Genomic DNA, 72089 nt, shown 5'->3' with positions numbered 1-72089 from the left:
GGAGGGGTTATATAGGGAGGGAACTTCCTGTCTTTAAATGCCAGTCTCCATCACCTGAAGGTAGGCTCTATAACCCACAGTCCTTACTATGCTGCTCTGTGTCCCGTGATGTACTCGAAGAAAAGGATTCTTACAGGTAAGCTGTTATTAAAAATCCCTTTTTTCTATCTGCGCTCAGCCATCAAAAGTCAGTCTGGGCAGTCCAAGTTTTAAAACTTATTTTATCAGTGGAATGTTAAGTCTAAACATTGTATCAATCTGTCTTTTACATCAAAGGAATATACTTCTGTATGTAAATTAGGAATGTTTAACCACTGAAACACCAAACCTTTTTGACAGTTTTCAAGTAAAAATTATTTTTGCTAGAAAATTACTTGAAACCCCCAAATGTATGTATGTGTATATAAAAAAAAATGTATAATTTTTTTTTTTTTCTTGGTAGAGAATAAAATGGTGATTGTTGCAATATTTTATGTCGCACTGTATTTGCACAGCTGTCTTTGAAATGCAATTTTTTTATTTGTGGCCAAAATTACAAAAAACAAACTAACCAATAAAGTTAGCCCAATTTCTTCTTTTTTTTTTTTTTTGTATGTGAAAGATTTTACGCTGCTAGTGTACACTGTATCATTTATTAAGGCTAAAAATCTCAAAGTGCCAATAGCGCCTGGTGCAATCACAAATGGCTCTGTGCCGATCTCATCGCAATCTCCATTCAGTATGGCTGCGGGGTGACGTCACTAGCATGGCTCCACCCTTATGCGTTGCTTTCATGGGGTGGATTTCCTCAGGATCAGAGTTGTCGCATCCTGGGCCTCCAATTGGCCTCCCCGCCAGAGGGCTCTTGATGCAATGGCATTTTTTTTTTTACCTCATTTCTTAAGTCAAAGTAGGAGGTAAGCATGTATGTATTGCACGTAAGGCACTACTACAGGCTTATGAGCTGCAGGAGAGACGTTTTCACAAATGAAGAGACTTCATTTGCACTCTTAATATTCAAACTTTTTACTGTTGTATGTGTTGGAGTATGTTCTATGTATGTATGTGCTAAAGTTCGATCCATATTTCGCTGGCTCTAGACTTGGAAAAAGTATGTAGCAAAATGGAAGTCGACGGTCAGCTTTTCTTATACTTTGTTTTGGTAAATTAGAAAGTACTTCACATAAAGCAGAAGCATGATATAGCCATAAGACTAACTTTTCCAAAAATGGAAGTTAACGCCACCAGCTTTCATGTTTGTCTCTTGCAACAGTTGTATATTTTAAATATAAAACGATTTTGAAGAAAACAAAAAGCTTGATAAATTTAAAGGTATAGGTCCACTTTCAGCACTTGGTAGTTGTCTACTCAAGTCTTTTTGCAAAGACTACCTGTTTTGCTGATAACCACTAAGACATTGGCAGATGCACCAAACCAACCCCATAAGCAAGGGTGGGGGAGGTGGCTCCTGTACTGGTATGAATGAGCAATCTATTACTCTTCCTCCTTTTTTTGGCTTTCTACTGGGTTCAAACCCAGAATGATGCAGACTGCTACAAGGCTGTGTTGAAAAATCCTGGTTATTGGTATCCATTGTCCTTTTTTTTTATTTTATTTTTCTTATTTTGGTAAGGGTACAAGGAGAGGTAAGATTAATTGAAAAATCCTGAAAGGTTTCCTATAATGCTGTTAAATAATCAGACCAGAAGCTAGCAAATGCAAGAAATGCTGGATGAGCATTTTTCATGGTTCTACACCCAAATTTAGTCATGAGAGGTAGGTTGAGCTCATTCCAGTGTTCTAATGCTCCAGTACTCACTCCTATCTGTAATGACCTTACAATATCTTTACACTTTTTTGAAAAATATGGAGTCTAATCCAGGATACATTTAAAGGTGTTCAAAAGATTCCCTTTAAGGTATAGTTCATCTTTTTGAACTTTTTTTTTTTTTTTCATGCCTGCAGAGAATTGCAACTGCGACCAGTGTATTCTCCTTCCCAACTTATATGGGGCTGAAGAATGTAATCAGTTGGCTTCAAGTGCGGTGATGCCAGATGGGGCTTGTAGTATTTAAATTCGCAGATCTCTTTGAATGACTCGCCTGTGTGGGCAGAACCACAGAAAGCCATATAAAGTTCAAAAGAAAACAAAATGCTTCAGGCAGAAGCACCCCACGATACAGGTACACTGGGGTGAGCAGTTGAGGAATGAGATCATGTTTCATGTTGCACTCTAAATGTGGGTGTAAAATGAAACATGGTCATAAAGATGGACTAAGGCTTTAAACTGTGACAACAAAAATCTAGACGTGCCCACATATTTTCACATTCCTTGTAGGTATAGGTGCCTAGCCCCCCCTCTTCTTGTTTCACTATTAGTCCGTTCTGATGGACAGCCCCACTGGACAGGTGTGTATTTAAAGAGGCAGGGCCATGCACATAATCCACATATTCAGGGACTGCAGTCATGATTTATTTTAGTGCTCATCTGGGAATCTGTACATTTTACTAAAGCCTAGTACACACAACTAGGGTGTTGTTTTTTTGATATTCAACCCGGTAGGTTGAACATAAAAAAAAAAAAAGCACTAAAACTGACAGCTCAGATCGGAGCCACTGTTCTAACAAGCTGATACAGCGATCTCCCCTGCTGAACTATTGTGTTCTGACGGGGACATCCCCCCCCCCCCCCCCCGCCGCCACCAGAGCGCTGATTGGGAGCCAGTCAGTTGCTGGTTTTCCAGCATGCTCATCTAACAGAAGCTGGCTGAACTGGCTGCCATACACGGTCCAAATGTCTGTTGCTTTTATTGAACCGGTTAATGTCGCATTGTTTGGCCTGTGTTTCCTAGGCTTCACAAAGTGAAACTAGTTTTATGGCTAATAAATGCAATACCAAAACAGCTGGTAGTATCTGCTCTTATTTTAAAAATATAAAACCCGACTGCTTAAAATTATGGAATTGGTTTAATACTACTGTAGAATATAAATGTGTGACTTGCCAGTTATTGGCAAGAGGGCATTTTTCCTTTTGCAGTACTGGCCTGGTTCATCCATTGTTCTCTTCCTAATCTAATCCTTTCTTTTTTTTTGGTCCCTTTAGATCCTCTGCGGCAAGGAGATACCCCGCTGGGTAAACCGATTGGCATACTTTAGTTCCTGTGTACCTTTTCTACAAAGCTGTCTACCTAAGGAATGGTTGACTCCTGCTGCCCTCCAGTCTAGTGTCAGCCAGGAGCTGCAGGAAGAGCTGGAAGAAGCAGAAGATGCAGCTGCCTCGGCCTCCAGTTCTACAAATATAATGCCCCGACCTGGACGCCACACTAAGTTATAGGAAAACACTTACGGGAGAACTGCAATGAAATGCAATTGTTTTTAAAGTCAGTGATCCTAATCTCCAGCAACTGACACTCTTCTGTCTATCAGTGGGCAGGAGATCTACATTGGGGCACAGGAGCCTACTTTCTTTTGAAGTATTTCAGCTCAGGATATTTGTACTTTGTAACAGAACATAATGCAATGACACTATTGTTTTCGTCCAACTATTCACCATCCTACTAAACTTTTTTTTTTTTTTTTAAACCTGTCGTGTACATTTCTAACTTTTTTATTGAAATTTCCTCTCCAGTATTTTTTTTTTCCCAACAACTCCTATAATTTTACCTTTGGCTAACAAGAACTTTGAAGTATTGCTCTCTTGACCCAAATGAAGAAAAAGTTCAGTCCATTAACTCAGCTGAGCAGTCCAATTGTACCTGTATTCTCAGTGCTCTTTTGGAGTATCCTGCCAACTTTCATACCAGTGCAGCGTTCTTATTTTTTTTTTTATTATTGGTTGAAGTGGTCATCTCTTGGTGAAGCTCATCAGTTGATAGTTTACAGTGTTATTTTTCTTGCCACTACTGTCTTGATCCATTGCAAGATAAAGCTCTAAGACCTATCACACTGACGAAAACAAAATTTTATGTATTTAAACCAAATACACCTGGATGAAGTTGCTTGACAATCCTCTTGGCTTTATCCAGTGTCTTGATGTGTTTGTAGGGTAACCCATAAGACAACGTTTTATTGCGGTTGTGGTACATCTTCTGTAGAAGCAAATAATACACTTCATGTTGTGAGGGATCAGTCTTGATGGGTAAAAATAGAGTGACGGGGTGTAGGTTGTGTGCTGTTCCCCCCCCCCCCCCTTTTTTTTCCTCCACTTCTACTAGCAAATATTTGTATGTTTTATGTACATTATTGCTACAACTACATCTGACAATAGTTGTTCAGTAACTCCTACCAACAAGTACTGTTCATTTTCTACTAAATCAGGGATTTTGCATGACGTTTTACAGCTAGGGCTTGTATATACATTTTTAATAGTGTTTTTGTTTCCCCTAAGTTCTGTAGATTTTCAGCTCTAATGGGGGAGTCATGACATACAAATTTCATTTTTATACACAACAGTAAAAATCCATGATTTACTAGTAAATTAAGCACTAAGTTGGCTGGCTTGTATGCAAAATTAACTGCCAGTTCTAGCCAATATCTTGGCATTTTTGTTTCTTGAAGTTTTGTTTTCAGTCACAGATCTGTGCCGTTTTAGTTTTTATCATTTTTTTATAATGAAACTAAACCTGTGTAATCTTGCAAGGCAGAGCTGTAAAAGTACTGTAGATTTCTAGATCCAGTATCCCCAGTCCTGGAGCCAAGGGCAGTTTTGTCACGCGCGCGCACACAGCTTATGATTGCTGGACTTCGTGTGTGGTGGGTTTTTTTTGTTTGTTTTTTTTGTGCTGACTTTGTGTTTAATGCTTACTAGAGTGAATGGGTTCCTTATGGGCTGGACAAATTCAGATTACTAATCCCAAAGGGAAATTAGTGAAACAGTCACATGCAACAAAGACAACACAAATCACAATAATAAGGCATAACAGCAATTATTCCACATAAAACTAAATAAGTACTGTAATCAACCATAACAGACTGCCCCCCCCCCCCCCCCCCAAAATCAAACTACCAACATGGAAATAATGCACCACTTTCTCTAACATCGCCCAAAAATCATTATACAGGTAACCTAATGCCAACATAATATAAATACTACATAAAAATCTGAATCGTAACCGGATTTAATCCTCACATTTAACACTCAGAAAAGAAAGCCGGCAACATTAACCCAATCTGAAATATGACTGTCCTCCACAGTGAAAAGTTGACAGCTAGCACACAATTGTTTACATTCAGCCTCAGGCCTGGTTCCCACCTATGCAGTTTGCATATTCCAGGTGCATTTTGTGTTTGTTTTTTTTCTCATCGAATTTATCAATTTTGAAGTCTATGGAACCAAAAACCAGAAAAGTCCCTGGCCCTCTTCATAAAATGCAGATGTGAACATGACCCATGGGGAACCATGTAAAAATGGACTGTAGTGTGTTTCTGCAAAACTCACAAAAAAATGCATATGTGTGAACCAGGCCTCAAGGAGCATTTAGGACAGTGGTTCTCAACCTCCTAGTGCCGTGACCCCTTGATAAAATTTCCCAAGTTGTGGGGACCCCTAACAGTAATATGAGTTTCATAGTGTGGGTTGAAAGCGCCCAAGGCAAGACAAGTAATTTGCGCCCCTAACCCATGGACATTTAGTGCTCGCTGGGTGCCTTCCACTCGTACAGTATTAAAACCCCTTGTGGTACATTTTAGCATGTACCACTCTCTTTTTTGTTCTCATTTATTTCACTTTTATCTCTCTCTCTCTATCCTAATTCCTTGTTTTTTTTTCCCCCCATCTTTCCCTCTAACTGTCTCTCTTGTTCTCTCTTTCTCCTTTCTCTCCCTTTTTCTTTGTTCCTCCCCCTCTTATCATTTGCCTTCCTGAGAGAACAGTGCAGGCTTCGGTAAAAGCCCAGGATTTGGTGACCCCCTGGCAAATCATCATTTGACCCCCGAGATGGTCCCGACCCCCAGGTTGAGAACCACTGATTTATGAGCCTGTAGTAAGATGTACATGCTGCCTCCCTCTTTTGTGTGTTAAGATACCAACACTGAAGGGGAAGAACATTTCCAATGATGCATGAAAAGGCTCACAAACTGCTGGCCAGTCATTTGAAAATTGCGTGACAATTTTTCAAAGCTGACTAAAGTGGGTTTGGAAATTAATCAAAATTTGTGTAGCACCGCAGGGGTTTCAATTTGGCTATTTTCACAAACCTTCCAAATTGCTAAGGGTACAGCAGAAAGCTTATACTGTCTCCACCAAGAAGCATATGTTTTGTGGCTCTTTGTTTCATAAAAAACTAACATTGTTTATGGACATATTTAATGTGGATTTGTTTTTAATAATGAACACTGATTTTTGCCACACAATAAGCTGAGAAAAGCAACATTCACCAACTTGTGAGTTATGTATAGTGTTGAACCTCTAGGAACAAAACGGTATACACTTCCAGCAACGCAGCTATTTGCGTCAGCTATGTTAACTTACCAGGAAGTGACGTTGCGATGTTGGAGGGGGCAGAGCTTACAGCAAACAAATCTTTAGCGCATTCCTGAAAAGTCAGTAGTCCCTCTTCACTACTAGGAGCTGTAACTGTGATATGACCTATAATTTTTTTTGTCTATAGCTGCTTTGTGTAGAGAGTGCAGGTTAGAAGACCTGACACTTTTTTATATATGAAATTGAGGCTGCTTCGTGTGATGGAATTAAGTGTTTCATCTTTGTTACATATCATGAATGGTGGGGTTATTACCATCTGATGGCAGTGTGTGTGTGTTTTTTTTTTTTTTTCTTATGTGGTTGTTGCTGTTTTTATTTTTTTCTATTTTTATTTTTCCCAGGGAAAGCTTGCAAATAACCTGCTTGTCAGCAGAGAAACTGACTATAGCATTTAATCAGTCTGGGTAAGGAAAGCGCATGTATGAAGGTAGACTTAGGCCCCGTACACACGGTCAGACCGAACCGATGAGAATGGTCCGACGGACCGTTTTCATTGGTTCACCGCAGAAGTGGTCTGATGTGTGTGTACACACTATCAGTTCAAAATCCGATCGGGTCAGAACACGTAAAACACACGACGTGCTGAAAAAAACGAAGTTCAATGCTTCCAAGCATGCGTCGACTTGATTCTGAGCATGCGCGGGTTTTGAACCGATGCTTTTCTGTACTAACCATCGGTTTGGTCCGATGGGGCAGCGGTCCGTTGGTTCGGTTTTGAAGCATGTTTTAAAATTTCGGACCGAAGGAAAACAGACCGATGGCCTATACACACGGACGGTTTGGTCCGATGAAACTGAACTTCGGTTCATTCTCATCGGTTGGCTCCGACCGTGTGTACGGGGCCTCAAAGCGATACTAATGTAAAAAATTTTTTTTTTCTTTGCTGTGTTTACTGCTGATATCCATAATTACATCATATACTGCTTTTCTCGGATAGTCCCCTCAGTGCTGTCTCTGCTTTCCAAGGTTCGGGTGGATCCTTGCCCTTGCTGGGTCCTAAGGAGCCGCTATTGCATGTGTGCTTTTGGCTGGGACTACAGCCGTATGCACATATACTCTGTGCGCACACACAGGCAGCCCTGAAGTTGAACCTTTTTATCAATGCAGATAACATTTTTAAGCAGAAATCTACCATGTTAAAAACAGCCATGCAATCATTAAAGTGGTTATAAAGTCAGTGCGCACAATTGCTGACGTGCCCTCGGTTATAGCAAGCTATAAACAGTGTTTGTGTTATTTTTTTTTTTTTTTCGTCGTTATGCAGCCAATGAGCCAAATACCTTATTTCACAGTGACTATTTTCATGTGACCTTGCTCCTTCCCTGATCTAAGGAACTATACCTGGGAGGGGCTCAGATTCCCCTCAGCCGGGAGGTCACTTGACTGCACAGCAGCGCTGTGAAATAAGGTATATAGCTGCATAATTATAAAAACAGACACTGATAAATAGCTTATTATAACGGAGATGCCAGTAATTGTCTCTACTAATGGTGTTCACACGACAGGTGGGGCGGGGAGGAGGTCACACAATAGGGAGAGAGACTCTGAACACAATGAGATGACAGGCACGTAAACTGACCACCGTATTATGGATTGGTGGTGTTGCCAATTCTGAACATTTAAAAAAAAAAAAATAGTGTTTTATTTTTAAATTGCTGCACTCATGTGTGTGTGTGTGTGTGTGTGTGTGTTGTGTTTTTTTTTTTTTAGCCTTCTGCTAGTGGGAGATATGGAAGTAACATCACAAAAGGGAAGTTGTAGGGCGGGACTAGGAGACACTACCTTGCTTTATGCCCATGTACATGTCCTTTTTGTAGAGAGCTAATTATCCTGGTTTACACAGAGGAGCAGAAGAAATCCTATGACTTCTAACCAAGCCAGCTAGACCAGATCAAGGCACGGGTTACAACACTTGCAGGGCTTTTCCAAGGTCTGCTGTTGCAGTTGCATACCACCTAAGACACACAAGCATGCAGCCACTTTGGGACACACTTTTACAAATATGAGTTAATGCATTTTGTTCTAGTATTTTTGCAATCAAAAGTATGTGTAAATGTGGCTTCCAGTTCTGCTTTAACTTGCCATTAGATGGCCGCCAGTCAATACAACAAATAAAACATTCTTTGCGTTGTGGCGTAAGTTTGCAATGACCAAGAGTGCATTATTTTATACTGAGCAGACAACATTGGTACCAGAGTTAATTTGATAGACCATTAGCCACGAGCAGGAAAAATCGCCACAGGCAAGCCCAGGGGTGCTTGAGTTATCACTGTGCCCTTTTTAAAACCGGTTTATAATATGCTGAATATGACAATGATTGCCTCATGTTTCTTTCCAGATGCAAGGCATATGTTGCCCCCCCCCCCCCCCCCGTTTTTTTTGTGTTTGCTGTAATAAATAAATGAAATACCTTGGTTAGATAATGGGGCACACTTTTTGCAGCTGGTGTACAAATACTTCAGGAATGAGTTTTCCCAAAAAGTACAATATCCACTTTGGGTGGACTGACCACTAACCTGTAACGTATATAGAAAGCTGTGAGCCGGCCAGGTACAACATCCATAAATATCAAAACACTACAACATTTTTGAGCAGATTGGAGATACAAGTGTAAATTTTATATATAATAATATAATAAATAGTATCTATGTGTAGCTCTGAGGTTTTCTTGGCTTAGATTTCTACCCTGTGGTAAATCTTAGAATCCTTACTATATACTTTTTAGCTGAATCCTCTCACCATATTTGAATGGCCTGTTGATACCTCAGTACACAGATTCTTGGTGATTTCTTTTTTGTATTTTTTTTGGGGGGGGAAATGTACCTTTTTGAAGTGACTTGGAACATACGTTGGATGTGTATGGAGTCAATATTTTTCTTGATCTGCTGCAATCCTCAATCAAAAATGTAAAAAAAAAAATCAAAGTTTTGGACCAATTGGCCTAAAAGAATGAGATTTGGTGCATATTATTGATGCATGTAAAGTGGAAAGCCTAATGTCTTTCACAAACCACATATGCGTTACAGGGCTGCTATTTGTGTGGCTATAATTTTGTATGTGTTGATTTAATGATGCAGTAAGTGATGTGACGGCTTTTCATAACGGCCATTCCATCACTCACTGCATCATTAAGCGACATGCAGGACTGCTACTTGTGTGGCTATAATCTGTATAGTTTGTGAGGCTTTCTACTTTTAAATTGCTTGCATGTATCAATCTGAACCAAAAACCAATCTTTTAGGACCGTGTGGGTGTGTGTGTGTTTTTTTTTTTTTTTTTTTTTTTTTTTTTTTTTGCAAATTTTATATTTTTTAAAATTGCCTTTCCATTCTGGTACCGATTTAAAGACCACACAAAGTTCTTTTGTAGTGCCCTTTGAACTGTTCAGATGCAACCCCTAGGCATCTCTACATCGAATATATGTAGTTATTAATGGGGGTCAACATTTTGTATATTTAGTTGCTGGTCTTGGTAAAACTTAGCAAGGGCGTGAATATTTTAAGGTTTTTTTTTAAGCCTTTTTTTTTTTTTTTTTTTTTTTTTCTGTGTAATTGGATGTTTGTACCTCACCAGTATAACCTCATCTATTGGATATTTTTGCAGCATAAATTGAGGAACGGATTTAGTGTTGACAGCTTTAGGGCCCTTTCCTATTATGCAAAGTATTCACGGGTAAATGTGTGCACAGTAAGAAGCATCTATAATTGGATCTACACTACAGTAAAATGAAGACACAAAATTGTTTCAAGTAGTTTGCTCTGGTTTTTTATTTATTTATGCTGTATGATTATTTATGCTGGATGATTTTATATTTGATTGAGATGCAGTTGCATGCTCTTGTAATGGCCAGAGATAAATTGGCCTTTAGACGAATGTATTATTTGGATCAGATGTATCGTGTCCTATCTGTATTAGGGAGCCCAAGCAATTCTTCTTTTTTTTTTTTTTTTTTTTCATCCAACCAGCAGGGTGAATGAGAAAAAAAAAAAAATTGTGTGTTTTTCCAATTCGCCCATCCACACATTTGATGTGGATAGGGGAATTCTCACCACTGTGGTATTGTGCTTTGGCGGTAGGGACATTTCCTTGCTGTCAGAATACAATTTAGTGTGGCACTGATCGATCAGGAAAGACCTGAAAAGCATATTTTCCTTTTGAAAGTGAATGTCCACTTTTCCAAAATAGTTTTTTTCATTTTTATCTTGGTAAAATAATGTTAAAATTCATAGCAAATTATAGCCAATTATGTACAAGAAAAATGTAATAAAGATTTTTGCTTTCACGTGATTTGAAGTCCATACAGCTTCACCACCTTCACTAAATGTAAATAAGGTGAAGCTGTTCTAACTTCAGTCATGTTTGGTTTGTTTTTCTTGCACTTGATTTGGTCCTCTTTGCAATGGGAAATTCACTGCATTGACTAAGACGAGTAAGATCTTTTAGTAAAGCAGGGTCATTGTGTCAAGGTGATTATTCATATGACCCAAAGATGTCGCTGCAAGTATATTTACTAATCCTCAATTGTTTTCAGTGTGTTTTGGTGCTTCTGGATCTCATGTCCATACTATACAGTGGTCCTGGATTTTAGTCTTGTTCTTTGCCATCTCTGCACCCTTATTTGGTAGACCAGTGTATGTCCCTCTACTGCCCTATTTCCCAGCATTGCCTTCAATTGCAGGTCAGGACTTTGTTCTGAAGTGACTGAGACTTCAGGCCCTGTACACACGGGCAAGAATCGTTGTTTTCCCTGACGAGATTCTTGGCAAGAATTTCTTGCCGCCCGAGTGTACACACTGACCTTTCAAAAGAACCGTGGTTCTGTTGAAAAGAGAACGCAGTGACGTCATTGCCTACGACGAGCATGCGCTTGTTGCATTCAATGCCGCCGCCGCCATCTTGCTTCATCCTACCTATGCCGTGGAAGCTACCGCGCATGTGTCAGTCATTTTGAGCATGCGCAGGTTTCCACGGCGACAGGTAAGTATACACACTCCCGGGTTTCTCATTGGGAAATAGGCCGACAAGAATCTTGACGAGACAGAGAGCAGGTTCTCCTCCTTTTTTTTTTTTTTTTTTTTTTTTTTCCCCCTTCTTCTCTTCGGGATTCTGGCCAGATTTCCTGACGAGAAACCTGAAATGCCTCGTACACACGAACGGTAATCTCGGCAAGAAGCAGTTTTCTTGCTGGTTTTTGCCGAGAAAACCGGTCGTGTACGAGGCTTTAATCTGGAATCGGGCCAGAATTCTATGCCCCATATATAAAATTGGTTCAGGATGAATGTGCTCCCCAGGACCACCAAAATCTAGTTGAAGATTACAAAACATACAGCCAGAAACCACAAATTTTTCTATTTTACACAAAAAAATTAGAACCAAAAGGGAAGAATCCATGTCATCCAGTCACCCCCCCCCCCCCATTTGCTTGTAGCTTGCAACACCGTAATAAGGATGTCTTGATGAAAAGTTAACAGTTCAAGATGGGCCTTTTAATTACCAGGAAATAAAGTATGTTGTAATGTTAGAACTGTGATATTTGATCATGGCTCCCACTTTTCTGTATAGTGCTATTCAGCTACTTAAAGTGTTACCCTAAAATAAAGCATGTTCTACAGCACAGTGCTTGTGCTGTGTAATTTGGCCCCTTCTATCGCCTAAAAATATAAAAACCTGGCTGATCCTGCCTGGCTATACACCCCCCCCCCCCCCCTGTAAACTGACCACGGTTTTTCAAGGCTGCTGAGCCCTGACACCATGGTCAGTTTACCTCCCTCTGTCATCTGCAGCCCTGCTCTGTTCTCCTCTCCCTGCCTTCTAGTGTCAGTGCCTGCCCCCTCCCCTCATAACTAGTAAAAAAAAAACTTGCATTCCCTCTGTAACATAATATGTGTCCCTTTTTTGTCTGTGCTTATATAAAAAGCTGGCAATCTGTACCTATATCAGAGCGGCTCCCAGCACTCACGTGACTCCTTGGCTCTCTCACTCCTCTTCCCCCCTCCTGATATAGGTACAGATCAGCGCATTTTTTTTTTTTTTTATATAACACAGGGACACATTATGTTAGAGGGGATGATAGGTTTTTATAGTAGTGGCTTGGCAGGCACTTTAAAGAGGACGTAAACTTCCATCTTTAAATTTTACCTATAGGTAAGGCTTACCTATAGGTAGTGTTAAGTATCGCCTAAAAGTGCACCGTTAATGAGATATTTTCTTGTACATGCAGCCAGTGACATCACTGGTGCATGCGCTCTGAATGAACTGCCACCTGTGCCGTGAGCAGTGGCTCATGCATGCGATGCACGCTATGCCTTTGTCTTGCAGGTAAGTGGGGGGGGGGGGGGGGAGTGCAGCAGTTTGCAACCGCTTTAGGATGTTCAGTCAGCCTTGCATAAAAGTTTTGGATCCATGCAGGTTTGAAGTAAAAGTGCACTTTTTAAAATGCCATAGCTTGCTGAATATAGACAGGCGAGTTGGCAGATTTAACCCTCATCTTTTCTGTTTCATATCAAAGTATTAATAATGCTGCTGCTATTTAAAGGTGGTGAGACATCCAGGTAAAGAAGCAGCATTGTTAAGATATTTCCATTTTAGTTTATCCACTTTTACAGTGTTCGTTCAATAAGTTAGAAAAGGTCTAAACCTAAACTTCAGAGGTGTGTTGTGTGTGGTTTTTTTTTTTTTTTTTTTTTATCCATGAACCTGTCAGCTAATGAACAATGACTGTTGGTTACTTCTAGGTGTGTATGCACTGTGGTAGTATTCATGCTGCCTAATCTAACCACCATACTTTTTTTTTCACTGAGCTTACCAAACGACGTGATTGATTTGTTGCGGGCTCCTCGAGTGATGTACCAGAGCTAGCATGGAAACTTCGAATATTTTCAGAAAGATTCTGAAAGTCTAGCATTGTGATCAGAGCCATAGTAAACCTTTTTGTGTGTGTGTGTGTGTGGGGGGGGGGGGGGGGGAAATCCAAAAACCAATGGAAGACGGAAGGAAATGCTGGTTTCTGTTTATGGTGTGTATTTCTATATGCTTTCTATTCACCTTTTTAATGGGTCCTGTCCCTCATGCCAACTGAGCTCCTTGATTGAGGCATAGCACTGGCACGAGGACCATGCCTTTGTGTATAGGGGAACAGGGTGCATGCAAATGTGAAGAAAGGGGCCATAGCAATCTCTCATGGGTTCCAGAGAAAAGGTGTGCATTCCAAGAGATGCCTTGCTCTTCGTGCCAACTAAGCTCCCCGATCGAAGCCTAGCACTGGCACAGGGGACATGTCCCTTGCCATGCATAGCTTTTCTGTGGGACCCATGAGAGGTTGCTGTGGCCCCTTTCTTCACATTTGCATACATCTTTAATTTTGTATTCCTTTATTTGGCAAATGGCTTACCGGGGAAAAGGTTCATGGAAAAACTAGGTGTCCTTACAAGATTTAAAATTTTAGGTTTTCTACATGTATATTGGCTTTGACTGGTAATATTATTATTTATTTTTGAAAAAAGATATGTAGCATCTATTTATGACTTTTTTAAAAATCTTTTCAAGCACAATCCCATGCACTATGCGTTTTTAATATTAAAAAAAAATTCAGCTTTAATTTTGTGTATTCTTTTAATGTACTTGGTGGTGGTTGTGGTACAGTTTACTGGAAAGTGCTGTGTTTTAGTATGCAAAATGTCAGTTTCCGGGAAGGGATGATCTCCACTACTGTCCTTGTCCTTCTTTTTTTTTTTTTTAAACAAATCTCTAGAATCTAATTATTTTAGCAGGGATTGACTGGCAATGACAACCAATCCTTTTGTAGCCATCTTATTTGGTTTGGAATATTCCATGTGTTGAACATTTTCACATGACCATATTACTTTCAAGTGACCCTGTTGCTAACTATTTTTAAGTGGAATTCAACCTTGCACCTAATTAGTCTTTAAAACTCCTGCCCCTCCTAACACCCATGTTAAGTATTCTGTGTAACAAAAATGTATATACTTAACTGTTTTCAGGCTGGTCCAGTCACATGATCAGCTCAGCCGTCTCAGCCAGTGCAGCTGCAGGGGAGAGGGAGTGCCAACAATAGATGGGCCATTGAAATCTATAGGTGACGTCCTTACTCCAGGCTCTACTAGCCATTAATGGAGTGTGTTCTACTCTACTCTCCTACAGCCAACACAGGGGAGATCACGTGACTGGACCCGAACAGCCTGAAAACCAAGTATATACATCTTTCTTACACGGGTGTAAGTGGGGGCGTTTTAAGGACCGTTTAAAGGGGTTGTAAAGGCTTAATAAACAAACATGTCATACTTGCCTCCACTGTGCAGTTAGTTTTGTGCAGAGTGGCTCCGATCCTCCTGTTCTGGGGTCCCTCGGCGGCTGTCTCGACTCCTCCCCACAATAGCTAATCCTCTTTGGGAAGCTCTCCCCCTAGGGGGGTTAGCTTGCGGTCACGCTCTTGTGTGATACAGTCGGCATCCATAGACGCCAAATGTATGACTCCGTCCTGCCTCCGGCGGCCGAGTCATTGGATTTGATTAACAGCAGCAGGAGCCAATGGCTGCGCTGTTATCAATCTATCCAATCAACGCAGAGACTCCGTGGAGAAGAGGATGCCGGGAGACGCGCAGAGCAGGTGAACGGGCTCAGGTAAGTAAAATGGAGGGGCCTGTGACAGCCAGGTGTTTTTTTTTTTTTTTTTTTTTTTCACCTTTAATGCATAGGATGCATTAAGGTGAAAAAACATGAATCTTTACAACCCCTTTTTTAAGCTGGCCATAGACGGAGTGATTTTGTTCAGAAAGGAAAATCGCCAAATTCCCTCAACACAGTAGTGTGGACTACTTTGAGGCGTTTGACAGGGCTTGTCTTTTTTTTTTTTTTTTTATTCAGCGTTTCATTCTTCATTTATTTACCGGCTGTATTTTAAAGGAAAACTCCAGTTTTGTGCCTTTAAAAATGTACTCCATCAAATTATATAACTATTATAAACAAACACATCTATAGGGTTTACCATATCCAAATATGCTGCTTGTTTTCTGTAGCTTTTTCCAATCAGATGGCAGCTGTGTAGTTTGAAATTTGCAGATGCGATTTGTAAATTGGGTTTCTTTTATGGTTAACCATACTAATACTGTAAATCTTGGGGCTTCTCCAATGTCAATCCAGCAATATGACTAACAGATTTGTGCATTACAGCCCAAAAGGAAGTTGCGATGAACTTGAATTTTTAACTTAAGAGGTATAATAGGCATTCAAAGGGCTTTCCTAGAAGAACAAAGAAGATGAAAAAGGTTGCAAGACCTTGAGGAATCTGGGCTGTGACGCGCCAAAATATCTGTTCAGTAAAGCATTAATATTGTCCTTGTTCTTCTATAACCTTCTATGCCTACTATAACTTTGTGCTTCACAAATGTGAATTACGCACTGGGGCAGAGAACTGAAGCACCAGCAGATGTTATGTAAGTTTCATGCACAACGCGGGGGCTGCTTGTTACGATCATATTGCAATCGCCACAAAGTGCACACATTTCTAAAGGCAAAAACCTCTCTGCTGTATGTCATTTACACACATTACAATCAGTGTATAATTTTAACCAGAACTTGTCTTTTTGGAAAGTACTGTGTACTGCAACAAATATACGCTCTAAAGCCTCGTACACACGATCGGACTTCAAACAAACTTTTCCTTGGATTTTTGTCCAAAGGGAGTTGGCCGGGCACACGCTCTGACTTTTCTGCAAACTTTCCCAACGTCACGTGGTTTTTCTGCTCTTTACCGCCACCCTTTGGTCAACATCTGCTATTGTTGGTTGATTTTAACGTTGGTTCTGGGCATGCGTATTAGTACTTTGTACAAAAGTCCGATGGATTGCTGTACACACGGTCGGACTAGGCACCATCGGACTTTTGTTGCCGAAAAGTTTGTCCGTTTGCAGAGCAAACTTTTGTCCGATGAAAACCTAAAAAATGTGTCCGATGGAGCGTACACACGGTCGGATTTTTTTGCAAACTTGCTCGTTTTGAAGTTTGTTGGCAAGAAGTCAGACCGTGTGTACGGGCCTTTAGGCTGCTTTCATACTGCTCCATTGAACAAAAAAAGCATCAAAAACACACATGCCTTTTTAGATGCGTTTTTTGAGTTGCCTGATTCCCAACATGCACCTGTGAAACATAGACATGTGACTAAAAATATGCACCAAAACCTCAACCGCAGTGCATTTTTTTTCTTTACTCCCGTTTTGTTGCATTTTCTATTCAAATCAATGGGGAGCAGCGTTTTTTTTTTTTTTTTTTTTTTTTTATGTGCACCAAAAATACAGCAAGCAGGACTTCTAAAAACAGACTGGTGTAAAGAGGTCCGTAAGATTCAAAGGGATTTTTTTTTTATTTTTTATAACTGATCAGTGTAAAAGAACCCCTAACAGACTATCTTTTGAGTTTAATTACCTTTCTTTTTGTAGTTGTGACTGTATTTCTATTCTTATGAAGTGGCAAGCAAATGTGGATAAACCATGTTTTTATCTTTTTGAGAATATGTACATTTTTTTTTTTTTTTTTCCCTTCTAATAGAACGTTGCTTTTGTGGTTTCATATTGTCTGATATGTGAGGACTGACTAATGACTGGCTGCAAATTTCTTATTAAAATGGTGCAATATATGTTTTGAGGTTTTATTTGCTGTACAGACAATCTTTTGTATCAGTTGTTTATCCACAGTATCTTTACACCCCATCTAAACTAAAATAGGGTGCAGTATTATGTAAAAGGGATCTTTACAGTGTAAATGGGTAGTGGCATGCAGGTTACAGCAATCCATATTCAGGCTGCCATTCTTCAGTGGCATCTATGTAGGTAGGACAGAACCTTGTAACCAGAAATACACTGCCATTTGTTGTAGCTTAAGCTACAGTGGGATTTTTATTATTATTATTATACAGTTGTAACCCATTTTCATAATTGAAGATTTTTTTTTTTTTTTTTTTTTTTTCTCCTTCCTTTTTTTCTTTTTTTTTCTTTTTTTTTTTTTAAACTACTGTTTTTCACATGGTTTCAATATGATATATTGAAAAAGGCATTAGGTATTTGATTATTTAAACATATAAACTGACTTACTAGACTGCATGCACCTATACAGTTTGCTCCAACTGTTTAGCCTGACAAATTGTTTGGCTGTAATTCTGCGTACAGCAATGTTTACAACATATCCTTATTTTGTTATACATTACATATGCTTTGCAAACTTTTGACTTTACTGGTATGACAATTGGGCCTCCTTTTAAAGCTGCAAAATTCATTATGTTTTATGTTCAACTGACACATGGTAAGTAAAGGGGTTTTCTTCTTTTGAAAAGCAGATCACTTCACCTGTTCTTATGGTAGCATTGTGGCCCCTCTTGCTTGCTCCAGCTTTTCTTGAATGAATAGTTTTAAAGCCTGGTACACGATTTGTTTCCAGCGGGTTGAACGGGAAAAAAAAAAAAACTGTCGGCTCTGGTCAGAGCCACTATACTAACTATGCAAAGTTTAGTATAGCGATCTCCCCCACTGAGCTATTGTGTTCTGACAGGGGGACGCAATTGGAAGATGTCTGGATTTGGCCATTGGTACAAAGTATGGAGTAGAGGTCTGCTAATTCAAAGAAGACAGTCCCTTACAGCCATAAGAAAACTGTTTTACAACGTTATTGCTGTATTTTGTTGACTTTTTGTTTTGAGATTTCTTTTTGTTTTCTACAGTTAACCCATTTTGATGTTTTCTTTTAATATAACAAATACCTTTTCTGATAATATGGTGCAGATACTGCCTTCACAGGCTCTTTTTCCACCTGAAGAGAAAATAAAACTGTATTTTTTTAAATAAACGGTGTCTTGGTTAAATAAAATTAATGAAACTCACCAATGCTTTGTGTGGTTTTTGTTTTTTGGGGGCTAAAATAGTTTAGCTTTAGTGTCCAAGATGCAAAGTGATTTGTCTATCGTGTTGAATATATTTTGGTGTACATGTACACCAATCAGCCATAATGTTAAAATCACTGACGGCTAAAGTGAATAACGCTGATTATATCATTACAATGGCATATGAAAGTGGGTGTGATTTATTGGGCAGCAATTAAACATCTGTTGAAAACAGAAAAAATAGGCAGTGCAGTTTGTGTATAGGGCTGCATAGCCACAGGCCAGTCACAGTGCCCATGCTGCCCTTTGTTCACAGCCAAAAGCGCATACAATGGGCATGTACGCCTTGAAACTGGCCCACAGAGCTCTGCAGTTATCAAGAGGCATACACTTTGCTCAATGCAGCACTGTAGGGGCAACACAGCAGCCAATGTCTCAACACACTGCAGACTGCTGTTCTTGCACAAAGCACAGCAATTGGCTACCAGGGGGGCCAGGACTTTGTAGCTGGGAATAGTGGGGGTGGAAGTGTTGTATTCAAAACTCAGGGCTCCATTCACAAAGCGGTATCTTTTTGGCATTCACTAAAAAAACGTTACTAAAATAACACAAGTTATTTTATAAAGTCATGCAGTGTCCCCATTCACTAATATAGCCTGCGTGCCGCAGCTCCAGGCGTCTCCATTCACTAACATAGGCTGCCTGCACTCCACTCCGGGAGTCTCTATTCACTAATATAGGCTGCCTCCATTTGCTAACATAGGTTACCTGCACACAGTTCAGGACATCTCTATTCACTAACAGGCTGTCTCCATGCAGCTCCAGGTGTCTCCATTCGCTAACATAGGCTGTCTGCACTCGGAACCGGGTGTCTCCATTCGCTAATATAAGTGACCTGCACGCAGTTCTGGGTGTCTCCATTCACTAACATAGGCTGCCTGCACGCAGCTCTGGGCGGCCCTATTCACTAATATAGGCTGCCTGCACGCAGCTCCAGGCGCATGAATGCCTACGTTCTTCCACCCGATGAACACGTGCCACCATCACCAACTCCTAGATTGAACACTCACCAGACCCCGAACAATAAAAGGCCTCAAATTATTGCTTTTCTGATAGCCACTGAATCTGTCCTTCTCCCTCTCATAACGGGTTCCTTAGTATCTCAAAAACAAGGGGCTCATCATGGTGTAGTATATCAAAAAGATTTTTAATAGAAGTAATAAAAACAGTGGTACACTTACAAGAAAAGTGCCTATGACCGGCACTGAGTCCCCTTGGCAGTGTCGAGCGTTATATGTTCCACAGTTCTATTGTCCTGCGTTTCAACAGCCGGCCACAACGCGTGACGCACCTCCACTCCGTGTGTATCCAACAGCCTCTACGCATTTTACAGTTATTGCGTCATCTGGAAAGCTTGGAGAGTCAGTGGTTGGTGGGTTTCTGTTTGGAGTGTCAGGGGTTGGTGGTAGGTGGGATGGTACGCCGCTCGAGGAGCAATACGAATGCTGGTGAGCGGCTATAACGCTCGACACTGCTTGGGTATAGGTGGGTGTCAGTGGTCGGCGGTGGACAAACACAATTTCTGCATTTCTGAAGCTTACCTGTGCATTTTTGTCATTTTAGGACATCTGGGCTCCCGTACATTTTTGATGCGTTCTGCTGCATTTTTTAAGCTTACCTGTGCATTTTCCTCAATTCACAACTACATACAGCTGCATTTTTGATGCAGCTATTCATAAGAACACTGGTTTCTTTTCTGACACATTGGCACAGAATATGTCACGTGAGAGAAAATAAAATAAAAAACTGGCTCCTCTACCCCGACGGCCCCAGCTATCTGTCCTCCATAACAGGGGTCCTACCGTCCTCCCTCTCGTTACAGTCGAGACTACGCACACAGACCGGATAGCAGTGTACTACATTTACACTATAATATCAATTATCATTAAATGATATGATAAATGTATTAGAATGAAATATAATCATATTCTGCATCTGCGTTTATATGCAATCAGAGGCGTCCTCCCATTGCACACAGAGGCATTATGCAGAGTGTAAATGTAAATTGCAGACAGGTAGAGGAGACACACAGAGCACCACCAATACGTAGTGATAGCTCGCGTAACGTTTGAAAGGGTTAATTTCTTACCGTGTGCCTCCGTCCCACCTCACCTCACCTGGGAATAATGCGGTCAGACGCACAACGGTATCATGAAACATAGTCCTTTCTTCAAGTAGTACACCCGGATAGAGGCGTGAATAGGCCGCAGATACTCTCCAGTCAACATGAATAACCACAAAATCATATAACTACTAAATAAAGTCCTTCTTAAAGGGGTTGTAAAGACAAACATATTTTCCTCTTAAATTAAAGTCTGACAGTAGCTGATAAAGTAAAAAGTAATGTTTTGCATTATAAATAGTTTGATACCTGTTGAAATCGAGCGGTTTTATTCACCTCCAGCACTCCTGAATCGTTATTCTCACTGACTTCCTGGTTTGCGGTGCGCATTCATTCTTGCTACATCACGGCCTAATGGGAACTACAGTTCCCATTAGGCTTAGCCTCCATGCCTGTGAGGGATAAGAGAGCATCTTCACGCAGGGCTGTAGTCATAGGGAGGGGGTGAGCACATTCTGCTTTCCAACATGCAAAACGGCTCAGATGCTGGTGGAAAGCAAGAAGAGGAGAGACAGGCAATGGCATTTTCAAACCTGGATTACTGTATTTTGGAGGTCAAAAGGAAAAACGAGGTAAGTGATATTAAAATGCTCTAGCTTACAGCAATCAATTGATTTAATAAAAAACGAACCTTTAGTGTTCCTTTAACCTATGGAAGTGTTTACAATGGGATTCTGCCATTTAAAAAATCAAACATGTATTTATAAGCATGCAGAAATAAAATATTTCATATAAGGTAGCAGGGGGTTGTCAGGAGGTGGGTTTCCGTTTGGGGGGTCAGTGGTTGGGGGGGGGTTTCAGTTTGGGGTGTCACCAGCGTTTATATTGCTCCTCAAGCGCCGTAAGTTCCACCCTTCTATTGTCCTGCGTTTCAACAGCCGGCCACGACGCGCGACGCACTTCCACTCCAAACTGAATCCCACCTACCACAAACCACTGACATCCCAAACTGAAACCGTACTACCACCAACCCCTGACACTCCAAACAGAAACCCACCTACCACCAACCCCTGACACTCCAAACAGAAACCCACCTACCACCAACCACTGACTCTCCAAGCTTTCCTGATGACGCAATAACAGCGAAACGCGTAGAGGCTGTTGGTTACACACGGAGTGGAAGCGCGTCGCGGCCGGCTGTTGAAACACAGGACAATAGAAGCGTGGAACATACGCCGCTCGAGGAGCAATACGAACGCTGGTGAGCGGCTATAACGCTCGACACTGCCGGTCATAGGCACTTTTCTTGTAAGTGTACCACTGTTTTTATTACTTTTATTAAAAATCTTTTTGATATACTACACCATGATGAGCCCCTTGTTTTTGAGATACTAAGGAATCCTTGGGAGAGGGAGAACGAGGACAAATCCAGTGGCTATCAGAAAAGCAATAATTTGAGGCCTTTATTGTTCGGGGTCTGGTGAGTGTTCAATCTAGACAGTTGCACCTTTAATAATCTATTTCTAATATCTAGTATAAGGAGCACCACCAGCAGTGGACTTTTTTTCTATTGGAACGCATTGTGAATTGGATTGTTCTTTGCTGTTCCATATTGATAATTGTTTGCTGTTTCATATTGAAATTTCCAAATATTTTTCTTCATATTGCATGTTTTTTTATCGCTCCGTGCGCCCCCACCTCCCCCACCACGCCATCTGGTGGTGGCCGTTGACATTACAAGTAAAACCAGTTCTAATGTGTAAATTTTCACTGCCATCTCCTTCCCTCTAATTAGAACCCCCAAACATTATATATATATATATATATATATATTTTTTTTTTATTCTAACACCCTAGAGAATAAAATGGCGATCAATGCAATACTTTCTCTCACGCCGTATTTGCGCAGCAGTCTTACACGTGCACTTTTTTGGGAAGAAAATACACTTTTTTTGTATTTAATTAAAAAATAAGACAACAGTAAAGTTATCTCAATTTTTTTTTATATTGTAAAAAATGATGTTACGCCGAGTAAATTGATACCCAACATGTCACGCTTCAAAATTGCGTCCGCTTGTGGAATGCCGACAAACGTTTACCCTTTAAAATCTCCATAGGCGACGTTTAAAAAATTCTACAGGTTGCATGTTTTGAGTTACAGAGGAGGTCTAGAGCTAGAATTATTGCTCTCGCTCTAACGATCGCGGGGATACCTCACATGTGTGGTTTGAATACGGTTTACATATGCGGGCGCTACTCACGTATGTGTTCGCTTCTGCGCACGAGCTTGGCAGGACGGGGCGCGTTTTCTGGCTCTTAACTTTTTTAGCTGGCTACTAGATTCCAAGCAAATTTGTCAAACCCTGTGTGTATGTATATATATATATATATATATATATATATATATATATTTGATTGTTTATCCATCTAGCACATTTATTAGCAATTTTGCACTTAATCTAGCATGTTACTTGCAGTTTTTGCACATAATTTGATATATAGCTCATCAGCATTTTATGAATTGCATTTTCTTCTAAATCTTTGGATCAGCGCAGTAACATTTTTTGGATATATATTTTTTACCCCCCTTTTTGGAGGCACACACAGTACCGCAGCAGATCACTTATACATATATATTTTTTGCGCCGGTGACATTCACATTACTTTATATTCGTGATTTGTCATAATTGTGATGATTATGGCTTACAGCTCATGAAAACCCCAAATCCACAATCTCAGATAATCAGAATATTACATGCAATCAATAAAACAAGGATTGTACATAGAACAATATCAGACCCCTGAAAAGTAGAAGCATGCATATGTACTCAGTACTTGGTTTGGGCCCCTTTTGCAGCAATTTCTGCCTCAATGCAGCGTGGCATGGAAGGCATCAGCCTGTGGCACTGCTGAGGTGTTATGGAAGACCAGGATACTTCAATAGCGGCCTTCAGCTCTTCTGCATTGTTCGGTCTCATATCTTTCTCTTGGCAATGCCCCATAAGTTTTCTGGGGTTCAGGTCAGACGAGTTTGCTGGCCAATCAAGCACAGTAATCCCACGGTCATTGAACCAGATTTTGGTACTTTTGGCAGTGTGGGCAGCTCCAGGCGTCTCTATTCACGAATATAGGCTACCTGTACACAGCTCCGGTTATCTGCATTCACTAACATAGGCTGCCCGCACAGAGTTCCTGACCTCTAAATTCACTAATATGGGCTGTTTGCTCACAGCTCCGGGCATCTCCATTCACTAATATAGGCTGCCTGCATGCAGCTCCGGTAGTCTCCATTCACTAATATAAACTGCCTGCACACAGCTCTGGGTGTCTCCATTCACTAATATAGGCTGCCTGCACACAGCTCCAGACATCTCCATTCACTAATATAAACTGCCTGCACACAGCTCTGGGTGTCTCGATTCACAAATATAGGCTGCCTGCAAGCAGTGTCGGGCGTCTCCATTCACAAATAAAGGCGACCTGCACACAGCTCCGGGCATCTCCATTCACTAATATAGGCTGCCTGCACGCAGCTCTTGACGTCTCCATTCACTAATATAGGCTGCCTGCACGCAGCTCCGGGTGTCTCCATTCACTAATATAGGCTGCCTGCACGCAGCTCCAGGCGTCTCTATTCACTAATTTAGGCTGCCTGCACGCAGCTCCGGATGTCTCCATTCATAAATCTAGGCTGCCTGCATGCAGCTCCGGACGTCCCCATTCACTAATATAGGCTATTTTCCGCAGCTCTGGGCATCTCCATGCACTAATATAGGCTGACTGTACGGAGCTTCGGGTGACTCCATTCACTAATATAGGCTGCCGCTCCGGGTGTCTCCATTCACTAATATAGGCTGACTGTACGGAGCTCCAGCCGTCTCCTGCTGCCTGCACGCAGCTCCGGATGTCTCCATTCACTAATAAAGACTGCCTGCACGCAGCTCCTGGCACCTCCAGGTGCATAAATGCCTACGTGTATTTTTTGCTAAACATATAGATTTGATAAAGTGTTGCGCAACATAAAACAAATGAAGACACCATAGTTTTTGCTATAGGCCCTCTGATTACAGGAAATGTGTTATTTTTTTTGGGGGGGGGGGGTTAAATAAAGTTTATTAATCCCTAAATGGGCAGCTCATTATGTGAGGAAAAACTAATATAGGCTGCCTGCGTACAGCTCCAGGTGTCTCCAATCACTAATATAGGCTGCCTGCATGCAGCTCTGGGCGTCTCCATTCACTAATATAGGCTGCCTGGGTACAGCTCCGGGTGTCTCCATTCACTAATACAGGCTGCCTGCATGCAGCTCCGGGCGTCTTCATTCACTAATATAGGCTGCCTGCATGCAGCTCCGGGCGTATCCATTTACTAATATAGGCTGCCTGCATGCAGCTCCGGGCTTCTCTATTCACCAATATAGGCTGCCTGCGTACAGCTCCGGGTGTCTCCATTCACTAATATAGGCTGCCTGCATGCAGCTCCGGTCTTCTCCATTCACTAATATAGGCTGCCTGCGTACAGCTCCGGGTGTCTCCATTCACTAATATAGGCTGCCTGTATGCAGCTTCGGGTGTCTCCATTCACTAATATAGGCTGCCTGCATGCAGCTTTGGGCGTCTTCATTCACTAATATAGGCTGCCTGCATGCAGCTCAAGGCGTCTCCATTCACTAATATAGGCTGCCTGCATGCAGCTCCAGGTGTCTCCATTCACTAATATAGGCTGCCTGCGTACAGCTCCGGGCGTATTCGTTCACTAATATAAGCTGCCTGCATGCAGCTCCAGGCTTCTCCATTCACTAATATAGGCTGCCTGCGTACAGCTCCGGGTGTCTCAATTCACTAATATAGGCTGCCTGCGTACAGCTCCGGGTGTCTCCATTCACTAATATAGGCTGCCTGCATGCAGCTCCGGATGTCTCCATTCACTAATATAGGCTGCCTGCATGCAGCTCCGGGCGTCTCCATTCACTAATATAGGCTGCCTGCGTACAGCTCCGGGTGTCTCCATTCACTAATATAGGCTGCCTGCGTACAGCTCCGGGTGTCTCAATTCACTAATATAGGCTGCCTGCGTACAGCTCCGGGTGTCTCCATTCACTAATATAGGCTGCCTGCATGCAGCTCCGGATGTCCCCATTCACTAATATAGGCTGCCTGCGTACAGCTCCGGGTGTCTCCATTCACTAATATAGGCTGCCTGCATGCAGCTCCGGATGTCCCCATTCACTAATATAGGCTGCCTGCACGCAGCTCCGGGCCTCTCCAGGCGCATAAAAACGTACGTGTATTTTTTGGTAAACATATAGATTTGTTAAGTGTTGTGCAACATAAAACAAATGAAGCCACCATTGTTTTTTTTTTTTCTATAGTCCCTCTGATTATAGGAAATGTGTCATTTTTTGGGGGGGTTTAAATAAAGTTTATTAATCCCTAAATGGGCAGCTCATTATGTGAAAAAAAAAACAAATAGCTTTGGCGGCAAGGAAGAGTTCTTTTTATAACATGTTCCAAGCAGTGAAAGGGTTACAGGTTTATGATAAAAGGAACCCTACGAGATCTTTTCTGGAAAAGTTACAGATTACAGCAAACATAATCTGAGTCCGAGAACTGGGATGCTCTCCGGTCAGACAGCCAGTCACTGCGCTTCCCACAAACCATTGCCTATAGACGCTCCAGCCTTCTGTTCGTCTCTATGGTGTGTGGCTGGCGGACTCGGTGAAGGTCGGAGGAGGGTTGCCAACCAACATGGCGGACAAAACAGATGAAGCGTCCAAAGAGAAGGTAGGGGAGACGTTCTGACTTTGGTGCGCTTGTGGTTTGTTTATGAGGGATATGAATAGCAAAACCTCCGTGCCTGTGTGAATATTTCCTATATAGCGTGTACATAGCATGTCAGCCTTGGAGTTACACAGTGCAGTCATAACCTCAGGGCAGTCATAGGGCGCCCATGTCTGGTGGGTGGTGTGTATGAGGAGAGGGGGGTGTAGCAAGCAGCCATGTGTGGGCTCCCCCTCCCCCCGGAGATGAACACAACTATCAGCTAAGGCTGTGCTTTCCTCTACATGTGTTGCTGTTTGCCTGTGTCTGTCACATGGCTGACTCTCTGAACTAATAATTCCTCAACATCTAAACATACAAGGCTGTTCAAATGTAAAATAGCCCTCCACTGCCTAATCTACCCACCTCCATCTATAAACACTTACCTGTCACCAGTCTAACAACACTGCTCTCTCTTCAAGGTGTCACATGGGACCCCATTGGCCCCTGCTGCTGTCAGTCACACCCCTTTGAGGAGGGAATGGTGGGGCGTGGCTTACCGGCCCTGTGTGTCTCTATGGACACACGCAGCCCAGCTCAGGAGTGCACCCGAGCACCTACCTGGCTTGCTGAGGGGGCACCCAGAGGAGCGGAGAGTGCTGGCGGAGGCTCACCAAAGAGAAAGTAAGGGACCACTTTGTGGAATGTGCAAAGCAGGTAAGTATAACAACTTTACTTAAAGGAGAAGTTCACTTTTGGGAACGTGTTTTTGCCTTCCTCTGGATCAGCGGTGGCTATAGAACTGAGTAAATGGGATTGTACGATATATTTTTTTATTTTTTCATATATGGTTGAACTAGATGGACTTGTGTCTTTTTTTTTTTTTTTCAACCTAACTATGTTACATGTTCCACCCATTTTTTTAGGGTGTAACATGTTCCCAATGCTGCAGCCGCTGTGCAATCCCCCCCCCGCCACTGTAATGTTCCCTGTGCTAGCTGTCACTTTTTGAAATGAGCGCGTATGTACGGGGCTGCGTCATTCATTCTCTCTGTGTAGAAATAAACGACAAGCCCCAGCATCCTTTGCAGCTTGTAGTTCTCAATGAACTATCACAGTGCTGTGGAGCGTCGTGGTAGTTCATTGATTCTTCCTGACAGTGTATCTGCTTGTCCATACGAGATGCATGGGCACAGATACACGGACAGATCTGTACGAGACCTGCATGGCACCAGCGAACCTGCATGGCATCTGCTGATCACTAGGGTTGTCCCGATACTAGTATCGGTATCGGGACCGATGCAGAGCATTTGCGCAAATGCTCCCGATGCTTCGGCGATACTTTTTTTTTTTTGTAGCGTGGCCGGGAGGAGTCAGTGGCTGGGAAAGGCAGGAGAGGGCGGGGGGAGTGCGGGCAGAGTTTGGCTGGAGAGGGCGGGCAGCACACGCTGGGGGGTGTCAGGCCGGCGCCCCCCTTCCGTGACTGAAGAGGACAGAAGAGCGGGCAGAGCGGGCGGCATGGCGGTGACAGGGAGGCAGCAGCAAATGAATGAATATTTGCTTAACACTGAACTGCCTCTCACTGAAGCCTTGCTTTGCGCTGGGGGGTCGTCGGCACACCCGGGACCCGACCGCTGCTCTGATCAGTAGTTCTCAGCTGTGACTGTCAGTCACACAGCCGAGCAGCTTAAAGCCGCCTCCCCCTCCTCTGTGTACTCTACATGATCAGCATGCCGTACACAGAGGAGGGGGAGGCGGCTTTAGGCTGCTCGGCCGTGTGACAGTCACAGCTGAGAACTACTGATCAGGGCAGCGGTCGGGTCCCAGGTGTGCCGACGCCCCCCCCCCCACGCAAAGCCAGGCTTCAGCTTCATGTAGAAGGGGGGTGTGTGTCTTATGTAGGGGGGTGTGTGTCTTATGTAGGGGGGGGGTGTGTCTTATGTAGAAGGGGGGGGGGGGGGTGTGTCTTATGTAGAAGGGGGGGGGGTGTGTATTGTAGAAGGTGGGGGTGTGTCTATTGTAGAAGGTGGGGGTGTGTCTATTGTAGAAGGTGGGGGTGTGTCTATTGTAGAAGGTGGGGGTGTGTCTATTGTAGAAGGTGGGGTGTGTCTATTGTAGAAGGTGGGTGTGTCTATTTTAGAAGGGGGGGTGTGTCTTATTTAGAAGGGGGGGTGTGTCTATTGTAGAGGGGGGGTGTCTGTGGTGTTGTGTAATGTAAAAGGGGTCCAGAGGGCTGTGTAATGTAAAGGGGTCCAGAGCTGTGGGTTGCTGTGTAATGTAAAAGGGGTCCAGAGGTGCAGTTGTGGAGAGGGGGTTATACAGTAGTGACAAAGAGATATTGAAGGATGCAGGGGGCACAGTGGGGTGTTTTTACATTTTACAGTCGGGGGGGGGGGGGGGGGGGTGCCAGATATAGGAGCCGCCCCTGGGGCCAAATGCTCTAGGTACGCCCCTGGCGGGCAGAGTCTGTGGAAGGAAATGTGGGTGGAGTCTGGCTGGAGAGGGCGGGCACAGTTGGTGGACGGAGTCGGCGGGAGAAGAGCGAGTCTTCACCTGCAGTTAAACTTGGTAAGCTGGCAGGGGTATAGGGTGCAGCTGCATCAGGGTTGTGACCGGTGCAGTCACATTCAGTCGCCGTCAGCGGCCGAACGTCCCTACCCTCATCTTGGTACACCCTGCACTCGGCTACAGTAAGCAGCAGCAGACATCTTGTTACACCCAGCCTGAGCTATATGGGCTGGGTGTAAGAAGTTGTCTGCTGCTGCTTACTGCAGCCGAGTGCAGGGTGTACCAAGATGGGTGTTGCAGCATATATTTTTTTTTTATAAATTCAGTGTCACTTTTCGCAGCATTTTAGTGCCAGCCACCTGTCGGTGCAATCAGTGCCCACAAATGACACCAATCAGGTGGCACTTGTGGGCACTGAAAGGTGGCACTATTAGTTCCCATCAGCACCAGTCAGTGCCCATAAGTGCCACCTGTCAGTCCCCATCTGTCAAACTGCCACATGACATTGAAAAAAAAGTATCGGTAATCGGTATCGGCGACTTGGGGGAGAAAAGTATCGGTACTTGTACTCGGTCTTAAAGTGGTATCGGGACAACCCTACTGATCGCTATTGGAATGCTTTACAGGCTCAAAAACCAGCAAAAAAAAAGTGCATCTCTTTTTTTCTGAAATGAACTACTTTGAAAAGAAAAAATCTTTAACCGCTTTCCGACCGCCACACGCACTTTTAACGTTGACAGAATGGCACGGGGAGGCAGATTATCGTACAGGTACGTCCCTTTAAATCTGCCATCCAGCTGCCTCGTGAGCGTGTTTGCGGGTCCCGGGAACTCGATGTTTCCGTGCGGCCCGTGATTGCGGTCTGCAAAGGCAGAAAAGGGGGATGCCTTTGTAAACAAGACATTCTCCTATTCTGCTTAGTGACACTGTCACTGATGACTGTTCCCCGTGATTGGGAACAGTCATCGGTGATAGCCACGCACCCTAACAGTAAGAATTACTCCCTAGGGAACACTTAACCCCTACAGCGCCACCTAGTGGTTAACCCCTTCACTCCCGGTGTAATTTTTACAGTAATCTGTGCATTTTTATAGCACTGATCGCTGTAAAAATGACAATGGTCCCAAAAATGTGTCAAGTGTCCGATGTGTCTGCCATAATGGCCCAGTCGTGATAAAAATCGCGGATCGCCACAATTACTAGTAAAAAAATTATTCTAATAAAAATGCCATAAAACTATGCCCTATTTTGTAGACGCTATAACTTTTGCGCTAACCGATTTTTTTATATATTTTTTGTTGCATTTTTTTTCAAAATTGTCGCTCTATATTTGTTTTATAGCGCAAAAAATAAAAACCGCAGAGGTGATCAAATACAACCAAAAAGTTTTTGTTTTTTTTTGTGGGAAAAAAAGGACCCCAATTTTGTTTGAGAGCCACGTAGCGTGACTGCGCAATTGTCAGTTAAAGCGACGCAGTGCTGAATCGCAAAAAGTGGCCTGGTCTTTGACCAGCGTACTGTTCCGGGGCTTAAATGGTTAATATTGTAAAGTGACACTAGACTCTATTCATATAACTCAGAAAAGTACCTTTCATTACTCTCAGCCTCCACCAAATTCCTTTAACTGCTGCGATATCCAGCTTCCTGTTAGAGGGTGGCTGCCAGTGATGTGCTTAGGCGTGTTCAGACTTGAATCTGAACCCCCTGAGAAGCTGTCAAAGCTGGCAGCCAATCATAGGCGGTGGAGGTTTTTCCCACTGCATGTGTACAAGCCCCTTGCATGCAGCTGTGGGGTGAGAAATAAAAGGAATGCATCGGTCGCCTATGATTGACTGCAAACCTTCATGGCAGAATAGCTCAGGCAGTTTCAGACTCCTGTCCCAACCCGCCTGAGCTCATCTCCATGGTCCCACTGTATGCAAGAATAAAGCCACTCTCTTATTATCACTCCTGAGACAAATTAGGGACCATGGGATTTGTAGTGTGCATAGAGCAGTGCACATGACTGAGGAATAATTACATTTTCATCTGTTGTATTTTTCCATGTAGTCATTCAAGTTGTTTTGGATCCTTGATGTGCAAAAGACACCATGTGCACGTGAGTCGTTATTGTATGGTTCAGTTGGATCGTTGGTGGCTGGAGTCGGAAATTTTCTTGCAACAAGTAAGTGACAGTATTTCTATTTATGTGTGCATTATAATTTTAAAGGGTCCACCCATCCATAAATTACATTTTAAGAGGTTGTTAAGCCTCGTGTTTTTTTTACCTTAATGCATCTTATGCATCAAGGGGGAAAAAACACCTTGCTGTGCCTGGAGCTCCCGTTTTACTTACCTGAGCCCCAAATTTCCGAGGGCGCGATCCCACGTCTTGTCGGCTCTTCATTGGATAGATTGATAGCAGTGCAGCCATTGGCTCCCGCTGCTGTCAATCAAATTCAATGACGGGGGCGGGGCCGAGTCATACACTCGGCTGCTATGGACGCAAGGTAACCTCCTCAGGAGAGTGCTTCCCAAAGGTGGTTAGCTACTACAGGGAGAAGTTGCGAGAGCCGCCATGTGACCCCAGAAGAGGCTGTTTAGGGCCACTTTGTGCAAAACGAACTGCACAGTGGAGGTAAGTATGACATGTTTTGTTGTTTAAAAAAATAAAAATAAAATAACTGAACATTTAGTACCACTTTAAGACCCTGGATTATTGTGTCTTGGAGACTTTAACAGCAAGATCTCCCTGTCATAGATCAGTCTTCCAATGGGGACGCTGGTTCTGGTGGCAACTAAGGAAAATTTCCCTGATTTTGAGAGGTTTCATCTTGATATTTTATGACTTGACCTCCAGTATTGTGCTTTGTTTGGTTACTGAAAGCCTCATTGAATACTGTGTACATATAGTTTTCCTCTTTCCATATATTTTTAGATTTCACAATTATTGTCAGCCCCTCTTTAGTATACACATTGAATTGCCCACTTATAAGTGGATAAGTATGCATGTAATATCAACCTGTCTTCTGAATTATCAGTATTTTTCTACAGGTACCAGTACTTTCGATCAGGGGTCTCCAAACTTTGTTAAACAAATGGCCAGTTTACTGTCCTTCAGACTTAAGAGGGGCTGGACTGTGGTCATTGGGAATAGTGGAATTAAACCATGCCCCATTGTTGGTGTCATTGGGAGGAATAGCGCCCACTCGTTGGTGTCATTGGGATGAATTGTGTCCCATTGTTGGTGTCACTGGGTCACATTTGTTGCAATTGTGAGGGAATGTGCTCTATTGGCACAACAAAAAATAAATTGGACCTGGGAGCCCAATCTCAATGGGAGGTGCGAGGGGTACCGCCCACAATTAAGGGGAGGGTTTCTCCGTATATGAGCATACTTTTTCTGGTTCTTGAAGGCTTGTGTCCAGTCTTTGGTGTCATTGGAAGGAATTGTGCCTCGTCTTTGTTGTTATTGGGAGGAATTGTCCCCCGTCTTTGGTGTCATTGGGAGTTTTTTCCACCGTCTTTGGTGTCATTGGGAGGAATTGTCCCCTGTCTTTGGTGTCATTGGGAGGAATTTGCCCCGTCGTCTTTAGCGTCCCATTGTTGGTATCAGCGGATTAAAATGGCTTCCAAATTGGGGCAACGTTTGAAAACCACTGTTTTTTCAATTGTAGGTTCTGATGAGCAGGGCTCTCCTAACCCACTTGTCTTTAATTGTATTGTTACTGTACTGACTCCCTTTTATTTTGTATAGCACTGCACAAACTGTTGGTGTTAAATCCTGTATAATTATAATTTAAAGGTTAACATGGAAAGTGAAAGTCTGAATATGATTGCTGGATGTCAAACACTTTGGGGTTGATTTACTAAATCTGGTGCAGCTGGGCATAGAAACCAATCGGCTTCCGTTTTTTTTTTTGTCAAAGCTTAATTAAACATGCTGAAGTTAGAAGCCTATTGGCTACCATGCACAGCTGCACCAGATTTTGCTCTATACAATTTTAGTAAATCAACCGCAGGATTTTCCACTTGACCACTAGAGGATTCCAGACGTTTTGAAAGCTTAAAGACTGCCCTGTGATGCCTGATCTCTCCAAATCTTACCGTTTATTCTCCTTTCTTACAGGCAGGGTGAGGCGCTCCTGTGATCTGGCTGTTGGAGGATTTGTTCTTACCACTCTTGGTGTCTGGTAAGATTACCCCTTTAAATGTTTAAGAGACGGAAGAACCTTTAGGGCATGAAGTGCAGGTTTTTGAAGAAATATACTACTTAAAGTGGAGTTCCACCCAAAAATGGAACTTCCACTTTAAAGAAAGGCGACCCCCTGACATGCCACATTTGGCATGTCATTTTTTTAGTGGGGGGGGGGGGGGGGGAGCGGAAACCCTCTTTTTAGAGGGTTCCAGCTCCCACTTCCTCCATAGGTCGCCTTTCCCCCCTCCCTCCCTCTCCGCAATCATCTGGGACACATCTCAGATGATTGCTCCACCAATCACGGTGTGCGGCATGCGCAGTGCTTGCTCGGCTGTGAAGCCACAGCCGGGCACCCACAGTGACAATGCCGGCGCCATAGAGAGGAGGGGGTGACGAGCAGGGTTTGTTCCCCCACATCGCTGGACTCCAGGACAGGTAAGTGTCCGATTATTAATAGTCAGCAGCTGCAGTATTTGTAGCTGCTGATTTTTTTATATATATGTGTGTGTGTGTGTGTGTGTGTGTGTGTGTGTATATGTGTATATGTGTGTGTGTGTATATATATATATATAATTTTTTAGGCGGAACATTCTTCCTTTAAGCATTTGTATATGTAAAAGACTTTATAATAAAACAAATGACTTGTGTCACAGCATTGATTTCAGTAAAGACACATATAAATGGGGGCGGGGTGGGAGGGTAAATGTCACTTTATATCAAATCACTGAGGAACCTTGACTATATACTAAAAACCAAAATACTATCATAATTGGTTCCGTGTGTGGTTTTTTTTTTTTTTTAAGCATTAATTGCGTGGTAGGATTGGATTGTATGCAGCAACTGGGAAAACCTGTGGGGTGTTTTTTTTTGGACCCCTGTTTAACAATGCTACAAAGTAGATCTGAGACATAACTACTTTGTCAGACCCAATGTGCTGCAAGTTTTTTGGGGGATTTTGCCAAAAATGTGTAAATGAAAGTTTACAGGCTTAGAAAATGTATTTTGTAAATGGATAGAAAACGGCTTAAACTCCCGGTTCACACCGAATGCTGCTTTAAAATTGCACTACTACAGCGTGATTTCAAAACCGCTGGTCAGTGCGACTTCATGTACAGATGTCAATGCAAGTCATACATGAAATGGGCAACAATAGTGCAGGAACCTTTTCAAAATCGGTGCAATTCAGAGTCGCACTGATCTAAACGGTTCCATAGCTAGAAATAGGGTGTGACTTTGATCTGTCAAAACGCACCGGTGTGAACTGGGGGGCTTAAAGACCATATTAACCACTTAAGACCCGGACCATTATGCAGGTAATTTGGCACTGCGTCGCTTTAACTGACAATTGTGCGGTCGTGCGACGTGGCTCCCAAACAAAATTGGCGTTTTTTTTTTTTCACAAATAGAGCTTTCTTTTGGTGGTATTTGATCACCTCTGCGGTTTTTTTATTTTTATTTTTTTGTGCTATAAACAATAATAGAGCGCGAATTTTTAAAAAAATTCAATATATTTTACTTATTGCTCTAATAAATTTCCCCAAAAAATATATAAAAAAACATTTTTTTTTCCGAAGTTTTTAGACCGATACGTATTCTTCTACATATTTTTGGTAAAAAAAAAATCGCAATAAGCGTTTATCGATTGGTTTGCGCAAAATGTGTAGCGTTTACAAAAAAGGGGATAGTTTTATGGCATTTTTATTAATATATATTTTTTTCATTTTTTTACTACTAATGGCGGCGATCAGCGATTTATATATTTTTTTTTTTCTCGTGACTGCGAAACATTATGGCGGACACTTTTGACACATTTTTGGGACCATTGTCATTTTCACAGCAAAAAGTGCTATAAAAATGCACTGTTTACTGTGAAAATTACAATGGCAGTGAAGGGGTTAACCACTAGGGGGCGCTGTAGGGGTTAAGTGTGACCTCATGTGTGTTTCTGACTGTAGGGGGGTGGGGCTGGGCGTGTGACGTCAGTGATCGTCGTTCCCTATATCAGGGAACAGACGATCACTGACATTGCCACAGAGAAGAACGGGGAAGGTTTGTTTACACTCACCTCACCCCGTTCGTCAGCTCCTGTGACCCGATCGCAGGACACCGGCGGTGATCGGGTCCTGTGGTCACGGAGCTTCGGACCGGGTCGCGAGTGCGCCGCTGGCGGCGTGTTTGCGACCCACGGCTGGGCTCTAAAAGAGGATATATATATACGTCCATGTGCCCAGCCGTGCCATTCTGTCGACGTATATAGTCGTGCGGCGGTCCTTAAGTGAACACATTTAGAGAAGAACATAATGATTACTGCTAGCGGCTATCGCATGTAAAAAAAACTGGTTGTACCCAAGTCAATAGATGGACAACCAGCCTACCCATAGATGGATTGAATCTTGGAAGGTCACTGCTGAACCAGCCAAGATTCAATTCACCTAGGTCCGGCTTAATTGTGCAGAGTTTTGCTGTTGCTCATAAGACAGGATCACACAGAAAATACTAAAAATCTATACAGTCAAAGTTAAGATGCTGCCCTAAGTGTCTTAGTTGAACACAATCTGATTCTGAATATTGTATTTAAAACTTTCAGAAAATGTTTTAGTGGCTTACCGGTGAAATAAAAATAAATAAATGTGTTTCCTACTAAAATACACAATACACCCGTGACAATAAAAATTCAAACAAAAAAACTGGTACCAAAATCTCACAGAAACCAACAGTGTGCATACATAACTAAACTCTAACAAAGTATTGATACAGTCCAGTGATACAGTGCTTCTTAAATAATGCAGTAGTGCTGTGTTCCACTCGTGCTTCTAGAGCCCCACATGGATTTGCACTCATCACATTATAATGATCACCTATTGCTAGTATGGTCTATTGTACTTAGTAATATTCTGTGTTAATCGGGGGGGGGGGGGGTTAGGGGGAGGGAATATTTTTATTTTTTTATTTTTTTTCTGTAGTCTTCTTTCATTTTTTTTTCTTTAACTTATTGCACAATCACTTTAGAGTTTAGCCACTTTAACACTTAGATTGGGTTTACACATACAGGGGATCGCTTGGGTTTGTATGCTTAGCCCCGCTAACTAGATTTCTCTATAGGGTTAATAGTTTTGTACACTTTAGTTAACAATGGGTGGGGGTCCCCCCCCTCCTTTTTTTTGTTGCTGTTTCACACATATACTTAGAGAGGCAAAAGCTATCACTAAGACTTAAACACTTTTATCCACATTTTGTGTTTGTTTTTTTTTATCCCTCCCTCTACACTCTATAGTCATACTGCACTGGCAACTTTGTCACTTTATAGAGTAGGCAACTCTAATATTAAAACACGAACATAAGAGGCATGACCAAAGGGTCAGGTCCACATACATGGGGAGTCCACATATCATATAGGTACAATCTCATCTAGTAGACTTCCCCTTAGGGAATATTATATGCACCTTAGTCTCAACACGGGAGACTCCCCCCCCCCTTTTTTTTTCTCTCCCCAATCCCCCCTTTTCCTATTCTCCTATGTTCATCTCTCTCCTTCTCCACATATTACGCTAATACAGAGGCCTTGACCTCTCAGTAGAGAAACAGAATTTGTTAAAACCCAAGTCTAGACAAGAAGACAGTGGGGAAAAAGGTACTACAGAGTAGACTAGGAGTTCGGGACCCCAGGGTCTCTTACATGCTTAAAGTATATGTCGGTTAAGGAGAATACGTTCAGACCGGTTATAATGGGGAAGGGAAATGTATGTTTTTGAAGGTGTATAGTATATGTATGAAAGATGAAATGATTTGAAATGAAAACCAATAAAGAAAATTTTGTAATATTGTGCTTTGTTGAGCATTCTCCTTGCTGGTCACTGTCACTTGAAAACACCACCTCCACTTGTTGTTCCTCCGGTAATCGATCAGAGGGCAGGATAACAGAGAAAGACCTCATTGTGTAAAACCATTTGGGTAGTTTATTGATGGAAAAGAACGAAAATGCACTCACCTGTGGTGCCTATTATACCTGGATCCACAGCATTTGTGAGTGGTTGGTTAACGGCTGGCATTCGTCCCACTGCTGGAAGTGAGACACCACTTGGTTCCCATAACTGACTTCAGTGCAGCCTCATGATTGCCTCCTTATTAGTGCAGCCTCATCAGTGAAGGAGAAAAAATTACTTATTTACACAATTTTATAACAGAAACTAAGAAATGTATTTACTGTATATACTCGAATATAAGCTGCGGCACCTAATTTTACCACAAAAACTGGGAAAACTTGTTGACTTAAAGCGGGAGTTCACCCATTTAAAAAAAAAAAAAAAATCTCCCCTTAGCTTCCTGCTCGTTCGGTCTAGGGGAATCGGCTATTTATATTAAAATAGGTGCAGTACTTACCCGTTTTCGAGCTGCATCTTCTTCCGTCGCTTCCGGGTATGGGTCTTCGGGAGCGGGCGTTCCTTCTTGAGTGACAGCCTTCCGAGAGGCTTCCGACGGTCGCATCCATCGCGTCACTCGTAGCCGAAAGAAGCCGAACGTCGGTGCGGCTCTATACTGCGCCTGCGCACCGACGTTCGGCTTCTTTCGGAAAATCGTGACGCGATGGATGCGACCGTCGGAAGCCTCTCGGAAACCTGTCACTCAAGAAGGACCGCCCATTCCCGAAGCCCATACCCGGAAGCGACGGAGAGGATGCGTCTCGTAAACGGGTAAGTACTGCACATATTTTAAAATAAATTGCCGATTCCCCTAGTAATAACGAGCAGGAAGCGAAGGGGGAAAAGTGCCCTCTAAGGGTGAACCCCCGCTTTAAGTTATAAGCCTAGGGTGGGAAATGCAGCAGCTACTGTAAGTGTAAAAGAGGGTCAACAATGCCCATCTGCATGCCTCATTGTGCCCATCTGCATGCCTTACTGTGCCTCATGTACCTGATCTCCCGCTGTGTTGTGCAGTCGGCGTCCGTCCAGTGTAACAAAGCCTCTTCCTCGTCTGTGATGGACTGGACACTGATTCAGTTTTTCAGCAGCGAGTCAGTGTTCCGTCATCACGGACAAGGAGGCGGGGCTTTGTTACACTGGACGGCTGCCGACTGACTGCACTGTCAAGAGCGGGAGACTAGAGTATAAGTCAAGGGGGGCTTTTTCAGCACAAAAAATTGCTGAAAAATTTGGCTTATACTCGAGTATATACAGTATTTACTTTTTTTTTTCCCCTCAATTTTTGGGTCTTGTTTTCGAATGTTTAGCAAAAAATAAAAACCCAGTGGCAATTAAATACCATCAAAAGAAAGCTCTGTCTGAAAAAAAAGATACAAATTGTGTTTAGGTACAGTGTTGCATTAACGCGCTATTGTCAAAGTACAGCAGCACTGAAAGCTGAAAATTGGCCTGGGCAGGAAGGGGATGAAAGTGACTGGTAGGCAAGTGGTAAAGGCACTTCTGAGATCTTTCAGAAATCATTGACAAGTGTGTTTGCTCTGCTTTAAGTGGGTTTTGAATCCCCCTAGACTTGTATTGAAATGCAAAAGTTAATGACATGGGCCCTTCAAAATGCATTTGCAGTATTCATGCGATTGCACCTACTTTTCTTATACGCTGTTTTCTCATTTTAGGGTGTACTGTAGATACAACCATGCAAAATTAAGGATACAGCAAAGAATGGTACAAGATGGCATTAAAAAGCAGGTCATGTATGAAGGTAGCACTATGGATCCAAGTCTCAAGAACAGACAAAGTGATTCAGACAAGCCATGAACTGCCAAGAAAATGTATAGACGTTTAATAAATATCATGCTGCCCCCAAGCCAGCTGTTGTGGACTTGCAAAACAAATTCTGTTTGTATTACAAGATTATTTGATGTGTGTAATATATACTGTATGTTCTTTTAAAAGTTTCATAAGAAAGGCCAATACTTGTGTTTTTTTATTTTATTCTGCTTCTACCAAACAGACATTTGTTTATGCAGAGGTGTTTGCATAGGCACGCCTAAAAAATATTTTCATTTTAAAACTATTTACAGTTAAAATGTATATAATGTTTTTACGAACTGGCAAAATGTTGCTCTAATAACGAAATTGCTCGTCATATACAGTTCTTTGAAAAAGTATTCATACCCCCTGAAATTTTCCAAGTTTTGTTACAAACAAAAACGTAAATAGATTTTATGTGATAGACCAAGTGGAAGGAAAATGATGAATGGTTTTCCAATTATAATTTTTTTACAAATATCAAAGTGTGGCATGCATTTGTATTTAGCCCCCCCCCTGAGTCAATACTTTGTAGAACCATCTTTCACTGCATTTACAGCTGCACATCTTTCTGGGTATGTCTCCACCAGCTTTGTACATCTAGGGTGACATTTTTCCCATTCTTATTTGCAAAATAGCTGAAGCTCGATAGGATGGAAGGATTTTCAAGTCTTGCCACAGATTCTCAATTGGATTTAGGTCTGGACTTTGACTGGGCCATTCTAACACATGAATATGCTTTGATCTAAACCATGGGTCTTCAAACTATGGCCCTCCAGTTGTTCAGGAACTACAATTCCCATCATGCCTAGTCATGTCTGTGAATGTCAGTGTGTTACAATGCCTCATGGGATGTGTAGTTCTGCAACAGCTGGAGGGCCGTAGTTTGAGGATCCCTGATCTAAACCATCCCATTGTAGCTCTGGCTGTATGTTTAGGGTCGTTGTCCTGCTGGAAGGTGAACCTCCGCTCCAGTCTCAAGTCTTTTGCAGACACCTAACAAGTTTTCTTCTAAGAGTGCCCTGTATTTGGCTTCCTCCATCTTCCCATCAATTCTGCCCAGCTTCCCTGTCCCTCCTGAAGAAAAGCATCCCCACAACACGATGCTGCCACCACCATGTTTCACGGTGGGGATGGTGTGTTTAGGGTGATGTGCAGTGTTAGCTTTCTGCCACATATAGCATTTTGTTTTTAGGCCAAAAAGTAACATTTTGGTCTCATCTGACCAGAGCACCTTCTTCCACATGTTTTCCGTGTCCCCCACATGGCTTCTTACAAACTGCAACCAGGACTTCTTATGGCTTTCTTCTTGCCACTCTTCCATAAAGGCCAGATTTGTGGAGTACACAACTAATAGTTGTCCTGTGGACAGATTCCCCCCCACCTGAGCTGTGGATCTCTGCAGCTCATCCAGAGTTACCATAGGCTTCTTGGCGGCTTCTCTGATTAATGCTCTTCTTGCCCGCCCTGCCAGTTTAGGTGGACTGCCATATCTTGGTATGTTGTGCCATACTCTTTCCATTTTCGGATGATGGATTGAACAGTGCTCAGTGAGATGTTTAAAGCTTGGGATATTTTTTTATAACCTAACCCCACTTTAACTTTATCCCTGACCTGTCTAATGTGGTTCTTGGCCTTCATTATGCTGTTTAACTAAGGTTCTCTAACAAACTTCTGAGGCTTTTACAGAACAGCTGTATTTATAAGAGATTAAATTACACACAGGTCGACTATTTACAAATTAGCTTACTTCTGAAGGCAATTGGTTCCACTAGATTTTATTTGGGGGTATCCGAGTAAACGGGACTGACTACAAATGCACGCCACACTTTTCACATATTTATCATTTTCCTTCCACCTCACAATTATGTGCCACTTTGTTTTGTCTATCACATACAACCAAAAACATAAATGTGTTTTATTGGCATTTTAACATGACACAATGTGGTAAAAGTTCAAGGGGTATGAATACTTTATTTTCTGCCTCTTTTACCTGCTGCACAGCAGTGTTGCTTTCATAAACTAAAATATTTTGGTCATAGTTTATCAGCTACCTGTTTTCAGTGACGAAATCCAAACAAAAAATTCAGATTCAATTTCAATTGACTTAAGGACCGCCTCCTGCACATATACGTCGGCAGAATGGCACGGTTGGGCACAAGCATGTACAGGTACGTCCTCGTTAAGTGCCCAGCCGTGGATCAATGACGTCACACCTACAGCCACACCCCCTACAGTTAGAAACACAAATGAGGTCACACTTAACCCCTTCAGCGCCCCCTTGTGGTTAACTCCCAAACTGCAATTGTCATTTTCACAGTAAAAAATGCATTTTTATTGCATTTTCTTTGCTGTGAAAATGACAATGGTCCCAAAAATGTGTCAAATTGTCCGCCATAATGTCGCAGTCACGAAAAAAATTGCTGATCGCCGCCATTAGTAGTAAAAATTTTTTTTTTTTTTTATAAAAATGCAATAAAACTATCCCCTATTTTGTAAACGCTATAAATTTTGCGCAAACCAATCGATAAACGCTTATTGCTTTTTTTTTTTTTTTGGGGGGGGGGGGAAAGGAAGCCAATTTTGTTTGGGAGCCACGTCGCACGACCGCGCAATTGTCAGTTAAATCGACGCAGTGCCGAATCGCAAAAACTGGCCAGGTCCTTTAGCTGCCTAAAGGTCCGGGTCTTAAGTGGTTAAAATAAAACTAAAATGGCAGTTTAGTCAAAAGGCTCACTAAAATTAAATCGAAATTTGATGTCAAAATTGACAGTTGTCAAAAAGCAATATCGTATAAAATAATTTTTAACCACTTAAGGACCAAGCCTATTTATGACACTTGTTTACAAGTTAAAATCCGTATTTCTATTTGCTAGGAAATTACTTGGAACCCCCAAACATTTTTATAGATTTTTTTTTTTTTTGCAGAGACCCTAGAGCCGGGATATGCAATTAGCGGACCTCCAGCTGTTGCAGAACTACAATTCCCATGAGGCATAGCAAGGCTCTAACAGCCACAAGCATGACACCCAGAGGCAGAGGCATGATGGGAATTGTAGTTTTGCAACATCTGGAGGTCCGCTAATTGCATATCCCTGCCCTAGAGAATAAAATGGAGATCGCTGCAATACTTTATATTGCACCGTATTTGTGCAGCGACCTTACAAACGCTTTTTTAACCGTAAGGTTAGCCCAATTTCTTTCTATAATGTGAAAGATAATGTTACGCAAAGTAAATTGATACCTAGCATGTCATGCTTTAAAATTGCACACGCTCGTGGAATGGCAACAAACTTTAGTTACTTAATCTCCATAGGCGACATTTTTTGTTACAGGTTACCTGTTTTGAGTTAGAGCAATAATTCTAGCACTAAACCTCCTCTAACGGTGATTCCTCACGTGTGGTTGGAACACAGTTTACATATGTGGGCATATGCGTTCGCTTCTGCGCGCAATCTCAGAAGGATGGGGCTCTTTTAAAGAAAAAAAAATTAGCCCCTTAAGGCTGGAAAATGGAAATGACGTTTGATGTCGTTCCGGCTCTCCAAGGGCATAGTCGAGTGGGAGGCTATCTTGCCTTCACTCGACTTCCTGCCTATCTGTTCACGGGCTCAGATAGTTTCCGCTGCTTCCGATCTCTCCAGTAAGTGGCAGGAGAGCTGCCCCTGGGACCACTTTTATGTTAAAGCAGAACGCCCGCCATTTAAAAGTATACCGGGGTTATGGCAGCTATCTATATAAAATAACGATGTATATACACAGTGGGCGGTCCAGAAGGGGTTAAAGTTGCACTTGCTTTATTTTTGTTTGTTTGAGACTGGAGATTTTAGTAGACTAAAAATTCAGATGCCTAAAACGGCATTTTAGTCAAAAACTATATTGAAATGTGACGTCAAAATTAACACTGCCTCGCAGTTTAAAAGTAAATGGTATTCCTCTCCTCTGTTGGATGCCAGATAGAAGCAGCTCAATGCTATCCTATGTGTCCATACACATCAGGGCCTTTTCGAGACATATTTTGAGCTCAATCTTTTGAGGCAAAAAAAAAAACCTGATTTCGCATTTCTGATTGTAGCTTGCTGGCAGAAAGATCGTAAAACGCGTCTAAACTTTGTACAAAAATTGCTTTATATGAGTGTTTTTTTTTACTCTTGAGGGCAGATGTTTTTTTTAAGCCCGGTGTGCATGGAGTCTCCTTATCCAGTAAGAGTAGTTGAGAGAAAACCTGCAGTCACTAAAATGCCATTGCTAGGAGAACAATAATCTACAGCGGAAGGAGACTTCAGTAACAGAATAATGAAGTGTGACATGATAGTTAAAAAAAAATAGTAAAATGCCTGGCAAGGCAGCAGCATAAAAAACAGGCTACTTCCCATAAGTGGAGGAGAGCAATGACATTTGTTGCTGCCACAGTGCCTAGACCAGTGATGGTGAACTTTGGCACTCAAGATGTTTTGGAACTACATTTCCCATGATGCTCATGCACTCTGCAGTGTAGATGAGCATCATGGGAAATTTAGTTCCAAAACATCTGAGGTGCCAAGGTTCACCATCACTGCTCTAGACCGTTTCAGCTTTTGATTATAGGATGCTCTACTAGTAAACCACTAGTACTTTATGGCATAGCAACCATGGTAGCCTATAAACAGATGCATGGATTTAGGAACAGGTTTGCAGCTAAAGTTCTGGTTTGTGATCTGTTGGCCATCTGAAAAGGATGCATCATGAAAAAGGTAGTGATTTTTACATATCTGCACTTTGCATGCTAAAATGCGCTTTTTCCTCATATACAGCGGGTAAAAAAAAGTATTGAACACGTCACCATTTTTCTAGGTAAATACACACTATATTAAAAGTATTGGGACGCCTGCCTTTACATGCACATTAATGTTAATGGCATCCCAGTCTTAGTCCATAGAGTTCAATATTGAGTTGGCCCACTCTTTGCAGCTAGAATAGCTTCAACACCTTTGGGATAAATTCAGTGGCGTAGCGTGGGTTGTCAGCGCCCGGGGCAAGGCAAGAAATTTGCACCCCCCCCTAACATATGGACTTTTAGCACTCCCTGAGTCCCTTCCCTTCCTACAATAGTACTGACCAGCCAAATTCCTACAATGACCACTACACTAACCTCTACACTGACCTACATGATTCCTAGACTGATCACTACACTTACCTAACTGTCCACCGCACTGACCTACCCGATTCCAATGCTGACCACTACACTGACTAACCTGATTCCTATACTGACCACTACACTGACCTACCTGTCCACTACACTAAACTGTCCACTACAATAGACACTACACTGACCACTACAATACACACTTCACCACACACTACACTACACTGACCACTGCAACACACACTACACTGACCACTGCAACACACACTTCACCACACACTACACTACACTGACCACTGCAACACACACTACACTGACCACTGCAACACACATTACACTACACTGACCACTGCAACACACACTACACAGACCAGTGTAGTTTGTGTTACAGTGGTCAGTGTAGTGTGTGTGTGTTGCAGTGGTTAGTGTAGTGTGTGTGTGTTGCAGTGGACAGTGTAGTGTGTGTGTGTTGCAGTGGACAGTGTAGTGTGTGTTGCAGTGGACAGTGTAGTGTAGTGTGTGTTGCAGTGGTCAGTGTAGTGTGTTTTGCAGTGGTCAGTTTAGTGTAGTGTGTGTTGCAGTGGTTAGTGTAGTCTGTGTTGCAGTGGTCAGTGTAGTGTAGTCTGTGTTGCAGTGGTCAGTGTAGTGTAGTCTGTGTTGTCCCGCGGTCACGGAGCTTCGGACCGGGTCACGGGCGCCACGGCTGGGCATTTAACAATCACGTACGTGATTGTGCCCAGCCGTGCCATTCTGCCGACCTATATCGGCGTTGGGCGGTCCTTAAGTGGTTAAAAGGGTTTGTTCATCTTTACCAATAAGCTGCCCTATAGAAGCAAAAAACAAAGCATTGCATAGAAACTGCACCAGCGGGCTGAAAAATGACTGGATTACCTATCCGCACACAATGCAGATGTAGGAATCCTCCCTGCTAAGCCTTTGTTTTCCAACAACAGAGAGAATGCCCCTCCGTCAAGATACACTGATCAGCAGCACTTGCAATTAATAATTAAAACTAAATAATCATAATAACAATTCCTGTTAATGGAAAACAAATTATATATAGGAATAATGTGACCAAATAGCAATTTCTTAAAGATTAAATCCACCACTTCCTATGTGTCTAAAAGTGTTCCACTCCAGATGTAATCAAAAAACCGCCCAACATCAATAAAATAATGTGGAGGGTGATTGGAGTGAAATAATAAGAATATCCCTATTATAATAAACAAACGTGCCAATATAAGCACAGTGTTGATGAGGTGAACACAATAAAATAATCCTGAAGTGTTCAAATAATGCTTAGCAATAAATTCTTCATAAAACATATATGAATATGTGATACTAAAATGTGAATAAGTAAAAAATCATTAAAGTGCTCCATCCATTAAATGTGCAATTGTGCAATGGTATGTGACAGACACAGTGAATATAATTCAATAAAATGTTGTATGCAAAAATTCCTTAAAAAATAAATGTTCAACATGCATGGGTGAACGCGACCCAGTCCATAAAATGTCTGCAGTGAAAGTGTCCCATAAAATCCACCACGGGATTAAACAAAAAATTGTGTCATAAAAAAAATATACAAATTAAAATTAAAAAACGTGTCCAGTGCACAATCGTGCAGAATAGAACGAAATATCAATCATACATTTTCAAAGTGCATAAGTGCTCCACTGATAATCAAATTCCACAGAAACTGCTTCAGTGCAAGATAATATACGTGCACACGTGCTTGCAAACACAAACGCCAGGCAATCCACAGTGTAGATATAAGTGTTTCCACAAGCCCCTTACCTTAAAGAGGCTTGTATTAAGCCTATAATATTGCTGTTAACGGAGTATCCCACAGCCAGCCTGCTGTTACTAATCCCACAAAAGACGGCTCACAGGGTCCCAGCGATGTCATTCAAACAGAGAATAGGGAAGCCTCCATAGTGTAAAATCATTTGCAATTTATTTAAAAACGAAACAAGTAGGGACGGAGCTGTATCAACAGCGTGTGTAGCGTGTAGTAAACAGTGTCTCCGCTGTGCGGCCGCGAGAGGATGACGTCACCAGCGACCCTCCTTCCTCACGCGTATCGTGACACCACACGTGGATTGTCCACTTGCCACGTCACCTGGCACAAGTTGTGGATTGTCCACTTGCCATGTCACCTGGCCACAAGTTGTGGATTATGCACTTGCCAAATCACCTGGCCACGTCACCTGCCACAAGTTGTGGATTGTCCATTGGCCACATCACCTGGACATGTCACCTGCCACAAGTTGTGGATTGTCCACTGGCCACGTCACCTGTTCACTTCACCTGGCAAGTCACCTGGCCTCAAGTTGTGGATTGTCCACTGGCCACGTCACCTGCCACAAGTTGTGGAATGTCCACTTTCTACGCTACCTGCAACAAGTTGTGGATTATGCACTTGCCACGTGACCTGGCCACAAGTTGTGGATTGGCCACGTCACCTGCCACAAGTTGTGGATTGTCCACTTGCCACATCACCTGGCCACGTCACCTGCCACAAGTTGTGGAATATCCACTTGCCACGTCACCTGGCCACAAGTTGTGGAATATCCACTTGCCACGTCACCTGGTCACGTCACCTGCCACAAGTTGTGGAGTGTCCACTTGCCACAAGTTGTGAATTGTCCACTTGCCACGTCACCTGCCACAAGTTGTGGGTTGTCCGGAATGCAAGCAATTACAGTTTTTTAATGTTTTTTTAATGGTTTTTCATCATTTGCCATCATTTTTGATATTTCTAATGTAAAAAAATAGGTCACCTTTAAAAACCACGTCACCTGGCCACAAGTTGTGGAATATCCACTTGCCACGTCACCTGGTCACGTCACCTGCCACAAGTTGTGGAGTGTCCACCTGCCACAAGTTGTGGATTGTCCACTTGCCACAAGTTGTGAATTGTCCACTTGCCACGTCACCTGCCACAAGTTGTGGGTTGTCCGCAATGCAAGCAATTACAGTTTTTTAATGTTTTTTTAATGGTTTTTCATCATTTGCCATCATTTTTGATATTTCTAATGTAAAAAAATAGGTCACCTTTAAAAACGCCTATAAACGAAATCGCGGAAAAACGCCGGTACCGCGTTTTGGCGCGTTTAGCGTCTGAAACGTGGAAACTTTTGCGTCTGAACCCATTTTTTTGCTTCTGAAAAATCGAGGATAAACGCTACTGCCGAAAAACGCTAAAAAACTTGACTGTGTGCATGGACACATAGGATAACATTGAATGTGTTCAGGGGCAGTTGAAAAAGCTGTCCAACTGCCTCTGAACACGCGTTTACCAGCATTTACCAGCGTCTCGTGTGCATGGGGCCTAAAGAGTGGTACAAGAACTGTCTCCAAAAGCAACTTCTCCCAACCATTCAAGAACAGTTTGGCGATGCCTTTTCCAGCATGCTGGAGCACCTTGCCATAAGGCAAAAAGTGATAACCAAGTGGCTTGGGGAACAAAACATGATTTTGGGTCCATGGCCAGGAAACTCCAGACCTCAAGCGCCTAGGGAACTTGCCAATCCTCAAGAGGCGGGTGGGGGAAAAAACAAACAAACACAAAGTATTTATTATGCAAGAATGGGCTGCCATTAGTCAGGATGTGGCACAGAAGTTTACTGACAGCATGGCAAGAAAAATTGCAGAAGTCTTGAAAGAGGAGGGTCAATACTGCAAATATTGACTCTACATGAACTTCATGTAATTGTCAAAAAAGGCCTTTAACACTTCAGAAGTGCTTGTAATTATTCCATAGTAACATCTGTCAAAGAGGTAGATATTTATATATATATATAAAAAAAACACACACACTGAAGCAGCAGACCCTGTGAAAAAACAAATATATATATATATATATATATATATATATATATATGCGTCTCAAAACTTTTGGCTGTGACTGTACACTTACCGCTCAAGTTTTTGAAAAGCGTGTACTCTCCAGAATGGCTCTGCGCTGTTTATTAGCTATGAAAATCAAGATCTGTTGAAATGCTCTATGCTTAGAGACATTTGTGTGGAACCCGTTTATCATTTTACCCCCAATACTTTTTTTTTTTAAAGGTACATTTTTATTTTGAAATTTTTGTACATACAAAACAGACAATACAACAAACACACATCCTAGGCGAACATCGCCCGGTACATCATTTTACAAAACTTTGGTAGCTGGTACACATTGAGCATTTCCATAAAAACGCACAGAGAAAGGTGGGAGAAAAACAACAGAATCGTTAATTTACTCACTTAGATCTATTCAACGGGCAGAGGTATCAGTCAAAGTTCAAGGAGCAGGAGGTATGGTGATCTCGGAATCAACCCAAGAGCCCCAGACCTTCAAGAATTTTTTTGGACACCCTCTGGCCTCATATGTCATCTTATACAGCGGTATAGCACGATTGATGGTGGTGAGCCAGAAGACAATGGTAGGTAAGGATGGAGACTTCCAGTGGAAGGTTATAGACTTCTTAGCATAGAACAGTACTATCCGCAGGAAGGTTTGCATATTCTTAGATATAGTCTCGTCATCAATGTGGCCCAGTAAACACCTCAGAGGATTACATATATTGGGTATCTCAGTCAGCGAGCTAATGAAGGCCGTGACCTCCGACCAGAACTTTCTAATCGGAGCACACTCCCACATCATATGAAAGAACGTGCCATCGGCCGCGCCGCATCGGGAACCCCCAATACTTTAGTGAGATTTTATCCAGTTATATTGTACTACACTGGTGCATCTTAAGGCGTTTCCATACATTGTTGCAACTGCTTTTAGTTTAGCGAGCATGTCGGGTCCACTTAAGCCATGTCAAAGACTGAAAACCATTTATGTCATAAAAGCAAAAAGATAAAAAAAAGGCAATTCATCCAAACAGCTATAACAGTATGTACTAAAAAGAAAATTCTCGGGGGGGCGTGGCCAGGCAGCGGATGTAGCCGGACGCACCTTCAGCTCTCTCCGCTAACTCATCCTGATTTACAGCCCGGTTGCCCTGCTTTCATTGCCCGCTGGCTGTTGGAAGGTCCCCCGAGTGTCCCGCTACCTCCCACGGCCCGATTCTCGCCAGATGTCCACCGCAAAGAAGCAATCTGTGGCCCGAACCGCAGACAGCATGGCCCAAAATGTCGCCCTGGCCCAATGCACGGCTAAGGAGAGACACAGGGAGAGAGCGGAGAAACTTTTCTCCATATCGCTGGCCGCGGACCTCAATGCTCAGTCTGCAGTGCCTGGAGAACTACCCGGAGGCACGTCTAATGCTGATGACACAGTCCCCCTGGAAGATGCAGGCAGATCGGGGTTCCCATGGAGCACAGTGAATACTCCTGAAGGTAGCTCCACTAGGCCTTATGCCCCCTCCAGCCCTAACGCTGATAGTGAACCCTAACTCAGAGACATTTTTGCGGCAATATCCAAGTGCAATGCTTCCCTAACAGCCCCCACTTCTGACCATAAGGGAATAAAAGCAGAAATCTCCTTTATGAGGCAGAATGCCCAGAAGCTGAGGGAGAGAACCTATGCAGTGGAAGGGAGAGTGAGCTCTATAGAAGATGACATGGCGCCCATGCAGAGGGATCTCACATATAATAACCATCTCCTCACACAGAATTCCTCTTGTTTAGAGGAATTGGAGAATAGAATGAGAAGGAACAACATCAGACTGGTTGGATTGTCTGAGAGAGCAGAGGGGAAGAATCCAGCGGAATACATTGAGATTTGGGTGGTGGCTGCATTTGGTAAGGAGGTGTTCACCCCAATGTTCTCTGTGGAGAGGGCACACAGAGTCCCTGCTAGGCCTCCACTGCCGGGGGCTCCTCCAAGACCCTTTCTTTTCAAGCTTCTTCGTAATAAGGACAGGGATGCTATACTACATAATGCCAGAGGCTTTGAAGGTTGATAATACTAAGATATCTTTCTTCCCTGACTTCTCTGCTGAGCTGCAGAAACAACGTGCAAAATTCCTAGATGTTAAACGTTGTCTTAGAGCTCTGGATCTGAAATACGCCATGCTATACCCGTCCCGCCTCAGGGTGGAAGCACTGGGCTCAGTTCCCTTTTTTAATTTACCTTCTGCGGCCGCACAGTGGCTGGATCGGGAGGAACAGTCAATCCGGAAATCTCGCCACCGGCGCCGTGCTCCTCCTGATGGTAATGTTCTGCTACATTTGCTATACTATGAATCCTTTATTTCTACTTGCCAAGGCGGAGAAGCTGTTGATGTATGGACCTCTTTCTAACACCAGGGCTACTTGTTCTAGCTGTTGAGAAGTTAAGACGCTTATGTGCGCTTCCACTGTTGCCCCCAAGACGGTCTGGTCCAGACCTCCCATTGCCTTGTGGCATACAAGTTTGGCAATGTTGGCCTATTGCTCTTTGTTTTTTTAACTTTCTGAATACTCCACCATGGAATCACCACTATTGATGCCCCAAATGCTGCTTAGAGCCACTGGCTCTCTCGTGACTGCTCTACCTGCCTATTTCATGTCATGCCTTTCATTGGGACTGCTGCCGCTACTTCGTCACTTTATTTTGTTCTGCTTTTATTTATTTTTTTCTAGAGAAATGGTGCAAAGTCTTTCTCTAGGTCTGTTCTGTTCCTATAACTCATAGTACTATGGGTATATTATTGTTATCCTTGCTTTGTTTTCTCATGTGATAAAATGTCTAAGATAACCAGAATTTTGTCCTGGAATGTCCGGGGTTTGAACAATCCTGTCAAACGCTTGGTGGTGCTCCGCACGATCAAGCGGGTGAACGCGGATGTCATATGTCTGCAGGAGACTCGCCTCCCCCCAACTTCTACTCCTCAATTTGCTGCGAGACAGTTTTGTCATCAATACCATGCTACTTTTTCGGTATACTTCAGGGGAATGAGCCTTCTGGTTAGACACGGTGTGCAGTTTTCTGCAATAGAAGTAAAAATTGATCAAGATGGTCGCTATGTTTTTATTTTGTGTTCCCTTTACGGGACTAAATGTATTCTGGCAGGGCTGTACATTCCTCCACCCTTTTCGGCTAGTCTCCTGAAAATATCAGCGGACTTTATTGCCCGGTTCCCGGTCTTGGTGTTTGGGGATTTCAACAATTACCTTGACCACACTAAGGACAAACGGTGGATGGTCCGCAGACGGTGCGGGCCTACCCCGTTTGCCCACTTATTAGTAGAAATGGGCCTTACAGATGTTTGGAGGGTACGTATCCCAGATGCTAAGATGTATTCATGTCAGTCTGCTTCGATGGGGGGTTTGTCCAGAATCAATTTGGGGTTGGGGAATGACCTTCTCCTACCATTGTTGGACTCCTCACAATATCATCCCCGACAGGTCTCGGATCACTCCCCATTATCGATAGATATTCGTTTAGGGGCTTCCAGGGGCAATACACTTTGGAAACGTAATCCTTTTTGTCTGTCACTTATCCCGAACCCTGACCCAATACTGGAAACTCCTTACGACTTTTTTCAGACATAATATAGATTCCGCGACTATAGATGTGGTTTGGGAGACTGCTAAAGCGTACCTGCGGGGACAGTTTATTAGAGTGATCTCCCAGATTAAAACTTCTACTAAAGAATGGGAGATGTCAGTTTTGAAGGAGGCACGTTCTTCAGAGGCCAGATATGTCGCTGACCCCTCTGATGGCACAAAACGGTCGTAGCTGGCAGCTCAATCCATGCTCAGGGACCTATCTCTGCATCTGGCTGAGAGCAAGCGCTTTTTTCTACAACAAAGTCACTTTGAGGAAGGGGAAAACACGGGACATGTTAGCATTACTAGCTAGATCACAGAAGTCGTCTTCACATATAGTGTCCGTAACTGATGCCCTGTGGGGCACCATGTTACTCTAGGTTGGCCAGTTGTATCCAAAAAGTGATACATAAGGATCAATCTGGGTTTATGCCCACGAGATCTACATCCCAAAACCTACGCAGGCTATATCTAAATCTGCAGGTCCCGACTGACAATCCGGGTTATAGGGCGGTCCTCTCTTTGGACGCAGCCAAAGCGTTTGATAGCGTGGAATGGCCCTATCTATGGGAAGAACTGACTAGATTTGGGGTGGGTCCCTCCTTTTTAAAATAGGTTTGGCTGCTATATAATTCCCAGTCGACGAGACTACGTATTAACGGTGACGTGTCGAAATCCTACTCCCTAGGGGCACGCGCCAGGGGTGCCCGTTGTCACCCGTTTGCCTTCGCATTGGAGCACTTGGCCGTACATATTAGAGTCGCAAGCCATTACGGGATTTCAAAGGGGATCGCGGAAGAATGTTTCCCTATACGCAGATGACACATTGATTTACCTGGGAGACACGGTTGGGTCCCTGCAAAATGTGATGAGCCTGATAGCCGACTTCGGTCAGCTGTCGGGTTTTAGTATTAATTGAAACAAGTCGGTGCTTATGCCTTTGGACCCTTTGCCGGGTCAATTGCCTGACTGCGCGAAAGATATTGCTGTGGTTGATGAATTCCATTACTTAGGCATACAGGTGACCCCGGATCCTACATAATACCTTGATTGGAACAGGACTCCGCTACTTCAGAAATTTAGGTTGAAATGCTCTGCTTGGAGAAAACTGCCACTTTCAATTACTGGGAGGGTGAACTTAATTAAGACGATCTGGGCCCCTCAACTTCTTTACATTTTTCACAATATGTGTTAAAATAAATCCGCGCAAGTACATTTAAAAACACTTTGAGCCTAGGTTCACACTGCTGCGAATTCAAAATCGCTGTAAAATGCGCGCTTTTACCGCGATTTCGGCCGCAATTTAATGTAAATCGCGGCCCGAAATCGCAAAAAGTAGTACAGGAACTACTTTTTGAAATCGCAGATGCGGCGTCGCACTGATTAGGACAGTGCCATTGCCGACAATTGCCGCCGATTTGAGATGCGATTTGACATGTCAAATCGCATCTCAAATCGTACCCAGTGTGAACCAGGGCTGAGAATCACTTGGCAATTGGATTTGTTTACTTACAATAAGGACATTATATTGTACTGGAAAAAATAAATAAATACATTTTGTACATTTTCTTTACCTAGCAGTGTTTAGCACATTAGCACTTGAATTTGCACAGCACTGCAATATATATATATATTTTTTTCATAGCTGCATTTATGATATATACTGTGGAATCATTCTAGTAGTTTACATAGGCACTTTGGATCATTTAGCACTTTGTGTATATTTTGCACACTGCACCTTACACTAGGAGCCGCTTTTATGGAGCATTTGGTTCCGTAGGACCAGCGCCAATTCTACTTTCTTTTTCTTCTCAACATTTTTCACAATGCTCTAATTTGGATAATGCACAGATGGTTCTCCCGAATTGATGCCCAGTTCAGGGAAGTAATCTGGAGTAACAAACCGGCACATATCAGTCTGCGTTCTTTGCAACTGGCAAAGGACCAGGGTGGTATGGCAGTGCCTCACGCCAGATATTATTTTGTAGCCGCACAGACGAGTCTGACCCAATTAAGTCCCTGCGAACTCTGATCTTCCAGTCTTGACACATTTGGAAGCAGGCTTTACGCATTTTCCGAATACTCTCCCTACTATTGGCCTATTGAACACCCTATGGAAATACACCCGATCCCTCCCTAAAATTAAAGGGGTATGTCCACTTACTCCAATATGAAGGAATAAATATTTTAAAGAGCTTTCCAAACTTAAGGGTTTAGGCCCCTGGGATGACGCAGGGGTTCATTACATTGCACCATTATACTCTGGTACATTGCTTAAATCTTTCGGACATTAAAAAGAGGAATTTTCCCTAGATAATTCCCAATTTTATAAAAATCTCCAATTAAGGCATTACAATGTGAGGGCAGAGTGTCCTTGTTTGCGCACCCTTTGATGAAGAATATATTGTCAACGGATGATAGGAAGGGCATGATCTCAAGGGTATATATGCTAGACTACTCAATTCCACGCATGACGCACGTAAGCTCCCCTGTAGGAGGGAATGGGAACGTGACCTGGGGCCCATAGACGGTGACACTTGGGAGTTATGTCTGACATCTGCTCCTCTAGTGTCAGTGTCCACATCAGAGGCTGTATCATCTTTATCTTCTACATAGAGTGTATAGAACCCCAGCCCGCCTACACAAATGGGGACTTAGAGACTCGCCACTATGCCCACACTGGGGATCTCTTGCATATGATGTGGAAGTGTCCAAAACTTTTCAGGTATTGGCAATATGTCCTCAACACTATCTCACAAGTATTCCAGTAACCAGTCCTGCATGAACCGGTTGTGTGCCTACTTGGTGCCTTGGAGTTACCCTCACTGTCACATTGCCATACTCTGTTTACTTTATGTTGCCCGCAAGGCTCTGGATTACTTCAAGTGTACCAACGGGTGACTCAGGTTAATAGTCTGCCAATACGTGAGAAGCTTACATACCAACACTGTAACGTTCTGAAGAAATTTTACTCAATGTGGCAACCATGGTTAGACACCCCGGGGCTAGGTCCTCTAGTTAGTAAGAGACAGACTACTGCAGATGTGATATGTTCCCTATAAGAGCGTGCAGGGTGGGCAATGTTTTGTGATTGGTGCTGGGTGTAGAGAGTGGGGGGGGGGGGGGTGTTGTGGTGGATGGTCCTCTCCTGCTGCTATGTTAGGTGGTTAGGATCCTACTACCTACTTGTGGGATGCAGCTGTTATATTTCTTTGTTCTCGTTTTTGTTTTGGATTTGACATATCTGTTGATTGTCGCCTAATGGTAATAAGGAATACAGTCGAGTTTTATACTTAAATTATCCATAGGGTGGCGGGCAGCAGAGTTTTACAGTGCTTCTTATTCTGTTTCTTACTTATAACATCATGAATCATTTTACTCATGTGTGTGTACACAAAGTCAGAATGTCACTTATCTTATTTGTGTTTGTACCCTTTTATCTTCCCCCATTGCTGCAAATGCCATTGGACTGTCTGTATATGCGACTATTTTCTTTTAATAAACTTTTATCAAAAAGAAAAAAAATTCTCACTCAATGGAAACTGGGAATGGAAGCTGCCACCAATTCAACAGCTCATGCCTCACTGTGCATGACACTGCATAGGTGTACGCTGCCTTTATTAAGTTTGGCTTCCTTCAAAAATCAGGCAATGGCAGTTTCCAAGCACTGTTTAGGGGCTTTAGCCTTCACAAGCAACACATCCCTGACTACATTCTTAAAAACTTTCCAGTTCAGAGGCACCCAAACTCTTGTTTAAAAAGCCTGTAGCTCAACAAGCCCTTACAAAAAAGCATCTGGCAATTTTTTGGGGATGAAGTAACAGACCGCATCACAAGTTTATTTTGCCTATAAGCTCCACCTAGAATCAAGAAGAAGAAAAAAAAAAAAAAAAAAAAAAAACACAGCAAGCCAAGTTTTTGTTGAAAATGTTTATTTTAACATGCAATAGTAAAATATAATAACTGATGTAGCAATTCTAAGCATGGATACCAAAAGCACACTTGCACATATTTCCGTGAGGAAGTTTACCGCTTAGCGGCACTAATACATTTTAGGTGACATAATCACGATTTAGAGAGAAAAGGTTATTTCTTGTTGCGTGAGGATCAGCACTACAAAAAAAAATGTACAAAAAAAAAAATCCCCTAGCAGCACATTGTATTTTCCTGATGAGGCACTTCTCAAAAGGGTCATGATTATCCATGACAATCTAAAATAGGACTATTATACTGCATGTTCTGCAAAAAAAAAAAAAAAAAACAAAAAAAAAAAAAAAAAAAAAAAACACGACAATTGCATACAAGAAAAATATAAAGACAAAAACAGATTATATATACTGCTAGGGGAAAAAAAAAAAAATCATAGATTTACCAAACACCACATTTATCTTGTGCTCATTTTGAGGGGTTGCACAACTGCTTGTAGTCTTCACAGCACACTCGGTCCAATAAGGTCTGACCTGAAAAGTTCTCCTGCAGTAACAGTTTTTTAAAGTGAAACTAAACCCTTTGTATTGGAGCTTCCACATGTTATATTGCATAAGGATCTTAGTAGCGTTACCATTCAAAGGTCACCACATGTTTTTGAACCAATGTAAAATCCTTTGGAATGGCTCTAAGATTTGTTTATTTGCCATTATGTACGAGCAATAGTTGGTTCATGGTTGGAAGCCTATTTTGTGAACACATGCAAATGTGTTTTTTTGTGGGGTTTGTATTAAAAACTACAATCTTTCAATAAGAACCATTTGATTTTTTAATGTTTTTTTACAGTTTGTGGTGCTCAGATACAAAGTTCTGCTCTAGGTATAATGTGGTTATTGCTACATCTACAAATGCTTGCAACTTGCGGAGAATAAACCTATATTATTAAAATGGTATATTAGACAGTGGTCATACAAAGAATGTTTGATTATTTGTCCCTTTTCAAATACAGCAGAAAGATTTAACTGCAGTGCCGCAAAGAACCGTGAACCAGATCTGGACTATATGCTGGATATAGAGATTTGCTGGGTGTGGTGCTACAACATTTAGGTACAGAGCATTGATTATGGGTAAGGATGGCTAGAAATACAAATTTAATGACTTGAAAGGACTCAAAAGAAACTACAAATCATAGTTGATTGTATATAGATGTATGCAGTTGTACCATTAAGAGGACTTTTTTTGGTTTACATCTAGGAGCTGCATAGTTGAAAAAGCAGTGCGATAGTACATTTGCACTCCAATTGTGGTGGATAGGAGGATTATTTGCAGCACTTGCCCTCTATGAGAGGCAACGACACAAGATGCTAGATTGGATTGTGAAGCGGCTCAATTTGTTCCTACTCCGGCAGTTTGGGATGGGCAGGCCATTTTATAGCAAATGGAATTATATCTAATCTCTTGTAAAACCTTCATTTTGAACAATTGTGACATAGTAATCCATCAGTCAAGGCACTTTCTGTTGGTTTAACTGGATGGACTGTTATATAGTTAATCCGGTTGAGGGGGGGGGGGGGGGGGGGGGAAAGCAGACCATTTTGTGCTTTGGCACCCATTCATTAACATTGATGGTTTGTATTGCTGTATGTCAGGAAGATAGATACTTAAGTGTCCTGAAACCAGGATGGAAGGCAAGTTAATGCTAATTTTTGAGTAGCCGCCACAATAGGAAGTGTGTGGGGAGGGTTTTAGGACCTCTTTCATTGTGAAAAGATTCTTACTTCCTGATGAGTCTACAGGGCAGGAAATCTCCTTGAAACATGACAAACAATCCTGAGAGGAAGATTTACCATTGGCTTTAAATATACTTTCCAACTGAAACAGTCTGCATTGAATAACTTACAAACCTGTTAAAATAATTAGGCATTTAAAATTTCCGTCAGTCAGAAATGTTTTGACTTCTCACAGCAAATCTTGTAAACAGGGAAACTAGAGGCAAATGGGGTTTAAGGCACATTTATACCATAGCCAAAATTTTAAAATAACTTTTTAGCATACATAATACGAGTAGCTTTGGCTGTGGAGAAAATAGAACGTCCCATAGGAGGTTAGGAAAGCATAAAATAGGTTAAAAACATCTAAAAAAGGAAAAATGTACTGAAGATATGCAAGCTGCCATTGACAACTCAATCAAAATACCCGGCACCTTGCCATCATGCTGCTACTCATTTACATTTTGACCAATTACGCATTGTGGTACAAGTTCTAAATGGCACACTGCACCAGCAGCCTACATCTTTCAGCTCAGGTTTTTAGGTACACCAGAACAGCCATTGAAAATACAAAGCACCAAATTTAGCCAACCCTTCTATTTCATGGAATCAGGTTTACAAGTGCCTAAAAAAAATAAAAAGCATGTTTTGAGGCCTAGGCATAATTTACCTGCTAGCATGGCAGCATAGGTCTGCTAAAAAGGTTAAAGTATACAAAAGTAGAAGCGCAAGCATCTTATTTTCACTAGCAACATTTTCCATAATACAACTAGGAAACCAAAGTGCATTATCCAGTTCCTCCCGAGACTACAGGTGCACATGTACCACATTTTCAAGACTGGGCAGTAGTCATATCAACCCAGGTTCTGTAAATATTCCTTGAGGGATTACAGATAGTTTCATGAACTGTAGTATATATAGAAACCTTGCGCACCAGGGCCCAAGTGATCCACACAGAGCCTTTAGGAAACAATCACTACCCATTCTAACAGATTCCCCTCTAAAGCAGAACTTTACATTTAAAAGCAAAATTTGTAAAGGACCATAAAAAATTTTCTTTGGAATCTTACATAGCAAGTGCATTGTGTGCATCAAAGTTGCCTCTATGCGGTTCATACCTAGCAGATTCAGTCTCAACGGCCACGAAAATTCACTATAGCAGATGCCCTCAACTAACGTTAACCTTCCCAATCCCTAAGATATGGCCAAGACCTGCAAAAACTTTGCCTAGGTCTACAGCACACTTAGAAAATTATGCATTTCATGTCTTGTCCCAACTGAGTGTTGCTAAATTGTACACAAGGTTTCAAACATTAATTCATGACAAGTGTGTCTGAGAACGGTTGGCTGCTTTGCCAACTAAAACCTCCCTTGGATAAGAAAAAGGAGTCATGGCAGGGATTACTTAGAGTTTTGCAACAAGCTTCTTTCTGAAGGGCTGCAATGAGCGATAGAGGAAAAAAGTTCTATTATACAGAAACTGTAGAAACAGAGGAAGGGGGTGCTTTTTTTGTTTGTTTTTTTCAAAATACTTAAAAAAAAAAAACTACAAGAAATGCACCAAATGTTCCAAGTACATTTAATATACAAATGTAGGGGTAAAACCCTCCCCCCAAAAAATTCCCACATGCTTCAAATTTCTCTAAAGAAAACTCACAGTACTTTAATTTTTATACCGTGACATTTGCATTTGACCGTCAATAGTAAATATGATAGCATAGGGAGAAACTAGCTTCATTCCCACAGTTGCACCACACCCAACAACGTGGGGTAATGAATGTAAACACATGCTCTGGATTTTTAAGTAAACTTGAAAACCTGTAACCTAGAAAAAAGGTGCAAGGTTAATTTTAGAATGAATTGCATGCCAAAGCAATTCGCAGTACAAGAGATACAGAAAGCTGAAATGATCTGCAAAATTTCAGTTTTCCTCCCTATTGGTCTATAAGGCTTTCCATCACACTGACCACTTCTCTACCCGAGCCATCCTTTAGTTTTTGCACACTTTAAATAGACAAAGTGTCAAAAACTTTGGTACATAAAAACTGTACATAGGCAACACTTAAAGCGGAGCTCCACCCTAAAGTGGAACTCGCACTGATCGGAACCCTCCCCCTCCGGTGTCACATTTGACACCTTTCTAAAGACAGGTATTTGCACCCACTTCCGGCCACAGTTTCGGGTTTACTGCGAGCAGAACGTCACCTCCCGTCCTGCTCTGGGAACACTCGGCTCCCAGAGCACAGCGGGAGCCAATCAGCGGCGCAGCGCAACTCACGCATGCGCCATAGGGAACTGGGTAGTGAAGCCGGAGCGCTTCACTTCCTGGTTCCCTCATTGAGGATGGCAGGGGGAGCAGCAGTGACGAGCGATCGCTCGTCCTCTGCTGACGGCGCTGGACTCCAGGACAGGTAAGTGTCCTAATATTAAAAGTCAGCAGCTGCAGTATTTGTAGCTGCTGGCTTTTAATATTTTTGTTTCGTGGCACATCCGCTTTAACCAGTAAAGGCTTTTTAACTGCAAATGATGGCCATAAAATTATCGATTTTACATCGATATCTTGTGCCGAAAAAAAAAGTCTTCATATGTGGACGCAACTAATGCTTGTTATGTACATGGTAGTGAAGAGCTTAACCACTTACGGACCCCCCACTGTATATATACGTCCTCTTTTTAAACATGGATATCTCAGTTGTGGCAGCAGCTGCTGCCACAACTGAGATATCCATGTTTTCAGCTGGCGGCCGTGTAAACGATAACGGCGGTCTCCGCGGCAGATTCGCCGCGAGATCGCCGTTATCGGTGTCGGGAGAGGGGCCCCCCCTCCCGCCGCTTTTCCGCGCCCTCCGCCGCTTACCGAAGCCGTCGGTAGCGGCGGAGGAGATCCGATGCTGCCGCCTGGAGAGTGAGGACTTGAGTGAGGGCAAGATGGCCCCCACCCGTCCTCATAGCTCTGCTGGGCGGAAGTGACGTCAAAACGTCAGTCCCGCCCAGCCTCTTAAAGAGACAATTTTTTTTCTGTCATTTTTTTAAATAACAAATTTTCCTTTTTTTTTGCATTTAAGCCTAAATATGAGATCTGAGGTCTTTTTGACCCCAGATCTCATATTTAAGAGGACCTGTCATGCTTTTTTCTATTACAAGGGATGTTTACATTCCTTGTAATAGGAATAAAAGTGATCATTTTTTTTTTTATATATTTTAGTGTAAAAAATAAAATCAATAAAATTAAATAAGAAAACAAAAAAAAAATTTTTTAAAAGCGCCCCGTCCTGACGAGCTCGCGCGCAGAAGCGAACGCATACGCGAGTAGCGCCCGCATATGAAAACGGTGTTCAAATCACACAAGTGAGGTATCGCCGCGATCGTTAGAGCGAGAGCAATAATTATAGCCCTAGAGCTACTCTGTAGCTCAAAAAATGCAACTTATAGAGTTTTTTAAACGTCGCCCATCTAGATTTTTAAGGGTAAAAGTTTGACGCCATGCCACGAGCAGGCGCAATTTTAAAGCGTGACATGTTGGGTATCATTTTACTCGGCGTAACATTATCTTTCACAATATATAAAAAAATTGGGCCAAATTTATTGTTGTCTTACTTTTTAATTCAAAAAAGTGAATTTTTTCCAAAAAAAGTGCGCTTGTAAGACTGCTGCGCAAATACGGTGTGACAAAAAGTATTGCAATGACCGCCATTTTATTCTCTAGGGTGTTAGAAAAAAAAAATATATAATGTTTGGGGGTTTTAAGTAATTTTCTAGCAGAAAAAAATGTTTTAGTCTTGCAAACACCAAATCTGAAAAACACCTGAGGTCTTTAAGTGGTTAAAAAAATAGTAACAAATTGAATTACAGGCACTCTTTGAAGAGGAGCAACAACCTGCTGTGGGTGATCAATGTATAATGCAAGGATTTTATAAACTGAAGCAGAGCCCTACCAATTTATTATTTATTTTTTTAAGAAAAAGCTGTATATGCCAAGTCCTTGGAAATTTGTGTTCAATTTAATCAGCTGATGCACTTGCAGAGTTCTACTGGAGGAAAGTTGCAATAGCAAATAATTACTCTTATGGAGTATTTCACCGAAAATAGAATTGCTACTGCAGATGCCTAAACTTAGATTTCTGGGAAAATCCGTGAGCCAAATCACACAAGCAGGAAATTACATTTCTGTTCACCAACTGTGTACAAAAAGGCCTCCAGGTTATCATCACTTAAAAACACAAACACACAGAAAATAATTTTAACAAATTACGTCGCTTTGTGTAGAAATTGTATAGGCCTTTTATTTTATTTTTACAAAAGTGGCGATACCCTTTGAGACATTGTGCTTGGCCTTTCCATGGCCACACCAGTCAGGCAATAACCTCTAAACCCAGAAGTGAATAGTTGCTGCTTCCATGTTCATTCACTGGAAGGGGAGATCAGCAAACAGATATGGGATGATGGGGGTAGTCAGGCTGCTAGAGCAGCTGTGCGTTTAAAAGCCTTGGTTACCGGTCACTGGTTATAAATGGTGCTGGTAGACAAGTGGTTAAAAGCCCAATAGCACTGTTTGGGTGATTGGAGTGCCAAGCTAAAAATGTCACAGGCCAGTATAATTTAACTTTAACCACTTAACCCCCGGACCATATTGCTGCCCAAAGACCAGAAGACTTTTTGCGATTCGGGACTGCGCCGCTTTAACCGACAATTGCGCGGTCGTGCGACGTGGCTCCCAAACAAAATTGGCGTCCTTTTTTTCCCACAAATAGAGCTTTCTTTTGGTGGCATTTGATCACCTCTGCGGTTTTTATTTTTTGCGCTATAAACAAAAATAGAGCGACAATTTTGAAAAAAAATGAATATTTTTTACTTTTTGCTATAATAAATATCCCCCAAAAAATATCGAAAAAAAATTTTCTTCCTCAGTTTAGGCCGATACGTATTCGTCTACATATTTTTCGTAAAAAAAAAAAAAAAAAAAAAAAAAATCGCAATAAGCGTTTGATTGGTTTGCGCAAAAGTTATAGCGTTTACAAAATAGGGGGTATTTTTAATATATTTTTTTTACTAGTAATGGCGGCGATCAGCGATTTTTTTTCGGTACTGCGACATTATGGCGGACACTTTTGACACATTTTTGGGACCATTGGCATTTTTATAGCGATCCATGCTATAAAAATGCATTGGATTACTATAAAAATGCCACTGGCAGTGAAGGGGTTAACACTAGGGGGCGGGGAAGGGGTTAAGTATGTCCCTGGGTGTGTTCTTACTGTGGGGGGGGGGGGGGGTGGCCTCACTAGGGGAAACATTGATCCTCTGTTCATACATTGTATGAACAGAAGATCAGCATTTCTCTCCCTGACAGGACTGGGAGCTGTGTGTTTACACACACAGCTCCCGGTCCCCGCTCTGTAACGAGCGATCGCGTGTGCCCGGCGGCGATCTCGCCCGCCGGGCACACGCACGGGAGTCGGGGGCGAGCGCGCCTCCGGCGGCGCGCACGTGCCCCCTAGTGGCGGCTCAAAGAGCCGCCGTATAGCTACGGGCTCTCACCCAGGAGAGCCGACCTGCCGCCGTATAATGACGGTGCGCGGTCGGCAAGTGGTTAACTGCCTAGATCTCTATAGCTACTGAATGCCTTAAAATTATGTTTGATTCAAGTTATCGCCGATTACACAAAAATGAGTTCTACCACACTACTGCAATTTTCTTACCTTGCTTCTGTAGCTAGAAATAGCATTAGGCTACTTTCAGAGGCACTATAGCGCTAAAAAATAGCACCTGCAAAGAGCCTCTCCAGTGTGAAAGCCAGAGGGCTTTCACACTGGAGCGATAAGCTGGGAGGACGGTAAAAAAATAAAAAATAAAAGCCTGCTAGTCGCATCTTTAAGTCAATGCAGCATAGGATTTTTACACACACACACACACACACACACACACACACACACACACACACACCCCATCACAAGGATTCCAACAAGGCCCATATGTACCCCCCTGCATCATCAGATAGCCCTTTATTTACCATTAAAGCCAGTACCAAGTTCACAGCTGCAGTAGCAACCATGGGCTTGCTTTAAGAGTACTAAAGATACAGAAACTTTCGTACCTATCGGAAGATGCCAATACCCTTCTACACATTCTGGGAATGCCTGGTCCTTAAAAAAAAAAATTTCGGGTGAACTCCCGCTTTAACATTAGATTCATGCTCATTTTGTCAAGGGGAATGGGGTCGTTTTTTTTTTAAAACGAAGCAGTACTTACCGTTTTAGAGAGCGATCTTCTCCGCCGCTTCCAGGTATGGTCTTCGGGACTGGGCGTTCCTATTTGATTGACAGTCTTCCAACGGTCGCATACATCGCGTCACGAGTAGCCGAAAGGAGCCGAACATCGGTGCGGCTCTATACGGCGCTTGCGCACCGACGTTCGGCTACTTTCAGAAAACCGTCGGAAGCCTGTCAATCAAATAAGAACGCCCAGTCCCGCAGCCCATACCCGGAAGCGGCGGAGAAGATCGCTCTCTAAAACGGTAAGTACGGCTTCGATTTAAAAAAAAAAAAAACTACCCGATTCCCCTTGACAAAATGAGCATGAATCTAATGTTAAAAATTAACATTTCCGTGTGAACCTCCACTTTAATAATTTTCATACCATGCAAATTGCAGCGCTCTCCTACATGAAAAAAATCATAATTTTGAAAATTACCAAGAACCCACAAAACATATTTAGCAGAGACCCTAGGGAATAAAATGGCAGTCATTGTAGCTTTAAACAGTAAATGGGGGAGACACACTTTTCTGACAAAAAAAGCCTGTAATTGTTTGTATGCGACAGACACTGTGCCGAATATATACGCGTCACGTTTTAAAATTGCCCATACAATGGTGCCAAAATTCGGTACGTAAATCTCCATTAGCAATTATTTATTTTTTTTTACAGGTTTTAGAGTTAGGTCTTGGGCTAGAATTATTGCTTTCGCTCCAACGTTCGCAGCGATACCTCACATGTGTGGTTTAAACGCCTTTTACATATGTGGACGCGACCTACATTTGCGTTCACTTCTGCAGGCAAGCATGCAGGGACGCTTCACATTAAATTTTTACACTTTCCCTTTAAATAAATGTTTGTCACTTTTATGCCAACAAGGAATGTAAAGATCTCTTGTAATAGGAATAGCGCGTGACAGGTCCTCTTTCTACAAGATCCCACCTCTGTTCTCCAGGCTGGAAAGCCCAAGATCCAAAATTAAACAATCTCAGGCTTTCTAAAAGAGTCCCTGGCATGGCTTACTTTGGCCGGCCCCGATGTGACATCAAAACCTTGTGCCGGGCCTCCCAAGAGTCAAGACTGTCGAGGACCACCTGTCCCTCGGAAATCTCTATGGCTGGGAGAAGCACTGGAGGGCGGTGGGAGGGGCACACAAACACATCCAGCCTGCAAGAACAATCAAGCGGCTGAACAGCCACTAGGATTGTTCTTCTGGCGAAGGGAACTGTCGGCTAAAAACTATATCCAAATGATGCCTGTAGCTGCAGGCATTCAGATATCACCACTAAGAGCCCAGGACTTCATATAACTGCCCGCGGTAGGGAAGTGATTAAAATTGGGACAAAATTTCAATTATCCAACCCCTTTGTTACCAGAGCTTTTTTTGCATGCATGTTAAAGCAGTATTAAACCTAAAAGCAAGCATTATATTGCAACTTACCAATTCTTAGATTTCAGCTGGTGATCTTGTCTGCAAGTCAAGTACACCCTTCAGAGATTATATATATATATATATATATATATATATATATATATATATATATATATATATATATATATATATATATATATATATATATATATATATACACACACACACACACTATAATTATATATAAAAAAAAAATGACAGACCCATTACCTACAGGGGTGCTCCAGTATATATATATGTCCCAATACCACTTTGACACAGAGTACCGATACTTTTTTTTTTTTTTAAGTACTCACCGATACCTATCACCTAGGAAGAGAAGGTAAAGGGGTGGTTTGGGGGAGTTGGATGAGGCTGGGGTAGACGGAATGACTGGGAGAGACTGTGGCAGGACAGACTGGGGGAGACTGTAGCAGGGCAGACTGGGGGAGACTGTAGCAGGGCAGACTGGTAACAGGAAAAAAAAAAAAAAAAAAAAAGGGAGGGCTGATAAAGTGGGGAGGGGAGTCACAATCCTGGCTACTGCTCTCTATTAAAACAAAAATGTATGGCTGCTACTTAAACACGATTGAACACATTCAGCTGGTGCAAACACCCAGTGTATGTTTCCCACCAAAAATAAGTATAAAATATATGTGCTGCGCTGCCGTGTCAAATTCTAATTATATAGTTTTACATAACAAAACAAAAATGACTGGCAAAGAAAAGTGAATCGAATCTAAAACACACTGACCTGCTACAGTAGTGTTGGCCGTGTGTCTGTGCCTCCGCTTGCTGGAGAGGGGGGGCTCCACCAGGCTAAGGACGGACACACAGGGCATGGGGAGAAGCCTCGCTGTGTGCAGAGCCATGCAAGCTGCCAGGGAAAAGTCAGATCTGTGCGGAGGTCACACAGGACTCATTCCTGCTCACTGGACTGACAGAAATAGCGGAGCTGCGATGAGCAGAGCTGAATGTGAGAGCTGCACCCAGCACAAGGGAGAAGACAGTGGAATGGGGGGAGCTGGGCTTGCTCACCTCTAATGCAGGAAGTTTCCACAGACATGCGGTACCGAGCCTGGTAATAGGCTGGTGAGAGGGGAGGAGGAGAGGGAAGGACACGTGATTGGTTGTTAAGGAAGCGGCGGCCCGTTCCTTAACCAATAATTGCCAGCATTTTTTTCTTTACTTTTCAGCTGTTAGCAGGGAATTCTTGCCGACAGCTGAAAGTACAGAGCCCGAAGGTATCGGTTTTTGGTATCGGGGCATTTGCACGAGTACAGATACTCTTGCAAATGCTTAGTATCGGTGCAACACATATATATATAAAAAAAACTACAGTACCCAAAAATGCACTGCTTTAAAAGCCTTTACTCTCCATGCACACCGACTTAAAAATGTTTTTGCGCAGACCAATATACTCTTACTTGCAATTTTTACCAATACGTAATACATATCAGCCTAAACTGAGGGAACAACGTTTTTAAAAATAAAATTGGGATATATCAAAAAGTAAAAAGATTGTGTTTTCAAAATTGTCACTTGTTTACCGTGCAACAAACTGCAGAGGCGACCAAAAACGTATATGTATTTTATTGGGATAGACCAACACAAAGTGACACAATTGTGAAGTGGAAGGAAAATGATAAATGGTTGTCAATTTTTTTTTTTTTTTACAAATCAAAACCTGAAAAGTGGTGTGCATTTGTATTCAGCCCCCTTTACTCTGATACCCCTAACTAAAATCAAATTGCCTTCAGAGACCCAATTAATAAACAGAGTCCACCTGTGTGTAATTTAATCTCAGTATAAATACAGCTGTTCTGTGAAACCCTCAGAGGTTTGTTAGAGAACCTTAGTGAACAAGACAGCCTCGTGAAGGCAAAGGAACACACCAGACAGGTCAGGGATAATGGTGGAGAAGTTTAAAACGGGGTTAGGTTTTTAAAAAAAATATTCCAAGTTTAACATCTCAAGAAGCACTGTTCAAGCAATCCAAAAATGGAAAGAGAATGGCACAACTGCAAACCTACCAAGACATGGCTTTCCACCTAAAAACGGACAGGCCGGGCAAGGAGAGCATTAATCAGAGAAGCAGCCAAGAAGCCCATGGTAACTCTGGAGGAGCTGCAGAGATCCACAGCTCAGGTGAAAGAATCTGTCCACAGGACAACTATTAGCCCTGCACTCCACAAGTCTGGCCTTTATGGAAGAGTGGCAAGAAGAATGCCAGAATTCCAGTTTGCGAGAAGCCATGTAGGGGACACAAAACATGTGGAAGAAGGTGCTCTGATCAGACGAGACCAAAATTGAATTTGGTCTCAAAAGCAACCTGATGGTTGATGGAAAAGACTTGAGGGGGGTAGAGGTTCACCTTCCAGCAGGACAACGACCCTAAACATATAGCCAGAGATACACTGGAATGCTTTAGGGGGTGTCAGCTGGCTGCCCTCCTGCTGTTGCAGAACTATAAGTCCCATCATGCCTCTGCCTGTGGAAGACATGCTTGTAGCGGTCAGCCTTGCAAAGCCTCATGACTTATGCTCACAAGAGCTGGAGGGCTGCAAGCTGACACCTGTGCAACTTTAGATCAAAGCATGTGTTAGAATGCCCCAAAGTCCAGACCTAAATCCAATTGAGAATCTGTGGCAAAACTTGAAATTTGCTGTTCAAAAACACTCTCCATTCAATCTGACAGAGCTTAAGCCATTTTGCAAAGAATGGGCAAAAATGTTTAGACATGCAAAGCTGGTAGAGACATACCCAAAGACTTGTAGCTGTAATTGCGGTAAAAGGTGGTTCTACAAAAGTAGTTACACGGGGGCTGAATACAAAAGCACACCAGATTTGTTAAAAAAAAAAAAAAAAAAAAAAAAAAAAGTTTCCTTCCACGTCACAATTATGTGCCACTTGTGTTGGTCGATCACATAAATCCCAATAAAATACATGTTTTTGGTTGTAACCTGGGAAATTTCCCAGATGCATGAATATATACACACACAAAACTAGAGCTGCATGAGTCTGGCTAAAATGAGAATTTTTTTGCTTAGAATAAAGATCACAATTCTCGTAGCGCAACATCTTTCCCATTATACAAGAAAATTGTGCCAACTTTAAGATTTTTTTTTTTTTTTTATTAAAGTGAATTTTCAAATATATTGCATTTGAAAGACCGCTGCACAAAAAGTGACAAAAATTGCAACTGCCATTTCATTCTCTAGGGTCTCTGCTTAAATATATAATTTGGAGGTTGCGCATTTTTTTTAAAAATACAAATTTTTAACTTGTAAGCAACAAGTGTCAGAAAAAGGTTTAGTCCAAGCGGTTAAACTGCCTTCATCAACAGAAGTTCATTCCTTTGATCTTTAAATAAGAAATGTTACAATGCTTCCCTTTATCACATCGCTCAGGCAGAAACCTTTGACAGCTGTCTGCTTTAAGATCACGTGTGGGGTAAAAATCGTGATTCCTAATGATTAATTAATTGTGCATCTCTAGCGCAAGCCAATATAAGCGTATTGGCAATGTTACCATTATGTAGCAGAATACTTTATGGGATGCTGTATAGAAATTATGGTTTTTGAAAACTAGTCAAACTAAATTATAGAGCAAAAAAAAAACAGTGGCGATAAACCACCAAAAGTTCCATCTGTATGAAAGGTGACAATTTAATTTGGGTGCAGCGTTGTTTTAACTGACCACTGCGCTGTAATGCAAGTGTGCCGTATTGCAAAAAAAAAAAAAAAAAAAGTCCTGTCATAAAGGAGTGTGCAAATCTTTCAGAGGTCAAGTGACCACGCATTTTCTGGCACCGTTTACTATCAGTATTTTTGCTAGGAAAAAAAAAAAAAAGTAGGATTTGCATTTGTTTTATGCTACAAAGTATTTGTGCAGCCATTTGCAGTAATACCATATGTGTAGACGGATGATCCATGTTCGCGTGCGTGAGCAGAGCTACATGTGTGCTTGTATTTGCACACGAGAATAGGGGGAGGGAACGGATGACTGCGGCACTTTAAATTGTATTTAATTGTTGGTGTCACTTATTGCAAACTTTCCTGGTGACCATAGGCATGTGACAGATACTCTATTACAGGTGCTTATATAGCGCCGTTAATTTACTTTACATTCACATCAGTCCCTGCCCTCAAGGAGCTTACAATCAAAAGGTCCCCAATTCACATACTAGGGCCAATTTAGACAAAAGCCAATAAAACTACCTTTGTGTAGGGGACACACACACACACACACACACACACACACACACGTAGAACATGCAAACTCCAGGCAGGTAGTACCTTAGTTAGGACTCTGCTAGGCAGAAGTGCGAACCATTCAGCTGCCCGGGTCTATAAAATCCCCAGATCCCCTCTGCCCTTTAGAGCATTGGATCATGCCAAGATTGGTGAGATTGGATGCGCGATTATTTTTTTTTAAATTGCGCCGCCATTTACTTCCAGGTAAATCATAAAAACTGATCTGGTCTTTGTTCGGCTCTGATCAGCTGGTGGAAGCACTGGCTAGTCGATTGAGACTCTCGGTGAGACAGAAGAGCCTGGTAAAGCCACAGAAAGTGGAAGCGCTGTCCTGCTGCTTGTAATAGCAATCCAACGGCTAGCCGCTAGGATTGCTTTCACAAGAGACGACCAGCAGCTCTAGAGTAAGGGGGGGGGGGGGACCCTCACCACATAACAGTACCAGGTATAACCACTTGAATTCCAGTGATGTACCAGATACATGACTGGTCAGCAAGTACCAATTGCCCAGTTATTTGTTCTGTTACAGCTCAATATATCCCATGAGTAAAAGACATGTCTTCTGAACTTCTCCTTGTGGTTTTTCACTCTATCGTTTACTGCCAGCACACGTTTATTCTTGAGGTCACAAGGCAGGACAGCACCTTTATTCACACTACAGATGCATAAAACAAACTGCAAACTCACCATACAGTTTACTGCTGAGGGGAAAAAAAAGTGTTAAGTCACTTTTAACAAAAAATTCTAGCTTCTCACCACTGGATTAGAACATGCACCCAAGGCGTTCAGCAGTGAATCTCCCTTAAACAGTGCAAGGTGACTGCACTAAAATGTCCTGTGGACAGCTGCCAATTTCCAAAAGTTCCATAGCTGTGCATCAGATAAGTGTTATACCACCCACTGGATCTGAGATTAAAAAACTGCTTATCACCAATTTTATTATGAATTAAAGCAGCTCCTGCAGAAAAATAAGGGTCAATAACTGCTGCACTAATAACCAGATCAAGGTTTGACATCTCCTGCAGCTCCCCAAATCACACAATACTGCTTTACTCATTAAGGCTTCATACTGAAGCGATTCAGGCATTTTGTTTACAGCAGTAAAAATAAGGCAATTACACAAACTGCTATAATTGTTAACTGCATATTTGAGGGGGGGGGGAGAATAAAATAAAAAAAAGTGCTTTACTAATAGCATAGTACCACTGTGTTTCTCTATCCCTTTCATAAATAAGTTGGATACCAGCTTCTAACAGAATGTTTTATATAAAATGCTGAGTTATTTGCAATGTTTTTCTATGGTTTGTAAACCACACAATATCTCAAGTGCACAATTCTAAGACCTATAAGAAAAACACATTGCAGGATTTAAAACCTTTAATATATTAGGATGAGGGTCAGCATTGCTTACAGCACACCATATCAGTGGTGTGCTAAAGGTAAAATTGCAGACTTGACATGTACACAAAGGGAGCACAGCATTTACCATCTTGGTAAGGAAATTAAGTGTTATACTTCGTTTCCTGGTACAACAGCTTAAATGTTTTGCTAAAGAATTGGTTGTCCAACCTCGCTGCACTCGCAGGGGTTTGGTGTCATTTCAACATAGTGTCTTAAACCCTATATGCAGTTCCTTTCAGGAGTGCCCTGCCCTTTCCACACAAACCACTTCTCACAGCTTCTACACATGGTATTTCTATGGTCATTAGGTTTCTGCCTACGCTCGTCAGTGATAAAACAAACGAGTAGATCTATTCCTCAATCCAATGTAAATTCAGGTCTGAAAATGTAAACAGCTGTGTCTCGGTATCACTAGGCATACTGAAAACCCAGATATTGGCATGTGGGTTGGGAGACGTGCCATGGTTGGCTTCCAGAACATACTTACCACATTGCTACTTACCAATAAACTTGCCAGCAATGGAGTCAATCTACTGAAAAAACAAAAATAAGAATGTTACATACACCATCAAAAATGATTTGCACGCAAAAAAAAAAAAAAAACCTGCACACTCAGAACTTTGACACCTAACTACTCAGTAAACTGTCTTAACCCACAAAGTTCTAGGTGATAAACCCTCCTCCCAACACACTTCCTGTTGGATGTGCATCAGCAGCACAGAACGAACACTATGCCGCATTGAAAACGTGCATGGAAACTGTTTTCTCCCCGCTGCCACACAATGTTAAGCTCAGCAACGGCTGCATTAGGCAGCGAGAGCGCACACGGCACAGGCCACACATCAAACCCAATGGAAGGTTCATCCACTGGGTGCTTTGCAGACAGGCTGGGGCAAAGCACAGCCTGCAGGTATGCCTTGGAAATTAGTTTCAAATGTTTAATCACATTACATTACCTGGTGAATATTAAACACTTAAAAAAAGGGGGGGGGGTACCCTGAAATATATTTTTTTCCCCCCAAAAGGAAAAATAAAACCATGCAATTTCTGTGCAAAATGTCAACTACCATAGATGAACTGCAGCATGCCGGCTATCAATGCATAATTGTAAGAAGCTGCATTGCAAGCATAGATTCTGAAAGTATGCCATTCACAGTATCCCATCTAGTGTAAAAAGCCTAATGCAGAAAGTTTCAATAAGCAGCATAAAGCTGCTGGACAACTATAAATATGGTCAGCCTTTTCATCCACACAAAAAAAAAAAAATTAAAAATAAAGAAGGGTTTCAAACTTGCCTGGTTAGTACTACAAAAGTGTAATAGAGGATGATGTGTGCTGGAGAGAGCAGTTATCCCCCTCACCCACTCCAGACAGGCCTCAATGTTACAGGCCCTCACTGACAACATTATCCAAGCAGAATTTGCTTAACGTTTTAACATGCCAACTATGACATACGTTATATAAAAAGAAAACTGCCAGGATCCTGCCTACCCGTCCCACCTAATGAGTTACATTGCTAAAACCTTGTATAGCACCATTTGTTCATCAAGATGCATCCTACAAGCAAGACCGATATAGCACTACTTTTTTTTAAATTACCGTAGTTCTAAATCCTTTACTGTGCTAATTATAGCATGTAAAATATTCTCTTCAGCACTGCCTATGATTTTGCACAACTACTGTGCCAATGTGAGTCATGAATGTCAGGACCACTCAGTCTCCTTGGTACTGTTACAACTATTTATCCTTCCAGGCTTGTTTTTACTGAACTCATTCATTTCTTCAAAAGTATGCAAATGGCTGACGCACCCGTTACAATGCTAAATTAAG

General features: G+C 42.3%; 2 protein-coding genes across 2 annotated transcripts in view; both read left to right on the top strand.

Annotated features, from left to right (window-relative positions):
• Nucleotides 1-3985, top strand: part of DESI2 (desumoylating isopeptidase 2) — a 22312-nt gene extending 18327 nt beyond the window's left edge. The window contains exon 5 of the mRNA XM_040351067.1: nt 3083-3985. Within this exon, the coding sequence (XP_040207001.1) occupies nt 3083-3313 (231 nt within the window). The 3' untranslated portion in view covers nt 3314-3985. The remainder of the gene's footprint in view (nt 1-3082) is intronic.
• A 22055-nt stretch (nt 3986-26040) lies between these two features.
• LOC120937666 (cytochrome c oxidase assembly protein COX20, mitochondrial) lies at nt 26041-38804 on the top strand. The gene is made up of 4 exons (XM_040351066.1): nt 26041-26252; nt 30786-30900; nt 32845-32908; nt 38507-38804. Exons 1-4 carry the CDS (start codon nt 26217-26219, stop codon nt 38646-38648), a joined length of 357 nt encoding a protein of 118 aa, XP_040207000.1. The 5' UTR covers nt 26041-26216; the 3' UTR covers nt 38649-38804.
• Nucleotides 38805-72089: the final 33285 nt, after the last annotated feature.

The sequence above is a fragment of the Rana temporaria genome, chromosome 4, assembly GCF_905171775.1.
Source record: "Rana temporaria chromosome 4, aRanTem1.1, whole genome shotgun sequence".
Taxonomy (NCBI): domain Eukaryota; kingdom Metazoa; phylum Chordata; class Amphibia; order Anura; family Ranidae; genus Rana; species Rana temporaria.
This window is presented reverse-complemented; position numbering and strand designations above follow the sequence as displayed.

Coding starts and splice junctions, on each gene's coding strand:
- LOC120937666 (XM_040351066.1), top strand. CDS start 26,217: ATGGCGGACAAAACAGATGAAGCGTCCAAAGAGAAG. Junction 26,253..30,785: donor ATGAAGCGTCCAAAGAGAAG/GTAGGGGAGACG, acceptor TTTTCCATGTAG/TCATTCAAGTTGTTTTGGAT. Junction 32,909..38,506: donor CTTACCACTCTTGGTGTCTG/GTAAGATTACCC, acceptor TTCTCATTTTAG/GGTGTACTGTAGATACAACC.